Here is a 72,089-nt window from a genome sequence, read left to right as displayed (position 1 = left end):
CCTCCGCCCCAGAACGTTTCCGCCGTTCTTGGTTTTGGGGTGTGACAGATTGGTATCAGAGCATTGTTTATAGTGAATTAAGTATATCAACCCATAAAAGATATAATAACTATAAATACATAAGGGATTAAAAATACTCTGACCAAGAGTTTATACTTTAAATAGTAAAATATTTAAGTAAGTATACGTGCTGTATTCATACTAAAATCAGTGTCATTAGGACAATACAAAAGAATTACGATTGTTGGGCAACACAAGTGGGCTTAGAGACATATGGTCAAAACTGGGAAGATATAGCCTGATCACGTATATTATCCGAGGGTTGACTAGCATGTGCCTAAGTTTAAGTGTGTGGTTGCAACAATGCTAAAATCTTACCAACCCTACCACAATGAGAACAATAGAACATAAAAATAAATTTAAAATACTATAGGAGTATTTCGGTGTTACTATAAATACTTTATACTTGAGAATTAAAAAGGGATCTTCATTACTAAGTTGATAGTTGCTAAGTGGATACACTGAGGCTACATGTAATTAGGATGTTATAGACTCAGAATCTGTGATAATTTTGCCTTAACCCTATTCTGTGTGAATAAGGAATTAAGGTCACTTATTCGAAGGTCTATCCTGTTTAGATTACACATAGCTGGTATGCACTTCACAAATAGCAATGTAACTAATGAAGGTTTCCTAAATAATTATCTAGATAGTTCGTCTAATAATTATCTTCTTACCCTAAATTCTCGCATAGAAATCATAACTGGACTCCATCCCCTTGACAACCAGTATCTTCCGAATGAAGTCATAACTGGTTGGTTTGGAGAAGAACCAGAGAATGATCATCCTATTCCCTGGATGATCACCGTGATGAAGACCTTTCGTATGATACTAACCCCGAGCCAGAGGTTAAGAACCTACCCCGAGCAGCTCCCGTTTCGATTTCTAACCCTCTTCCGGCTTTTCATGGCCCGACCCTGAGTGAGTGGAATCCTTGGAAACATGGAGCCGAGGACAAGATCAACCTATGCCAATTAATAGCGACCGAAGTTTTTACGACTTGAGCAACGAGGGCTTAGCAGATATAGTCTTGCCAATCTTGGTCCGCAGAAAGGCCAGAAATGAGATGCAAGGCAGGACAGCCCTACATCAGATTACAGAAGTAGTCGCCTATGCTAGAATGCATAACCTCCACACCATTCATCTAGAGGATGCTCACGAGAGATCAGAGAGAAACCATGAAATCCTGTTGCAAACACTGGCTGAATCACGAGCCGTAGTCATAGAGCTCCGAGTACGCCAGATGGGGTGCGAAAGACACCTACTTGACGTAGAACGTCAATTGGTTGAACTAAGAGTTCACCAGAGGGATGACCGTCGCCGTAGTAGACGCTTTACTTTATTTTCCCTTATAAAAGGAAATCATGTTTTTCTGTCTATGCCCGATGTGGCATTTTCTATGAAATTATCTTGTTCCGTAAGTACTTTAGTTAGGTCTTTATGCTGTCGGGAACTATCTTCTGTGGATATGATTTAAGACCTTTACAAGGTCATTTTCTTGAATCTTTACATCGTGAATATCCAAGGTATTGACAGCTGGCTAACTTTTGAGTCATTCTTCATTCAAGTACTTTTATCTTTCTTTCATTGGAGCCTACCTGAATCATACCTTAGTCAAGTTATTGGACTACGGTGATTTATTCCAAGAGACACTTCCAAGTCTCTTTCAATGGTTGGATCTTGTTATTCACCAACCCACGATACCTCAGCTCGAACGACAAACGTCTTGAGATCATTCTACGAACATACATTCATTCGTTACCAGGACTACATCATAGGGATGTAGGTCAAACTTTCGAGATCATACTCTTACTCTTTTTCATGAACAATCTAAGTACATCAGGGTCAACCAGAATCGCTCACAAATCTTTACTCTTTCATGTTACAAAATCATGTCGTCATCCGGAAACAACCAGCCAAGCAACGAGACCTCTACTTTTCCGATGGACGCCGCTACCTTTCAAACGGTATTTACAGCTGCCGTAGTGGCTGCAGTAACCGCGGTCATGACGCACCATAGCGCTATCAACATGGTCAATGCTGCTGACGGGAATGAAGTTCCCAATCATGATATCCATCCAGGAAGTCACCCAGCAGTAACAGTTCCGGGCTCGCAAAGTCAGAAAGCAGAGAACAAGAAACGAAAGCGTAAAGCCCGAAAGGAACGCAAGAGAGCCCAAAAGCTGGCTATACCACAACAACAAGTAGAAACCCCTGCCGTTCCCATACCGTGCAGGTCATATGAGGGAAAACTCCCTAAGTGTGAGAAGTGTAGTTCCCACCATCATGGGACTTGCCATGAGATGCAATGTTGCAATTGCCTGAATATAGGGCATCATGCTCGTGACTATGGAGCACCGAAACGACCTGTCACTCAAGTCCCTTCCATCGAGACTAACCCTGCGCACAAGACGAGTTATAGCGCAGAACGATTCAAGAAGCAATTTTCGAGGTGGAGTAACAAGGAAGGCACTCGTGTCCACATAACACTAGCTAAGCACCGAAATCCCATCACCAAGGCTAGTACTAGCCAGTCATGCTACCAATGCGGTGAGATAGGGCACTTCAAGAAGGATTGCCCGATAACGCAGAACTCTGGCGCAGACGGGAAGATTCTCAGGATCACAGCTGCAGGAGAGCCTGCTCAGGAACCACGTTAATGTATTTAAGGCGTTTCCTTGTAACAGACTTATAAACTAACTAGGACTAGTGCAACTAGAGTCTTACCCTTTTGCGAGATCCTGTCTGTATAGGAATTCTCGTGCTGCATATACTTGTCTTTTGTAGTATATCTTATTCGCAGCAATAGTCTTGTGGTAAACCTAAAGTACTGTAACTCTGTTCATGGTTGCATAGTTGTGTTTTGTCTATAACCGCCTTATGTTAATTCTAATGTCTTTAAAAGTTTCTGTATGATTCCGACATTATCATACGACTCGATTAAAAATTTGATCCTCACGAAAACAGCTTCATACGTACGTCCCTATCTTCTAGATCACTTTTCCAGCGAAGCCGTCATAACAGAACGCCGAAGTACTCATTCCCGGAGTACCTCTTAGTTAATTTCTTTTCGAAGAAATCCCCGAAGTGCCACTAGTGCAGTACGTCAAAGTTCAATACACGGATTCATGCGGATGATCTATCACTGAGGAAGGTATACATAAGAGTGTTATATAATCAAGGTTCTACAGGTTTAGAATTGATGATTCCGCCTTAACTCATTTCCTCCTTGGGATATGAGGGTAAGGAAGAATCAGTTATTCGACTACCTTTTCAATCTTAATTATATACGACTCGTATACACGAAATTGTGATCGTAAATCCATGTATGAATTCTAAAATGGACTTCAGGACGGAGAAACTGCCTAAGTATACGAGTAAACACATCGTCATGTGAATAAACTTAGAACCCAGTACAACTCTCGAAAACAGATCACCCTATAGTTTAAACACCCCCGGAGATACAAGAACAGCACGAGCAACTTGGCGAATTACACAGAAATAGAATTAGAAGACTAGGTTTCTCACCCTAGAGAACCCCGGTCAGAGTCTTCCAGAGATCGATGGATCGCATCATATGTGCCTCGGTTATCGAGGAATCCGTCAAGATTTTTATAGAAATCATTATCTCTGCCTCACATAGACGGAATGATTCATCACACGTAAGGAAAGAAACTACTTCCAGGAATGGACCTAAGATCCAAAAATCACCAGTTCGATGTGTTAAGGAAGGATGTATGGGAGACTATCTTCCGAATTCGATGCGGACGCCTCAAGTCCATAGTGATACCTTTCGGATAGGACCAGTACGCCCATGGTTTTCATGAGATAAATGATTAGGGTTACGTCTTTCTTACTTGGATCAATTCGTCATTTCCCCATGAAATGACTTACTTATCTACCCTAGTGGTAAAAAGAAAGTCCCTGGGAACATTCCTTCAGAGGAACTTCTCGTGAAGTTCTCTAGGCACGAGTTCTGAAATTGAAGAGTCAAATTTCTTGGATACACTGTTAGTAATGTGAGAAATTTTGAGTACTCTTTCAATTTGCCAAAAACATTTGAGCATTCATCGACAACAGAGAAGCCGACAGCTATCGCCAAATTCTAGGCCTTACCGACCTACCGCCTTAGTTCATTCAGAACTCCTCGCAAACTTCAGAAACTCGTACGACTTTGGCCCAGCGAGGGGTGGCCTTGGACTGAGAAGTTGCACAAGAAAAGGAACCTTTGAGATTCCAAGTGAGTGACCAAAATCTTTAGGATAACTCACTTGGAGAATGGATTTATACGCTTCATAAAGCGTGAAAATCTAAATCCAATATAGTTAGGACCTCCAAGATTCTTATCGGAATCTGTCCTATGCCTCGATCAAACTAGACCTACTCCGCGAACTCAGTAACGTACCTTCTACTCTTCGCATCTCGATCGCGAAACCATACCTTTCTTTTTGGACTCTTACAAGTCCACTCGTCGAGATCCTTGCCTTCGTATCAGAACCGTAGTGACCCTCGACCGAGAGGTCAAGTAGACGAAGCAACGCCGTCGCCAATTAGTGAAGGTTCGTTGGGATACTAACCGAGAGCCCGATTTCACTAAAGTGCGCTAGAACCAATAGATTAGGAAGTTTCCTCCTCACGACTCGATCATTCGTGCATACTTCTTTGCCTAATTTCTAATTTCGGGACGAAATTCCCTTTAACAGGGGGATGATGTGACAACCCGAAATTTCAATTCTAAATCGAACCATTGCAATCCAATAGTAGTAGAGCAGTTACAGTGAAAATGCAAACTTGTGGAATAAGTTAGGCAGTTTTAGGGTTTTACACCTAAGGAGTTATTAGGAGAGTGGTTGCACTAGGATGTTGTGCAACACTGTAATTCCATTACTCTAGGTCATTAGAATCCATTCCGAGAAAAGAAATATTTTCTGCCAAAAATCTCAGGACTATAAATAGAATTCTGAACCAAAATGGTTCATTAGTTGAATTCCAAATAGAGAAAAGTCAATTTCTCTCTCACGGATCTTCGGGTTTTCGTCCCAGATTGTGAGTCTACTTCCCTAAATGTGTTTTAATACTTGTTATATGCTTTATAACATTGTTTACATGTCCAAAACACAAGATCCGGGAGTTTACCGCCCAAGAACGTTCTTGGGGAGTAAACTCCAAAATCAAGCCTAAAGGCCACATAGTCCCATTTCCGTGTTAGGCATCTATATAAGGACCTAGTGTATGATCATTGGAGGCTAGAAACAAATCAAAATCACTTAGTTTGAGGAGTTTACGGCCAAGGAACAACCTCTTGGGCCGTAAACTCCAATGTAAAGGGCACAAATGAGTGCCTTGTGATCCCTAGCCTTAGAACAAACACCTAGAAGCTTTACACTCATGATTTATGCCATCAAAACCCTTAGAAATCATTTCTATAAGGGAGTTTACGGCCAAGAAACCCCTTGGGCCGTAATCTCCAAGTTTTAGGTTCCAAAATGCCTTTAAACTCTTCCTAAGGCTTAGTATTCATTTTTGGCATGTACCTTAATGTGTTTAAGACCTAGAAAACACATAAAAAGCATAAGTGTTTGAGAGTTTACGGCCAAGAGTATTTCTTGGGCCGTAAACTCCTTAAATGGGGTCAAAGGACACCCTAAACACTTCCATAGGCCAAGAAACTTTTAGGGCAAGTACTTAGAGGAGATATGGACTAGTTAAAATTCTTAGGACCTCATGTGTGAGGGAGTTTACGGCCCAAAGAGTTCTATGGCCGTAAAATCCATCAAATGGTCCCATTTAGTGCCTTAAACCTCCCTTAATCCAAGTATTGAAGCCTAGACTCGTTCCTAGAATTGTTAGACACTTGAAAGGACAATAAGAACCCTCCCAAGGGAGTTTACGGCCGTAAACTCCAAGGGAAAAGGGTCTTTGGGCCGTAAACTCCCTTTAGGAGTCAATATGGTGCCTTAAACTCTTGCCTAGCCTTGAAACAATTCCCCTCTAAAGTTGTAGTACTTCTAAACTCCATTTCATGGCTTGTTTGAGAGTTTACGGCCAGGAGCCTACTCCCCTGGGCCGTAAACTCTAATGATTATGGTCTTTTGACCTTAAACTTCCATTAGGGGCATTGCACTCCTTTATTGCAACCCATTTGCCTCCTAGCACTTGACCAAAAGTGTTGTCCTCGCGCTTAAATGTTGTTACTTGTATAATTAGTGTTATAATCACTAGTTATTTATATACATATGTCTTCATATGTAATTAGGATCATTGTGTGTGTCTAAGTCATCACTTGACACCAAGCACTTGTCCAATCCTTCCGTACGATAACAGCCCGTTCATTTCCAGTCGCATACCGCAGGTGAGTTCATACCCCTTAACTAATGTTTTAAACTATTTCAAATGTTTTATGGGGGGGGATACAAGTAGAATCATGCTACTTATTATGTCAATCACATGTGATTTGTAAGTAGGACATTATTACTTATTACATCAATCACATGTGATTAATATACAGCATTCAAAAGATTTGGCTAGTCATTAGCCGTTTTACCAAACAGTTTCCTTCAAATGATTTTTATAAACATTTTATATGTTTTCAAACTACTTCTTACACTGTACTTCTTACTCTGGTTATCATACTTCAAACTTATTTACAACTGTGTTTCAAACAAATGTTCCTTTATACTCAAAATTGTTTTATTATACTTATGCCTTCAAATTGTTTTATAGATTGACATCAAGTCGATCTTCTCTTAAAATAATATTTCTGTTTCAATTGTTTTACAAAACTTACTTATGCTTTTATTTTATTATAAATTGCATGCCTCTATATGTATAGTTATATAAGAAATGTTTAAAAGACATAGGAAGACTATCCACCCTATTTCCTTTTCGCGCCTTGAGATGTGGTCTGGTGGGACATTGGGTATTCGTCCGAAAGTCGTTTAAAGATTTGTTATATATCATGTGTACATATATAGTCATAAAAGGTCCTTCCAGTTCATCATATGCCCTTAGGTAGCAAGGGTATACATCCACGTCAATACGTACCACTTAGTTTACTAGCAAGCTACCATATGGGTAGTTCAGGAAGATACTAGAACCATTACTAGAACGCGATATCATACAATGAGTCAGTTCATTCATGAGTCAATACTTTCTAGAACATTACTGTACATTACATATACATCTATACTAGGACGAGAACGTATACAAGAATACTAGAACGTTTACATTACTATACTTGCTAGATAGAGAGATCACACTTACATGAGTACAATTACATGATCACACTTACATGAGTACAATTACATGATCACAATTACATGAGTACAATTACATGATCACACTTACATGAGTACAATTACATGATCACACTTACATGAGTACAATTACATGATCACACTTACATGAGTACGCTTACATATACGAGAATACGTTGATTACGGTGATTTAAATCGGAGCATGACTTAAAACCTCATGACTTGAGTTGCGGCCAGAGTCTCTTGAAGGGGGAGCGTTGAGTTTGCGTATAGATTCTATAATGGATTGACTATCCTACGCCTTGCTGCTAGCTACAGCGGGACCTGCAGGTCTGCGGGTGCCAAACGTCATACCTCAATTTCGACCATTCTTATGTCGATGAACCCAGTCCTTAGTATGAGTTTGTGTATAGATCTATGCTGGATTGACAATCCTACACCTTCCTGCTAGCTACAGCCGGACCTGCAGGTCTGCGGGTGCCAAACGTCATTTCTTTATTACGACCATTCATTATGTCGTTGTTACTAGTTGATAGTATGGCGCAATTTATCACGTAATGCCTTTGCCAAGATCCGGCCTGAGGTAGTTAGTACGGTAGTAGTCCTTTTAGAACTACGGTTAGTACTACGTTAATCTTTCCAGTACATATTTTAGTGATAATCTCACTTAAACAAAGTTGTACAAACTATATTTTTGGATAATGATAGTTATACTTTGGAAAAATACTTACTCTTACAGGAGAGATACACACACAAAACAGTTAAGTCTTGGTAGAAGACTCCTTTTGTTACTAATAGGAATCATAGGGATTTCTAGGGATTTTCAAACATTTACAGTTGAGCTACAAACATTTTCGTACTTATACTAGCTTTCTTTCAAAGCAATGTCAAGTCTTAGAAATTATAAGTTTTCACAAATTAAGACACATTAATACTTATGATCTCACCAGCTTTATAGCTGATACTCGTTTTCAAAATTACTTGTATCCTCAGGTCATCATAGACAGGTACCGATGCAAGGAGAAAGGAAGATGGAGCTTATTCAAGACTTATCTTTCATTTTGATTTATGCTTTAGTGTATATCAAGATTTGACAGAATACAATTGTATAATAATTATTTTATTAATGCAATGGATGATGTTGTTGCTTGTTTACTACTTTACATTGTTGTTGATATTACATGACGTCCTCCGCCCCAGAACGTTTCCGCCGTTCTTAGTTTTGGGGTGTGACATCTTGTGTGTGGGGGAGTTTACGGCCGTAAACTCCATGTTTACAGCTGTAAACTCCAATAAATGGTCCCTAAGTGAGTTTAAATTCATCCCTATGCCTTAGATGCAATCCTAGCTAAATTATCCATGAATTATGAAGCCATTTAGCATCCAAAAACACCACTTATGAGTTCACGGCCGTGAACCCATGTGGGTGTGGTATTTAGGGCAGTAAACTCCCAAAGGAGTTTACTCTTGAAGTCACAATTCAATATCCTAGCTATATGTGTCCCCAAATGTCACCCGGGTCCTTCCAAACGCTTGTAAAGGAGTGTTTCCGCAACTAGAAGTGTTTGTATCTACCAAATAAATAATCTAAGTCCTAATTAGATACAAATATGTATCTTTTCATAATTCATAGGAACCTCGTGCGTTTGCAAACCCAGAAACGACGTTTAGGATCCAAGCAGACACGTTTCTCGTACGGTGAGTTCATACCCCTACCCTTTTTAAATGATTTTTCAATGTTTTCAGGGGGGAATACAAGCAAACTATAAATGTTTTCAGAACATAACTTTGATGTATTTCAAATAATATCTGGCAAACTTATAAATACTTTTACCCCTTATGTATTATGCTGAGCATAAGGGATGAATTATCAACTACAACTAAATGAATTTTAGTTAAGGAAATAACCAAACTAATCAAATTATTATGGGAATAATTTGGAGTTCTTTAGTTTTCGTTTTATCATGTACTGATATATATATAATAAGTTATTAGATAAACTATGTCTGATTCAGCTTATCTCCATTTCATTTGAATGTATAGCCACATAGTTTCATTGTATGTATCTACATTCACTGTATTATGTTTCATAATCTTTTGTATCTTTGATATCGTATGAGAACCTGGTGAATAGTTTAGTACTAGCTTGTGAGTTCGTCACTACCCTTTTTGGATGATCAGTATATCCTCCCCGTAAGTGTAACCAGAGTCTCTTGGAAGGAGAGCGAGGAATTTGTGAATAGATCTATTCGGGACTGACAATCCCACACCTTAACTGCTAGCTACAGTTAGGCGGGCACGCCTGGGCTGACAAATTATGGATATCGTCCGACGTCTGACATGCGTCAAGGAGGTCTCGTTGTCGTATCAGCATGGTTACCCGACTCATAATACGTATTAATATAAGTTTATTCACGAATTTAGTTTTGGATTGGGTTTTAAATCAATCTTCTATCTTTAGATCTTATATCTAGTACGGGATGGTAATCCCATGGTTTTTGGTCTATAGGGTTCATATCTATTGCAGGATGTTATTCCTATGGTTAGAATCTATATCTAGTTCGGGATAGTAATCCCATGGTTTTAACAAACTATTTTGTATCTAGTCCGGAATGGTAGTCCCATGGTTTTCAGTCTATATTTTCAAGTATATCAAACTATCTTGTATCTAGTCCGGGATGATAGTCCCATGGTATCAAACTATCTTGTGTCTACAGTTCACGTATATTAAAGTTTTTTATATCTAATTCGGTATAGTAATCCCAAGATTTTCAATATATAGTTTTGTGTATTAAACTATACTATGTGATATTAAATCGGTCTTGTATTTAGGAAAATATGGGATTTTCCTGGGGTAACATATAATGCGTGATTGAACTGTAATGAAAGATAACTAAACTGTTTTACATAAGAAAATATGGGATTTTCTTGGATAACAAACCTTTTTGGAAAGCTAAAGGAAACCGGTACATTTTTCAGAAAACAAACATCTTATGAACTCACCAGCTTTATGCTGATTTTCAAACCGCTTGTATTCTCAGGTCCACGTTAGACAGGTACCCGGCGATATCTTTTGGTGAAGACGGAGTGCTCAGAAGCCTCGTCTCTACTTTTTTTCATATTTTATATGTATAACACTTGTACAATTTACTTTTGAAACTAATGTAAACTTTCAAATATATGTAATGTAATGGTTGTTTACTTTGATTACTATGTGCATTGGATTTGATACTCAACGTGGAGTCAACCCCAAAAATGTTTCCGCCTTTGGTTTTCGGGGTGTGACAGATTGGTATCAGAGCCCTTGTTTATGGTGAACGGAGTATACCAAACCTTACAAGGTATAAAACTATAAATATTAAGGGGCCTAAGTGCTCTGTACTAAAAGTATCCTACAGAATATAAGTATTTTCAAAAGTATATAAGTATACCGAAACAGCGAGATCTGTTACTACAAGTAGAACAAAACATAAGTAAATGGGTGTTGTACGCTGCGGTTAAACCTGGGCGCTTATGTAGTCGTGTCTAGGGTCAATATGGCCTGGCCAACTATATTCATTCGAGACACGGCCAACATTTGCTTGGGAGTGATTGTGGTATGCGGCATACCTAAAACTTACCCAATACCCCAAACAACGAGTCGTCGTTGCAGTGAATCGTGAAATACTATGGGAGTATTTCTCGAGTCAATCCTTTATCGAAAATCCTCGTATACGCGTTGTTCCTTGATCATTCCTCTAGCGATAAAATTATCTGCCTTGATAACTCTTTCCTGCTTTACTATTTAATATGATGTTGTATCCGTCTTGATGAGATATCCCCTGTTCCATATCTCTTGATTCAATTCAGAGTACTTATGATCCTCTCTTTCTTGATCTTTTTAGATCATGATGCCTCTAAGAAAGAGATCCAACTCGAAGAACACCAACAACCCTCCGCCACCACCTCCTCCTGAATTTGACCCTGTGTTGTTCCAGGCAGTTGTCAATGCCGCGGTGGAAGCTGCTATGTCTCAAAGGAACTCGGATGGTTCCGATGGTACTCAAACCCAAAACCCAGAGAACAGTAAGGGACACCGAAAAGAGGGTTCCTATAAAGACTTCATGAACGCGAAGCCCACATCATTTGATGGCACTGGAGGTGTCATTTCCCTCACCCGATGGTTCGAGAAAATCGAATCAATCTTTGAAATATGCGCCTGTTCGGAGTCTGAAAAAGTAAAGTTTGCCGCCTGCACCTTTATAGACAAAGCCCTGACTTGGTGGAACGGCAGAGTGAAATGCTTAACTCTACCTGTAGCAAATGCCATGGGTTGGGAAGTTATGAAGGAGCTTCTACTCGCAGAGTATTGCCCTCGGGGCGAAATTCAGAAGCTAGAACACGAACTCTGGAACCTTAAGATGAAGGGTTCCGACATAGCCTCTTATACTTCAGGATTCGATGATCTGGCATTACTCTGTCCGGGAATGGTTACCCCGGAGAGTAAAAAGATTGAGAGGTTCATCTGGGGATTCACCCAGCTAACCAAAGGGAATGTCTTGGCTGCGAAGCCAGACACCTATGATAGTGCTAAATGCCTTGCGCAAATCCTGATCGATCACGAAGACAACTCTGATGAGGAGGCTACCACTCCCGAACCGGTCACAAGTGGAGGTGGAAGTAAAAAGAAATTTTGGAACAAGCAGAAGGATTAGAGTACACAAGGGTCTTTTAACAAATAGCAAACAATAGCAGTCGATGTTGCTACTGCCCCTGTTGCTGTTTCAGCTGTCGGGTCCACGGCCCAAACACCTACCAGTAGATACACTGGTACCCTTCCTTGGTGTGGTAAGTGCAGTTACCACCATCGCATTCCTGGTCCATGTCGCGAAAGGATCTGTGACAACTGTGGCAAGAAGGGCCATCTTGCTCGAACCTGCAGAAAACCAGCCAAATCAACAAACCAATCATCCGGAACGGGAATCAGTCCAGCCTGCTACAATTGTGTTGAAGTAGGGCACTTCAAAATAAATTGCCCCAAAGCAGCTACAACCGCTAATCCCACTGTCGCCGCAGGTATACTCCTCTATGACAATTCTTATACCTGCAACTCTTTTTGATTCTAGTACCAGAAAGGAAACTTGTTATCTATCCATCCGAGCAATTTCTAAACTTAATCATTTGTTTGTAATCGAAATTGAGTACAATCGAGACGGCTAACCAGTGAGATAGAGAACACTAACTTCGTACCTATAGATTGCATCCTCAGTCCGGAGGATTATTCTGTTCCATTCGATTTAAATGGGGGAAACTTTTCACGAAATACTTTGATGCTATGTTTGACATGAAATGACCGAGTCTCATTCACGTTGTTATCCTTGGTTTTGAAAGGGTCGCTTGTCTAGATCGTTTCCCCGACCCGTCTCTCATGGTCTTCGGCATCAAACCTTCGTATCATTTCATGCCTTAAAGCTCAAAAGTTTTCCCGATATGAATTGCCATGCACCCCTTGTTCCTGTAATCATTGAGAAACGGGAAGTCAGTAGCTCTTTCCCCTAAATTTCTTTCCCGAAGAATTCCTGAGAATTCCTTCCAAATGTTTGGTCTAGTCTCGCACCGGCCTAATCTGTGGAACTACCTCGTCACCAAACCTCAGTGAGAGTAACTTGTCCAAGACGGTGACCAAGAATTGATATGATCACTACGGGATAGTAGTGGTACCTTTCGGTCAAATCATTTTCCTTGATCATGTAGCTAAACAAAGCAGCCCTACCCGTGAAACTTTTCAACAACTAAGGCGATAGGGAATTAGTTGGCACCAGAGATACCCATAGAAACCTGTCGATTCTTAGGTCCCATCGACTATTATCGCAGACCTACCCAAAAATTTCTTCTAGAACCATCAGACCCTTAGCTACTCAGCTCCATGAAGATGTGCCTTCATGTTGGAGCGTCTGTCCTGTTGAAGGCTTTATCCCAGAAAAGCATGATGTGCTTTGATAAGTGTAAAATACTTCCCTCGTGATACATTAGACCCTTCGTGATCCTCGTAGAATCGATTTCGTAACCTTCAAACCTCGGCCGCCCTTAGAACTTAGTGACATCCATCCGGTACTTCATGTCTCGAATCCTTAGAAGTATCTACCCAACGAAACCCTAGTGATTCCTTTGAGGAGACCGAATTCATCAATGGTCGGATCCCCCCATGGGAGAATCGATTGAGATCATAGATTGAGCGAGAGTGAATGTACGAAACAAAGTCGCGTCCTGATATTAAGGGTTCGCTGGAACGCCAAGCGGAGACCCTATTTCCACTTGTGAGCGTGAAGATCCGAGGCAACAAATCCATTTGTATCTCATTCCAATTCATGATTTGTATCTTAATCTTTGAATTTCGGGACGAAATTCCCTCTAACGGGGGGATAATGTAAAAACCCGAAGTTGTCTATCGCCGAAAACCCATTATACCCGTAAAAATGCACCGTTTATCAATTCGTTCCGATTTCGTTTTAGGTTAAATTATTTAAACTTATATGTTTATTATAATCTAATGAGTGTCCAAACCCCTTAGGAAATCATGAAATTAGCCCAAAATGTTTATTCCAGAAATTATAGAAACGTCCCCACCAGGTTACGGAAACTTAATCGGGTGCGACCAAAAGCCCGTTTAATGCCGGTATCCGGTAGAATTCCACCGTGTCCAAGTTTTGGGACCTATTTAAACGTGTTTGAACATTCATTTGAAGCTTTTGCTTCCTCTCTCTACTCTCTCTTTAACCTCTCTCCTCAAACCAAGTTTAAGGGTCCAAAATCATCAAATTTAAGCTCCAAATCACCAAGGTAACTACCCTAACTCCTAGTATAACATCTTAGGTCTTCAAATTCGAGTTCAAATCATGGAATAGGACCATATTCATGAGTTTACGGCCCTAGAACAGTCCTAGGCCGTGAACTCACATAAAATGGGTTTTGGAGCCCAAAAACCCTTCCAATCGACCTTTGGAGCTTAGATATGGATTAATGGCTTAATGGAATGGACTTGGAATGCCTTAAACATGGATTTTAAAGAGTAATCATGATTTTACTGCCCAAGAGCATGCTTGGGCTGTAAACTCATAAAAATGGGGTTTTTATGCCCTTAAACCTTTCCAAAACTCCATTGAAGCTTAGATATGAATTTTAGAATATTGGACTTGGGCTTGGAACACCTTGAACAATAATTTAGAGGAGTAAACTTGAGTTTACTGCCCAAGAACATGCTTGGGCCATAACTCATTGTTCATGGAGAGTAAACTCCTCTAAATGTGTTAAAATGCCACTTTAACACACCTAAAGCCTTGGGATAAATTCTAGAAGTGTTTACAAACAAGTATTGGACCTTAAAACATGTTATAACACCCTTTCAAGGAGTTCACGGCCATGAGGGGGTTCATGGGCCGTAAACTCCTAAAACCATGTCAAAAGTCCCTTAAAAATCCATTCAAGGCTTGGAAAAATCATTAGAACCACATGTGATTGATTAAAGGACCAAAACATTAAGGATCTTGTGTGTGGGGGAGTTTATGGCCGTAAACTCCATGTTTACAGCCGTAAACTCCAATAGATGGTCCCTAAGTGAGTTTAAATTCATCCCTATGCCTTAGATGCAATCCTAGCTAAATTATCCATGAATTATGAAGCCATTTAGCATCCAAAAACACCACTTATGAGTTCACGGCCGTGAACTCATGTGGATGTGGTATTTAGGGCCGTAAACTCCCTAAGGAGTTTACTCTTGAAGTCCCAATTCAATATCCTAGGTATATGTGTCCCCAAATGTCACCCGGGTCCTTCCAAACACTTGTAAAGGAGTGTTTTTGCAACTAGAAGTGTTTGTATCTACCAAATAAATAATCTAAGTCCTAATTAGATACAAATATGTATCTTTTCATAATTCATAGGAACCTCGAGCGTTTGCAAACCCAGAAACGACGTTTAGGATCCAAGCAGACACGTTTCTCGTCCGGTGAGTTCATACCCCTACCCTTTTTAAATGATTTTTCAATGTTTTTAGGGGGGAATACAATCAAACTATAAATGTTTTCAAAACATAACTTTGATGTATTTCAAATAATATCTGGCAAACTTATATATACTTTTACCCTTTATGTATTATGCTGAGCATAAGGGATGAATTATCAACTACAACTAAATGAATTTTAGTTAAGGAAGTAACCAAACTAATCAAATTATTATGGGAATAATTTGGAGTTCTTTAGTTTTCGTTTTATCATGTACTGATATATATATATATATATATATATATATATATATATATATATATATATATATATATATATATAATAAGTTATTAGATAAACTATGTCTGATTCAGCTTATCTCCATTTCATTTGAATGTATAGCCAGATAGTTTCATTATATGTATCTATATTCACTGTATTATGTTTCATAATCATTTGTATCTTTGATATCGTATGAGAACCTGGTGAATATTTTAGTACTAGATTGTGAGTTCGTCACTACCCTTTTTGGATGATCAGTAAATCCTCCCCGGAAGTGTAACCAGAGTCTCTTGGAGGGAGAGCGAGGAATTTGTGAATAGATGTATTCGGGACTGACAATCCCACACCTTAACTGCTAGCTACAGTTAGGCGGGCATGCCTGGGGTGACAAATTATGGATATCGTCCGACGTCTGACAAGCGTCAAGGAGGTCTTGTTGTCATGTCAGCATGGTTACCCGACTCACAATACGTATTAATATAAGTTTATTCACGAATTTAGTTTTGGATTGGATTTTAAATCAATCTTCTATCTTTAGATCTTATATCTAGTACGGGATGGTAATCCCATGGTTTTTGGTCTATAGGGTTCATATCTATTGCAGGATGTTATTCCTATGGTTAGAATCTATATCTAGTTCGGGATAGTAATCCCATGGTTTTAACAAACTATTTTGTATCTAGTCCGGGATGGTAGTCCCACGGTTTTCAGTCTATATTTTCAAGTATATCAAACTATCTTGTATCTAGTTCGGGATGATAGTCCCATGGTATTAAATCTATATGTAGTACGGGATGTTAGTCTCAAGGTTTTCAAACTATTTTCCATCTACAGTTCACATATATTAAAGTTTTTTATATCTAATTCGGGATAGTAATCCCAAGATTCTCAATATATAGTTTTGTGTATTAAACTATACTATGTGATATTAAATCGGTCTTGTATTTAGACAAATATGGGATTTTCCTGGGGTAACATATAACGTGTAATTGAACTGTAATGAAAGATAACTAAACTGTTTTACATAAGAAAATATGGAATTTTCTTGGATAACAAACCTTTTCGGAAAACTAAAGGAAACCGGTACATTTTTCAGAAAACAAACATCTTATGAACTCACCAGCTTTATGCTAATTTTCAAACCGCATGTATTCGCAGGTCCACGTTAGACAGGTACCCGACAATATCTTTTGGTGAAGACGGAGCGCTCAGAAGACTCGTCTCTACTTTTTTTCATATTTTATATGTATAACACTTGTACAATTTACTTTTGAAACTAATGTAAACTTTCAAATATATGTAATGTAATGGTTGTTTACTTTGATTACTATGTGCATTGGATTTGATACTCAACGTGGAGTCAACCCCGAAAATGTTTCCGCCTTTGGTTTTCGGGGTGTGACAGATTGGTATCAGAGCCCTTGTTAAGGGTGAACGGAGTATACCAAACCTTACATGGTATAAAACTATAAACATTAAGGGGCCTAAGTGCTCTGAACTAAAAGTATCCTACAGAATATAAGTATTTTCAAAAGTAGATAAGTATACCGAGCCGTCGAGATCCGTAACTACAAGTAGAACAAAACATAAGTAAATCGGTGTTGTACGCTGCGGTTAAACCTGGGCGCTTATGTAGTCGTGTCTAGGGTCAATATAGCCTGGCCAACTATATTCATTCGAGACACGGCCAACATCTGCTTTCGAGTGACTGTGGTATGCGGCATACCTAAAACTTACCCAATACCCCAAATAACGAGTCGTCGTTGCAGTGAATCATGAAATACTATGGGAGTATTTCTCGAGTCAATCCTTTGTAGAAAATCCTCGTATACGCGTTGTTCCTTGATCATTCCTCTAGCGATAAAATTATCTACCTTGATAACTCTTTCCTGCTTTATTATTTAATATGATGTTGTATCCGTCTTGATGAGATATCCCCTGTTCCATATCTCTTGATTCAATTCAGAGGACTTATGATCCTCTCTTTCCTGATCTTTTTAGATCATGATGCTTCCAAGAAAGAGATCCAACTCGAAGAACACCAACAACCCTGCGCCACCACCTCCTCCTGAATTTAACCCTGTGTTGTTCCAGGCAGCTGTCAATGCCGCGGTTGCAGCTGCTATGTCTCAAAGGAACTCGGATGGTTCCGGTGGTACTCAAACCCAAAACCCAGAGAACAGTCAGGGACACCGAAAAGAGGGTTCCTATAAAGACTTCATGAACGCGAAGCCCACATCATTTGATGGCACTGGAGGTGTCATTTCCCTCACCCGATGGTTCGAGAAAATCGAATCAATCTTTGAAATATGCGCCTGTTCGGAGTCTGACAAAGTAAAGTTCGCCGCCTGCACCTTTCTTGACAAAGCCCTGACTTGGTGGAACGGCCGAGTCAAATGCTTAACTCTACCTGTAGCAAATGCCATGGGTTGGGAAGCTATGAAGGAGCTTCTACTCACAGAGTATTTCCCTCGAGGCGAAATTCAGAAGCTAGAACACGAACTCTGGAACCTTAAGATGAAGGGTTCCGACATAGCCTCTTATACTTCAAGATTCGATGATCTGGCGTTACTCTGTCCGGGAATGGTTACCTCAGAGAGTAAAAAGATTGAGAGGTTCATCTGGGGATTGACCCAGCCAACCAAAGGGAATGTCTTGGCTGCGAAGCCAGACACCTATGATAGTGCTAAATGCCTTGCGCAAATCATGATCGATCACGAAGACAACTCTGATGAGGAGGCTACCACTCCCGAACCGGTCACAAGTGGAGGTGGAAGTAAAAAGAAATTTTGGAACAAGCAGAAGGATTAGAGTACACAAGGGTCTTTTAACAAACAGCAAACAGTAGCAGTCCATGCTGCTACTGCCCCTGTTGTTGTTTCAGCTGTCGGGTCCACAGCCCAAACTCCTACCAGTAGATACACTGATACCCTTCCTTGGTGTGGTAAGTGCAGCTACCACCATCGCATTCCTGGTCCATGTCGCGAAAGGATCTGTGACAACTGTGGCAAGAAGGGTCATCTTGCTCGAACCTGCAGAAAACCAGCCAAATCAACAAACCAATCATCCGGAACGGGAATCAGTCCAGCCTGCTACAATTGTTTTGAAGTAGGGCACTTCAAAAGAAATTGCCCCAAAGCAGCTACAACCACTGATCCCACTGTCGCCGCATGTATACTCCCCTTTGACAATTCTTATACCTGCAACTCTTTTCGATTCTAGTACCAGAAAGGAAACTTGTTATCTATCCATCCGAGCATTTTCTAAACTTAATCATTTGTTTGTAATCGAAATTGAGTACAATCAAGACGGCTAACCAGTGAGATAGAGAACACTAACTTCTTACCTATAGATTGCATCCTCAGTCCGGGGGATTATTCTGTTCCATTCGATTTAAATGGGGAAAACTTTTCACGAAATACTTTGATGCTATGTTTGACATGAAATGACTGAGTTTCATTCACGTTGTTATCCTTGGTTTTGAAAGGGTCGCTCGTCTAGATCTTTTCCCCGACCCGTCTCTCGTGGTCTTCGGCATCAAACCTTCGTATCATTTCATGCCTTAAAGCTCAAAAGTTTTCCCGATATGAATTTCCATGCACCCCTCGTTCCAGTAATCATTAAGAAACGGGAAGTGAGCAGCTCTTTCCCCTAAATGTCTTTCCCGAAGAATTCCTGAGAATTCCTTCCGAACGTTTAGTCTAGTTTCGCACCGGCCTAATCTGTGGAACTACCTCGTCACCAAACCTCAGTGAGAGTAACATGTCCAAGACGGTGACCAAGAATTGATATGATCACTACGGGTTAGTAGTGGTACCTTTCGGTCAAATCATTTTCCTTGATCATGTAGCTAAACAAAGCAGTCATACCCGTGAACCTTTTCAACAACTAAGGCGATAGGGAATTAGTCGGCACCAGAGATACCCATAGAAACCTGTCGATTCTTAGGTCCCATCGACTATTATCTCAGACCTACCCATAAGTTTCTTCTAGAACCATTAGACCCTTAGCTACTCGGCTCCATGAAGATGTGCCTTCCTGTTGGAGCGTCTGTCCTGTTGAAGGCTTTATCCCAGAAGAGCATGATGTGATTTGAGAAGTGTAAAATACTTCCCTCGTGATACATTAGACCCTTCGTGATCCTCGTAGAATCGATTTCGTAACCTTCAAACCTCGGCCGCCCTTAGAACTTACTAACATCCATCCGGTACTTCACGTCTCGAATCCTTAGAAGTATCTACCCAATGAAACCCTAGTGATTCGTTTGAGGAGACCGAAGTCCTCAATGGTCGGAACCCCCCATGGGAGAATCAATTGAGATCATAGATTGAGAGAGAGTCAATGTACGAAACAAAGTCGCATCCTGATATTGAGGGTTCGCTGGAACGCCAAGCGGAGACCCTATTTCCACTTGTGAGCGTGAAGATCCGAGGCAACAAATCCATTTGTATCTCATTCCAATTCATGATTTGTATCTTAATCTTTGAATTTCGGGACGAAGTTCCCTCTAACGGGGGGATAATGAAACAACCCGAAGTTTTCCATCGCCGAAAACCCATTCTACCCGTAAAAATGCACCGTTTATCAATTCGTTCTGATTTCGTTTTAGGTTAAATTATTTAAACTTATATGTTTATTATAATATAATGAGTGTCCGAACCCCTTAGGAACTCATGAAATTAGCCTAAAATATTTATTCCAGAAATTATAGAAACGTCCCCGCCGGGTTACGGAAACTTAATCGGGTGCGACCAAAAGCCCGTTTAATGCCGGTATCGGGTAGAATTCCACCGTGTCCAAGTTTTGGGACCTATTTAAACGTGTTTGAACATTCATTTGAAGCTTTTGCTTCCTCTCTCTACTCTCTCTCTAACCTCTCTCCTCAAACCAAGTTTAAGGGTCCAAAATCATCAAATTTAAGCTCCAAATCACCAAGGTAACTACCCTAACTCCTAGTATAACATCTTAGGCCTTCAAATTCGAGTTCAAATCATGGAATAGGACCATATTCATGAGTTTATGACCCTTGAACAGTCCTAGGCCGTGAACTCACATAAAATGGGTTTTGGAGCCCAAAAACCCTTCCAATCGACCTTTGGAGCTTAGATATGGATTAATGGCTTAATGGAATGGACTTGGAATGCCTTAAACATGGATTTTAAAGAGTAAACATGACTTTACTGCCCAAGAGCATGCTTGGGCCGTAAACTCATAAAAATGGGGTTTTTATGCCCTTAAACCTTTCCAAAACTCCATTGAAGCTTAGACATGAATTTTAGAATATTGGATTTGGTCTTGGAACACCTTGAACATCAATTTAGAGGAGTAAACTTGAGTTTACTGCCAAAGAACATGCTTGGGCCGTAAACTCATTGTTCATGGAGAGTAAACTCCTCTAAATGTGTTAAAATGCCACTTTAACACACCTAAAGCCTTGGGATAAATTCTAGAAGTGTTTACAAACAAGTATTGGACCTTAAAACATATTATAACACCCTTCCAAGGAGTTCACGGCCATGAGGGGGTTCATGGGCTGTAAACTCCTAAAACCATGTCAAAAGTCCTTTAAAAATCCATTCAAGGCTTGGAAAAATCATTAGAACCACATGTGATTGATTAAAGGACCAAAACATTAAGGATCTTGTGTGTGGGGGATTTTACGGCCATAAACTCCATGTTTACAGCCGTAAACTCCAATAAATAGTCCGTAAGTGAGTTTAAATTCATCCCTATGCCTTAGATGCAATCCTAGCTAAATTATCCATAAATTATGAAGCCATTTAGCATCCAAAAACACCACTTATGAGTTCACGGCCGTGAACTCATGTGGGTGTCGTATTTAGGGCTGTAAACTCCCTAAGGAGTTTACTCTTGAAGTCCCAATTCAATATCCTAGCTATATGTGTCCCCAAATGTCACCCGGGTCCTTCCAAACGCTTGTAAAGGAGTGTTTCCGCAACTAGAAGTGTTTGTATCTACCAAATAAATAATCTAAGTCCTAATTAGATACAAATATGTATCTTTTCATAATTCATAGGAACCTCGTGCATTTGCAAACCCAGAAACGACGTTTTTGATCTAAGCAGACACGTTTCTCGTCCGGTGAGTTCATACCCTACCCTTTTTAAATGATTTTTCAATGTTTTTAGGGGGGGGGGGGATACAAGCAAACTATAAATGTTTTCAAAACATAACTTTGATGTATTTCAAATAATATCTGGCAAACTTATAAATACTTTTACCCCTTATGTATTATGCTGAGCATAAGGGATGATTTATCAACTACAACTAAATGAATTTTAGTTAAGGAAATAACCAAACTAATCAAATTATTATGGGAATAGTTTGGAGTTCTTTAGTTTTCGTTTTATCATGTACTGATATTTATATAATAAGTTATTATATAAACTATGTCTGATTCAGCTTATCTCCATTTCATTTGAATGTATAGCCAGATAGTTTCATTGTATGTATCTATATTCATTGTATTATGTTTCATAATCTTTTGTATGTTTGATATCGTATGAGAACCCGGTGAATAGTTTAGTACTAGCTTGTGAGTTCATCACTACCCTTTTTGGATGATCAGTAAATCCTCCCCGAAAGTGTAACCACAGTCTCCTGGAGGGAGAGCGAGGAATTTGTGAATAGATCTATTCGGGACTGACAATCCCACACCTTAACTGCTAGCTACAGTTAGGCGGGCACTCCTGGGGTGACAAATTCTGGATATCGTCCGACGTCTGACAAGCTTCAAGGAGGTCTCGTTGTCGTATCAGCATGGTTACCCGACTCACAATACGTATTAATATAAGTTTATTCATGACTTTAGTTTTGGATTTGATTTTAAATCAATCTTCTGTCTTTAGATCTTATATCTAGTACGGCATGGTAATCCCATGGCTTTTGGTCTATAGGGTTCATATCTATTGCATGATGTTATTCCTATGGTTAGAATCTATATCTAGTTCAGGATAGTAATCCCATGGTTTTAACAAACTATTTTGTATCTAGTCCGGGATGGTAGTCCCATGGTTTTCAGTCTATATTTTCAAGTATATCAAACTATCTTGTATCTAGTCCGGGATGATAGTCCCATGGTATTAAATCTATATGTATTACGTGATGTTAGTCTCAAGGTTTTCAAACTATTTTCCATCTACAGTTCACATATATTAAAGTATTTTATATCTAATTCGGGATAGTAATCCCAAGATTCTCAATATATAGTTTTGTGTATTAAACTATACTATGTGATATTAAATCGGTCATGTATTTAGGAAAATATGGGATTTTCCTGGGGTAACATATAACGCGTAATTGAACTGTAATGAAAGATAACTAAACTGTTTTACATAAGAAAATATGGGATTTTCTTGGATAACAAACCTTTTCGGAAAACTAATGGAAACCGGTACATTTTTCAGAAAACAAACATCTTATGAACTCACTAGCTTTATGTTGATTTTCAAACCGCTTGTATTCTCAAGTCCACGTTAGATAGGTACCCGGTGATATCTTTTGGTGAAGACGAGTGCTCAGAAGACTCGTCTCTACTTTTGTTCATATGATATATGTATAACACATGTACAATTTACTTTTGAAACAAATGTAAACTTTGAAATATATGTAATGTAATGGTTGTTTACTTTGATTACTATGTGCATTGGATTTGATACTCAACATGGAGTCAACCCCGGAAATGTTTCCGCCTTTGGTTTTCGGGGTGTGACAACTAAGTATATCAAAACCAATTTTTGATATACAACTATAAACACAGCTGGGCAAAAACACTCTGATTAAGAGTCATACTTTTTAAAATATTTTTTTATAAAAGTATACGTGCTTCATTTCACACTAGAGTCGGTATCATAAATGACGATGTGAGAGAAGTATTATAGACAAGTTGTACAATGCGGATATGCCTTGGAACATGTAATGAGAACTCGGATGGATATAGCCTGATCAACTATATTTGTCCGAGAGCCGACAAACTTGTGCCAAGAAGTACCTGCAGTGGACAACAAGTCTAAAACTTTTAGAACAAAACAAACATATTTAGAATACTATAGGAATACTCTATGCAATAGTATAAAAGCCCCAATTTTCCAACTTATATCTATTAGATTTTGGAAAATTTTCACACATCTATTCTCGTACAGACACAATGGTCGGATTCCACATCCCGGGAGATCCCTACTACCCGAACCAAGGTAAAGGTGGATGGTTGGAAGAAGATCCCAAAGAAGAACCAAAAGAGGTCAAAGAGGAAGAAGAACCCATGGAGGAGGAGGAAGATGTTGATGGAACAGACTCAGAACCGGAGGTAGTCAACCCTCCAGCTCCCCGACCTCCTGCAATTAGAATGGGCTATCAAGGACCCACTCCCATTTATCGGTGCCATATCCACCATTGGAGCCAACAACAGGGTCTACGCCTTCCTTTTGGCATGTGTCAGGACTTCTACGATGTCTGTGCTGGAAGTTCAGCAGATCGAGCACTTCCCGTCATTGTAGGTAAGATAGCCAACCAAACCTACCAATCAGGAGGTCAAGCGGTCCCAGTACGTGAGATCAATGTTGCTGTTCAGGGTAACACCACTGACATTCATCGCCTAGACGAACTACACGAGAATACCCAACTCCACACAGTGGCGCTTCAAAGCCAAATGGAGGCAGCACTTGTAGAAATAAGGGAGATGAAGGAGCAACAAGCGATCTTTGAAAGACGTTTAATGGGATCCAAACAATCGGAGTCTAGCTCCAAGCGCAACACGCGTCGCAAGTAGGACTTGCCCGGATTCCAAAATTTTGTTATGGCATAGGACCTCGGATAAAGTTTTTATTTTCCCTAACTTTGTAATCGGAGACATTTAGATAGGTCAAAATTTTCCTAACCACAAAAATGTAACGTTCCATATGTTTAATATATATGAAGTATTTCCTTAAACTCATTATACCTCTCATAATTCACAAGATTATCTAAATTATTATATCAACTTCCGAAATCAGTGACTAAGGTCGAACCAAATTGCTGATATAACTAACCCTCCAATGCACGACTTCCAATCAATAAAAACTTATAGTCTTTATTGTCATTTCTTTACCAGAACAATGCCTTCGCGTAGATCAGCATGCAGAAACGCAACTCCAACACCGCCACCACCACCTCCAACTTATGATCCCGCTATGGTGCAAGCTGCTATCACTGTAGCAGTAGCAGCAGCCCTATCTCAAATTAACTCCAACGACAATGGAGGGGCTGGAAGTAGCACCAATCATCAAAACCACGGGGCTAGTCCTGTCAAGGAATGTTCCTACAAAGAGTTCTCAAACACCAAACCAAAGATTCTTAATGTTACGGGAGGAGTCATTGCACTGATGCAATGGTTTGAGAAAACAAAAATGGTATTTGAAATCTGTTCCTGCGGAGAAAACAGCAAAGTCGAATTTGCTGCTTGTACGTTCACCGATCGAGCCCTCACATGGTGGAAGGGCCATGTGAAGTCTGTAACTCTTACAGTCGCAAATGCTATGACTTGGGAGGACTTGAAGGTCCTTCTATTAGAAGAGTACTGCCCAAGAGGCGAGATTCAAAAGTTGGAACAGGAACTATGGAACTTGAAGATGGTTGGTTCCGACTTAGCCACCTACACGGCCCGGTTTAGTGATCTGTCAGCCCTATGCCTAGGAATGGTCAAACATGAGTCAAAGAAAGTGGAAAGATACATTTGGGGGATGTCACCCCAAATTCAAGGACACGTCTTGGCATCCAACCAAATCACATTCAACAGCGCAAAGTGCCTGGCGCAAAGACTAATTGACCATGGAGTCAAGCATGGTAACATCACCGTCGCCACCAACCCACAAAAAGAGATATCGAAACCTAGGAAGCCCTGGAACAAGAGAAAGGGGCAAGACCTGCAAGAGAACCCCAGAAAACAAAAAGTAGTGGCAGCTCACGCCGTTACTATCCCTCGTAACCCTGCACCAACAAGCTCATACAAGGGTCAACTACCAAAATGCAGCAAGTGCAACTTCCACCATCACGGGCCTTACCGCGAATTTTAGTGCTCCCAATGCCACAAGAAGGGACATACCGTCTGCTTTTGCAAAGAATCGGCCACTCTCGTTGAAAACGTAGGAGTGCGCCGCACCTGCTTTGAGTGCGGAGAAATAGGGCACTTACGTAGGGACTGCCCTAAGGCAAACAATAAAAACACTGGAGGAAGGGGCCGAGTGTTCGCAATGGGCCAGGAGGAAGCCGTTGTAGACCCCACTGTTGTTACGGGATTGTTCCTCCTCAAAAACTCTCATGCATACATTTTATTTGATAGTGGAGTGGAGAGGAGCTTTGTGAGTCATAATTTTAAAAATCTACTCAAAACAACATCTCAATCCTTAAATGAAACATTCTTAGTGGAAATGGCAAACGGTAAAACTGAAGACGCTACAGAAGTATACTCAAATTGTATCCTTTCGCTAAACGACAACTATTTCCCAGTCAACCTCATGCCAGTCTCAATAAAAAGTTTCGACGTCATCATAGGCATGGACTGGCTATGTTCTCATCGTGCAGATATATTGTGTTTCGAAAAGGCCGTCCGCCTTAATCTGCCAAATGGAAAAACCTACATGATATATGGTGCAATACCCAGTACCACTCTTCGTATTATCTCGTGCATCAAAGCCCAGAAGTATTTGCACAAAGAGTACCACGCATTTTTGGCACATGTGATAGATGTGAATCGAGAAGTTAAAGACATCAAGGATGTGCCAGACGTATGTGATTTTCCCGATGTATTTCTTGAAGATCTCCCTGAAGTGCCAGCTACCGGACAAGTGGAATTCAGGATTGCTCTGATCCTTGGCGCCATATCGATTAGCCCCAGCAGAGATGCAAGAACTTTCTAGCCAACTAAATGAACTACTCCGCAAAGGGTTCATCAGGCCAAGCTTCTCATCTTGGGGAGTGCCAGTGTTGTTCGTGAAAAAGAAGGACAGATCATTCAGGATGTGTATCGATTACCGAAAACTTAACAAGCTTACCATCAAGAACCAATATCCCTACCTCGAGTTGATGATTATTTCGATCAACTCCACGGACCAAACTACTTTTCCAAAATCGATCTAAGATCGGGATATCACCAGCTAAGAGTCCTGGAAGGCGACATTCCCAAGACAGCCTTCCGAACAAGATACAATCACTACGAATTTGTAGTGATGTCGTTCGGATTAACTAATGCCCCCGCTGTATTAATGGATTTAATGAATCGAGTATATCGGTCGTTCTTGGAAAATTTTGTGATTATATTCATAAATGACATACTCATTTATTCAAGGAGCAAGGAAGAGCATGGCCAGCACCTGAGGCAAGTCTTAGAAACATTACGAGCCAAGAAGCTTTATGAAAAGTTCTCAAAATGCGAATTCTAGATTAGGAAGGTGGACTTCCTAGGTCACGTGGTCAGCAAAGAGGAGATCCACGTGGACCCTTCTAAGATAAAGGCTATCAAGAATTGGGTTGCGCGTACAACGCCAACTGAGATTCGCCAATTCCTAGGCTTCGCTGGAAATTACCGAAGGTTCATATAAAACTTCTCCAGCATTGCCAAACCTCTTACCTCCCTGAGTCAGAAAGGTGTAGCCTACAAATGGGGAGATAAACATTATGTGGCATTTCAGACCTTGAAACAAGCCTTGTGCAGTGCACCCATTTTATCTCTTCCAGAGGGGACAGAAGACTTTGTAGTATACTGTGTTGCTTCCAATCAAGGGTTGGGATGTGTGTTAATGTAGAGAGGAAAGGTTATTGCATACGCCTCCCAACAATTGATAACTCACGAAGTCAACTATACCACTCAGGACTTGGAACTAGGAGTTGTGGTATTCACTTTAAAGATATGGAGACACTACCTATACGGTACTAAGTGTACCATATTCACCGACCACAAGAACCTTCAACACATATTCGACCAGAAGGAATTAAACATGAGGCAACGACGTTGGGTCGAACTAGTAAACGACTACGAATGTGAAATTCGTTATCATCCGGGAAAAGCTAACGTTGTGGCAGATGCCCATAGCCATAAAGAGTATTCTGGGCGAAAAGTGAAATCATTAACCATGACGATCCATTCCCACCTACCAACACAAATCAAGGAAGCTCAATTAGAAGCCTTGAAACCCGACAACGTGGCGGGGGAATCACTTAGAGGAATGGACAAGAATCTTAAAATCAAGAGTGACGGAGTTCGTTACTTCATGAACCGGATCTGGACGCCGAAGTTCAGTGGGTTCAGGGAGACGGTTATGGCAGAATTACACAAAACCCCATACTTGGTGCATCCAGGCTCAGATAAAATGTATCTGGATCTCAAGCAACTTTACTGCTGGCCGAATATGAAAGCAGAAATTGCTACGTTTGTGGGAAAGTGCCTAACTTGCGCCAAGATCAGGATAGAGCATCAGAAACCCTCAGGTTTACTCCATCGGCCCGAGATACCTGAGTGGAAGTGGGAGCAGATTGCCATAGATTTCATAACCAAACTACCCAAGACGCAGGGTGGTCACGATACCATCTAGGTGATTGTCGACAGGTTAACCAAATCCGCCCACTTCTTATCGATCAAAGAGACTGATAAGATGGAGAAACTAGCATGAACCTATATCCGGGAAATTGTACGACTTCATGGAGTACCGAAATTCATCATCTCAGACAGAGACAGCAGATTCAACTCAAGATTTTGGCAGACACTACAAAAGGCTTTGGGTACAATATTAGACATGAGTACAGCCTATCACCCCCAGACGGACGGACAGAGTGAGAGAACGATCCAAACTCTAGAGGAGATGTTGCGAGCAACTGCGATCGACTTTGGTAAAGAGTGGGACATCCACCTACCATTAGTGGAGTTCTCCTATAACAACAGTTATCATACTATCATCAAGGATGCTCCTTTCGAAGCCCTTTACGGCCGCAAGTGCAGATCACCTCTATGCTGGGCAGAAATGGGCGACACGCAGTAAGCAAGAGGCCAAGTCCCTGATAGCACTCTCACCGGTCCGGAAATCATTCGGGAAACAACTGAAAAGATCGTTCGAATTCGAGATCGATTGAAAGCCTCGAGAGATAGACAAAAGAGCTATGCCGACGAAAGACGAAAACCCTTGGAATTCCAGGTTGGTGACCGCGTCCTGTTAAAGGTCTCACCATGGAAAGGCATGATACATTTTGGAAAGCGCGGAAAACTAAACCCGAGGTACATTGGTCCTTTTGAAATTACTGCAAGAATTGGTCTAGTAGCTTACAAGCTCCAAATTCCAACTGAACTGAACAAAGTATACCCAGTATTTCACGTGTCGAATCTCAAGAAGTGCTTATCCGACGAAACACTTGTAATTCCACTTGATGAAATCGAGCTTAACGAAAACCTTAACTTTGTAGAAGAACCCATCGAGGTCATGGATAGGGAAATCAAACGAACTAAACAAAGTCGCATACCGATAGTGAAGGTCTGCTGGAATGCTAAGCAAGGACCTGCAATCACTTGGGGGCGAGAAGATCAGATGCAACAGAAGTACCCACATCTCCTCCCTAGTCCATAAACGCTTACCTTGTAAATTAATTTCGGGACGAAATTCCCTCTAACGGGGGGATGATGTAACAACCCATTATCTCAAATCAATATATTTGACTAAAGTCAACTTCTTTTGTAATCTTGTGAGAACTAATAAAAATAGCGTCAAAAATAAAGTGCTCAAAAAGCTCAGTTTGAGAATACCAAGTGATAGATAACGTGTCGTGATTTCGAACAATATAAAGAACAAAAAAATCCGAGTTATAACGAAGAAGTTATGACCATTTTAATGTTCTTAACAATACCGGTAAAACACTGTTAAACGTAAACCACGAAGTTTCAATAAAATACTATACAACCTTAGGCTTCTAAATAAAAGTCATAGATATCGTTAAGCTATAAATATGCATAAAAAGAACGCCCAAATCTGACTTCATATGAGAAAGTTATGATTTTTAGAAGTTTTAGAATAAAAGTCGGCAGCTAAAAACTCGAAATAGATATCGAACCATTTTTAGTTGACGCAATCTAAACGAAAGTTGAGGATCTCGATAAGAGCATCGCAACGGCAAAAAGACAGACGGAAATGGACACCAGATAGAGGAGTTATGGAATTTTAACAGGCTTTATCATTCTAGGCCTATTAAAAATATATTATTAAAAATAAATTCAAAACTAGCCGATGGACTCTAAATGAATGTTGTAGAGCATCGTCTCACCTACACGTGGATATAAACAATGCGAAAAACGGAGCACATACGTAAAAGTTATGGAATTTAGAAGTTGGAAATTCAAATTACGCCCAACGTAATTTGGTGTACGCCCAACGTACTCAGATGCAGTGTCGCGTCCCATCGGCTAGCAAACTCTACGCTCAGCTAGACCCGAGTTGTAAGCGCTGACGATTCGGGAGTACGCCCAGCGTACGAGGTGCTCCAACACTATATAAAGGGTGCATGAGCTCCGGGCTTTTGGCACTCAACACTCAAATCTCTCTCACTTTTACCCTCTTGTGAGCTCCAGAGGCTATCCCGACACCCTCGATTCCATACCCCAGCCCCGACGAAGGTTTTATGCTACCGAGGTCCCCGAGAAACCCGAAGACGCAGCTTTCAGTAGTCGAAGTTCTGCTCGATTCTCGTCTCACGCTCTCCAACCCAAACAAGTGAGTTCATACCCCCCCCCCTTTTCTACCATTTTAAATGCTTTAAAAAGGTTTTTATCACTATACGAGGGAGAATACATGTAAAACGTAACCTTACTCGCATGAAAACATCGAACTTTTTAGTATACATAGCATGATGTTCTCACAACTACCAATGGTTTAGTTAACATATAAACATCTTACATTACTTTACCCACTTTGGGATACAAAATGTGTTTTACTTATAAATACGCATACCATTTCATACCAACAGTAAGCATTTCAACTACAACATTTTATATACTCGAGAATATATACATTACTACTATGGTTTTGGTAATACTTTGAAAAACAATACTTTGCGAAAACAAACATACACTTATGATACAAAATTGAGAATTCGTGAGACAACATCTTCACTATACACAATGGGGGTATTACAGTAAGTCCTGTCTTATAACCAAAATCTACCGTCTGGAGAACGTGGCAAGTGTGTATAGATCTATACGGGACTAATGATCCCGTACCCTGACTGTTAGCTACAGTCCGGGGGGTGACAAGTGTCATAACGTTTCGATGCCCGAAGACTGTCGCGTGCAGGAAAATATGATAGTATGGTTATGAGAACTGACCGAATATACAACTAATACAGTATCATATCTTTACAAGAAAAGTAGTATTATGATTTACTTTTTACGCATCTCAATGAACTTCACATAGTTTTATTTTTATAATAAGGCTATACAAAAACATTTTTGAGCATGGTATAGTGCTTACAGTCTACGATCTTGAACATTTAAAGACTATATTGATACACTTAAGAAAATATAGGATTTTTTGAATATAAATACACGAACTTTTGAATGGCATACATTTATTCAAACCACTACTTACGGACTCACCAACTTAATTGTTGACACTTTCTCTTTGAAATGACTTGTGTTCTCAGGGAATCACTAAGGCAGGTTGTAAGCAATCTTTTGAAGCTTAACGCGATGACGTTGCTTTCATATTTTTTAATCATGATTTGTGTAATTCAACTTTTGAACTTGTGTTGATACAATCATGTAAACTTTTCTACTAATGTAATATGGTGGTGTGTCCTTTTTTACTATACAATTGTTGTGATACCAGACATGACGTCATCCGCCCCCGAACGTTTCCTCCATTCAGGTTTGGGGGTGTGACAGGTATTATTTTCAAAGCAAAAAAATCATTTTTTTGGACTCTGCTTGATCACCACGAGGTGGTCAAAATTACCATGAGGTGGTGACGGGTCTGGAAGATTTCAGATTTTTTGGCTTAATTTGGATTTGGATAATTAATGTAAAAAAAATTTGTTGATAAAGAAATAATTTTTATGTTATGAAAATAATTATCCTCATCTCAATTAAAAGATAAATTATCAATCTTGAAATTATTACTAGTTTATATGATAAGCTAATTGTTTGTAATATTTTGATTTGAAGTTATCTTGCTATAAGAGTTGCATTAAGTCAAATTTGTAAAAGATAAAATTGTGATTATTTTATTGGTTTTAAAATTTGATCTAAATATTATAGGAGTTACAAAACTTGCCAACAAATTTTTGAACTCAAATTTTTTTTATGCAGTTACAGATATTGTCATCAAGTTTGGAACTCAAAAGATTTTCAATAGTTACAAAACTTGCTCTCAAGTTTTGAAAGTTGAAAAGTCACATTTATGGAATATTAAAAGGTTTTCAAAAGGTGCAACTCTTTGGTTCATAACTAAAAAATTAATTAAATAGTTTCTAATTTTAAATTTTTATAGTTTGAACATTGATGATTTTCTTTTGAATGGTTCAAGTTAACTATGATGGATTGTATTAAATTAATTAAAGTGTTTCATTAAAAGAGAAGAGTAATAAATCCATACAACGGAGAACAAGACGTACAACGAAGAACATACAACCAATTAGCTGTCGACATCTACTTAACATATATGTATCCTATAGTGTATACATTACGGAATCATAAGGTTAGCATCATGGTCCTAACTTTTAAAAGTAGCCTTCTACCAAGACTCGATTGTTTTGAAAGCAGTCTTCTACCAAGACCCTACTATTTTGAAAGCAGTCTTCTACCAAGACTCTACTATTATGAAAGCAGTCTTCTACCAAGACTCTAATGTTCCCTTGTCAACTGTAAAGTACATTCTCCCTAGTTTATAACCTATCTCGAATAGAGAATAGATTAACCTTCAAGTGTTACCGACACTTTATGAAAGTAATGGGAGAAATGAGTACCCTGATGTCGTTTATAATGACATACGGAGGTACTATCAACCTAAAAACATAAGTGGGTTTTATTACGGTCATAATGTGAAAGCTAGAACCCCTACTAACCCACTCTCATGTATGGAGATTGAGGGAACCAAACGCGACCCGAGCAAATCCATGCAAGCGGTGTAATTCACATTAAAGTTAGATCTTGTCTGCGTGTTGTCATGCTATAGCAAATTAACTTTTTAGTTATGTTCTGTTCTGTTCTGTTGTGTTCTGTTCTGTTCTTTTATGTTTTGTTCTGTTCTGTTCTGATATTGACTCTTTGTGTGCTTCATTGTACTAGAAGTAATGAATAGCATTCTCCTAAACTATACCTATAATAGTTTACTAATGCTCTAACTGGATTGTTACTGAAAAGACTCATTTATCTACAAAGTTATGCTTATACTTTAAAATGGAGTTTTGTATAACTATAAAGTAACATAACCTTTAGAAGAGTTTTGAAATGTTTTAACAACTTATAAATAACATAAGTAACATTTTGAAAGAATGTTTAACAACAAATAATTACACAATTATCATTGTGTTCAACTTGTATTCCCCCCCTTAAAACAATTAAAATAGTTAAATGATTTATTATGGGGTATGAACTCACCTGATGTGGGTGATTCAAACGGGTATGCGCGCACGGATGAGAAGTTCCACGAATGAAGTTCCGAGACACAATAAGTCCTAAATGATATTTAAGGACACATAATGACATGAATATAGTGTTTATAAACAACTATATGACCAAGTGTTGGAATCACATGTGATTCAACATGGAAGGTATAAGGCACACATATGAGTTTACTACCATAAGTTCACGGACCAATGGAGTTTACGGCTGTAAACTCATGGCTACACATGTGGGAAAGCACGTATGAAAGCTAGGGAATTATTTAGGGACATTAGCTTTAGCTTAGGATGAGAAAGACCACTTCTTTTGGCACTTTTGGGGTGTTCACGGCCCAAATGAGTTTACAACCGTAAACTCATGGCCAAATATTCTTATGAGGGTCTTAAAGGTCATAAAGAACCATTCTAAATTCAAGCCTAAGCCCCTGGAAGTGTTTGTGCCATCAAAACGCCTCTATTTTGAGTTTACGGCCCATGGACCATTTGGTCATGTGTTTGTGGCCATAAACACTTATGGGAGATGATATTTTGGTTGTTTTGGGTCCTAAACACATCTAGGTAAAGTTATATGCTTGTCTCTTGGGTTATGGAAGGCATTTAAGGCATTTCGGCACCCTAAAAGGGAGTTCACGGCCCAAGAACTTCCTTGGCCGTGAACTCACTTTTCGTCCTTGATTTTAATTGATTTTGATGCCTAAACATGTCAAGGTTTGTCCCGTGTTTGGTTTCCAAGGTCTAGGGGTCATTGGGCACACTTTGGCCCTTGAAATGGAGTTTACTCCCCAAGGTGTTCTTGGGCGGTAAACTCACAGATCTTGGTGTTTTCCTATGATTTCTAGTGTATTAAGCATATATAAAGCTTTAAAACAACACTAGATAGAAGTACATGTTCCGGAACAAAAGTACGAAGATCCTTGAGAGAAAATTTGGCTTTTCTCTAGTTGGAATTGTAACTAATGAATAATTTGGTTCAGAATCCTATATATAGTCCTCGGATTTTTGGCAGAACATATTTTATTCCAGGAAAGAACTCTAATATCATTGAGTTTTGGAATAACAGAGTTGCACAAGACCCAAGTGCAACCTCTCTCCTGATATCTCCTTAAGTTTAAATCCTGAGTTGCTCGAACTTGTCCCAAAAGTTTGAAAGTTAGCAGAAACAGACATGGCTTCTATTGAAGTGGAAATTTTTGGGTTGTCACATCATCCCCCCGTTAGAATGAATTTCATCCCAAAATTAGCGCTCTTAGGATTACTACTGGGGTTGCGCTCCTCTGATTTGCGGAATACTCACTCGTACACCAGGCAACTTGCCCCAGTGTTCTTGATAGGATTCATACTTGGTCCATCTATCATTAACTCGTGTATACAAGGCGTATATAATTAGGATTAGTAGGACTTTCGGATGTGCGACTCCGTTCTAGGTCCACAACTCAACAGAGAATAGGAGATAGGGCAGAAACACACATACTAGATCTGCGTAATCATACTCATATACCACCCTCGCGTATACACTAAATAATAATAGGCAGGTTGTATTCGTCATTAGCCTCTGTGCTAGAACTTGGTCTGCTGGACGAGTGGTATGTCGTTACGGTCTGCGGACGTCTGATGATAAGGCTTCGGAGGACAAAGCACTCTTTGCACGAGTACTTCGGGGTTTGCAATACGAAAGATAAACTTTAGGTTTAGGTCGGACCTTTTATACAAATGACGAAAGTTTCGAGAACTTGCCTATCGAGGCGATAGAAACATATGAACTCAGTATGGTGAGGACCACGCCAACTCATGACGAAAGGAAAACAACGAACTCTATACTGAACAAAGTTTTGGTCAAATGAAAGAAATGTCTGATAAACGACGATGTATCCCTGGTATGATTTGTATTGTACTTCTAGTATGCTCAACAATGTACTCCATGTAACTGATCTCAAGTTTCCTGTTTTCTATTTTGAAATCAATACTCCTATGTATTGTACCGCTATGTGCGCATACATACAAATAAAAGTGCTTTAATAACTGAAAGGATACTTTTATACTATGATCCCCCATGGTAGCACTACCATCGCCCGTCATATACAAGTTGTGAATACTTAAGATGATTCAGGCAGTCGACTGAGCATCTCTGCCTCAAATCCTCAACCAATTAAGGAAAGGGACCTAAGCGGAGTCACTCACTCTAAGTCTGCAACCTCTCAGTTACGCACAACCCTGATGTATATGGTGAGCCATAATAGCTTCTCTAAGGGATCCTTTAGTTCTTCTGAATATTACGACCTATTTCAACATGTGGGTTGTTATTGTTACTTCTAAGTGTTATCCCCAAATTTTAATCTTATATGAATATAAATTAATTTTTCAAAGTAAATACTATTTGGAAAACGTACCACTACTCATCAACGACTCCGGGGTAGATTCTCCTGCGGTGATCATTAGAATACGTCCATCCGCGCCTGAGTTCTGGATTATCGGGCAGTCTTTCTGACGGTGTCCAATCTCACCACAGCCATATCAGGCTTGGTTTTCTTCAGTTTCGTGGACTTGGGAGATCGGTTGAGCCGGTGCCATTCAGTAATGGACTATGTGTCCTTTTCTATGGCAGTTCAAACACTGCATTTCTCAGCACACTCCAGTGTGGTGAAAGTTGCACTTTCCACACTTTGGAAGGTTTCCAGCATAACGACTGGCAGATGCTGACGCAGCAGGCGTCGTAGCGACATACATAGTACTCGCTTGTTGCTCTTGCGGGATGTCTTGTGTTGTTTGCTTCTTCTTTCTCTTTTTCTCCGACTCTTGATTATAGTCCTCTTCCCTTGATGACTCGGGAATAGGGACTTTTATGCTGTGGCGGACTCCATGATCGATGAGTCGCTGAGCCAAGTGTTTAGCACTATCGAACGTGGCTGGGTTAGAAGATAACACATTTCCTTGGGTCGGAGCAGTCAGACCCCAAATGTATCTCTCTATCTTCTTCTTTTCCGAGGTAATCATCTCGGGACATAGAGCTGCTAGTTCGCTGAAACAGTCCGTGTAGGTCACTATGTCTGAGCCAACCATAGTGAGATCCCACAGCTCTTGTTCCAGTTTTTGAATCTCGCCTAACAAGAGATATTCTTACCGCATTAACTCCTTTAGGTTTTCCCAACCTATGGAGTTTGCCACTGATAGGGTCAGTGACTTAACATGGCTGTTACATCATGTTAGGACCTTGCCATCGAAGGTGCAGGCAGCAAACTTCACTTTGCTTCCATCGGGGCATGAACATATTTCAAAGACTGACTATGTTTTCTTGAACCATTGCAGGAGGGCAATGACTCCTTCAGCCCCTTTAAAGGAAAGTGGTTGACATATGGTGAAGTCCTTGTAGGAGAACTCTCCCTGCGCACAGGGACCTCACCTTGAGTAGAATCGGTAGGCGCTTCGCCTCCACCTGTACTGGTGGAGTGATATTGTGCCATAGCTATTGCCACAGCCTCGGCCACTGCAGCGTTCAAAGTTGTTGCATCGATTTGTGGAGAAGGTATGGGAGTTATCGGAGTAGCGTGTCTGGGTGATCTGCGAGGAGGCATCTTTGCTAAAAGAAAACAAAGATGAGACGGAATAAGTCTATAGCAATGAACACAAGCCGAAAGCTGAGAAGACAAAGTTATCCTAGTTCTGGATGTATCGGGTCCTGACTTCTACAGGGTTCTAGAAATTATTCATAAACGAGTCTATACCAAATAAACTCTATGAATTTGAAATAACTATCCTCGAATGAATATCTATTTCCTGAATAACTGTTACCAGTTGCATGTAAGAAAATAATTCTAACACATGTAATGTGAGCAGTGTTCCCACTCGCTCGCTAATTTAACCTAGTTAATATTTTATTAGTGTGACGCGTAAGATGTTTTTGGTTACTTCGGCTGATCTTTCCTTGAAATCTTCTCATTGGTTTTTCCTTGTTCCTCCTGAACTCTTCTGTTGTCTACTATGAGGAAGTGGTTACGTTTATCTGGGCTTGTCGTGCGAGAATGAAAGTGACTAAAGAACCTATGAGCTTTAAGGTAACTTTATGCGGTGATCCTTACGAAATCTTCCTTTAATTATACTAGGTATACCAGTTCGTATTGTATATAATTGAAGATCAAATAGACCTTCGAACAGTTGATCCCACCTCAACACTACTTCCTTAAAAGGAATGGATAGAGAAGCGTCGGTCACAGATTCTAAGTCTATAAGGTCTTGATTATATATAAAACTTTACGAATATACCCTGTAGGATTATAGACTTATCTGCAAGGGTCTTTTAAGTTATCACATAAGTTATGTATCTAGAATAAAATACTCCTATAGTATCCTAATGTAATGTACTTAGTATGATCTAAAACCGTTATCGCGTTATAGTATCATAGAATACTCCCATAGTACTCTAAATCTTACTGTACTTGTTCTGGCGTTCTCTTGACTGGTGTTCTGGTAAGTTTTAACCCTGTTGCAACACCACATAATTCCCAAACACATGTTGGTCACATCTTAAATGAATATAGTTGATCAGGCTATATTGATCCTAGCTATGATTACATAACTGTTCAGGTTGACGAAAGTGTCTAACCTCTAAATACTTTTAGTTATGTTTTCCTCGTGATCCTAGTTCTATTATGTACATGTATGAGGAAGTAGGTATATTTTTATAACTCGAAGTTATACTCTAAATATATCATTATCCGGAGCACTTAAGCCCCATTGTATTTATAGACGTATATCTTTTATCGGTTGATATACATAGTTCACTATAAACAATGCTCTGATACCAACCTGTCACACCCCAAAACCGGAACGGCGGAAACGTTCGGGGGTGGAGGACGGCATGTCAAGTATCACGAGATATGTATATGGTAAGCAAGTAATGAACAACCATTTCATATAGAAAAAAAGTGTTTACAATGTATGTGTTCACAAAACATAGAAGTCATAAACAAATAACAAAACAAGACTTAAAGCTATAATGCTCCATCTTCTGAAGTCCCAGCACGAGCACCTGTCTAATAGTCTCCTGAGAATACAAGTTATTTTTGGAAGAGTTGACCAGCAATTAAGCTGGTGAGTTCATAAGATTTTAGTGGTGTGAGTAAGCTGTAAAATGTGGAAAAAGTATATGTAAAAGTGATGTAAGTTGTAAGTTCTGTTTTGAAATGATCGACTGTTCCTCTAGAAAATCCTATATTTCCTACTTTAATAGAAGTTAAGTAAAATGACACTACAAGCCTTTCTATGCGTACTAAGTGGGTGCAAGTTATATATACTTGGAGTAAACAAACAATCGATTGTGCGCATTTGCCCTCAACTTACAACCCAACGGGGTACAGTGAGTAAGGCGGATAGCACACATTCCATTGGTTGTTAGATCGTTGTCATATGTAACCATGGTGTATTCACTTGCTACTCATGGAGTTATTTGTAATGGTTCCTTTATATCTAATGGAGAGTTCCTTTTAAGAAAACCTATATTTCTTATAATAAAATATTGACTATGGTGATTACTTTTATAATAGCTTTTTTTATACTGCTATATATAATTTGATATCGGGTAGATAGTAGATTGGGTGACCTCGGTGTAAGCCCACATCCAACGGGAACATGACATACAGCGAAGAGCACACATCCTACTAGCTGTCGGATACTAGTCTTATATACAAACATGGTGTATAAACTAAGGTATTATAGAGTTAACTCACTTAAAGTCTTTAAGACTGTACTGGCTTAATAAAATGGATTAAGCCCTTAACTGGGAAATCGCTAGTTTTGTATATCAAAAGTGCTGACTTTGAAACGTATGATTTGTACAAGAAAGACTATGCATTGACCCTGTATCCTATGACCTGATCCATACCTGGTACCCTTATGATGACTTAATGTATACTAAGCATACATATATATAGATTCGGGTAGATAGTAGATTGGGTGACCTCGGTGTAAAACGGGAACAAGACGTACAACGAAGAACATACATCCTATTAGTTGTCGGCATCTACTTAACATATATGTATCCTATACTGTATACATTACGGAATCATAAGGTTAGCATCATGGTCCTAACTTTTAAAAGTAGCCTTCTACCAAGACTCGATTGTTTTGAAAGCAGTCTTCTACCAAGACCCTACTGTTTTGAAAGCAGTCTTCTACCAAGACTCTACTGTTATGAAAGCAGTCTTCTACCAAGACTCTACTGTTCCTTGGTCAACTGTAAAGTACATTCTCCCTAGTTTATAACCTATCTCGAATAGAGAATAGATTAACCTTCAAGTGTTACCGACACTTTATGAAAGTAATGGGACAAATGAGTACCCTGATGTCGTTTATCATGACATACGGAGGTACTATCAACCCAAAAAAGATAAGTGTGTTTTATTACGGTCATAATGTGAAAGCTAGAACCCCTACTAACCCGCTCTCATGTATGGAGATTGAGGGAACCAAACACGACCCGAGCAAATCCATGCAAGCCGCGTAATTCACATTAAAGTTAGATCCTGTTTGCGTGTTGTCATGCTATAGCAAATTAACTTTTTAGTTATGTTATGTTCTGTTATGTTCTGTTCTGTTCTGTTTTGATATTGACTCTTTGTGTGCTTCATTGTACTAGAAGTAATGAATAGCATTCTCCTAAACTATACCTATAATAGTTTACTAATGCTCTAAGTAGACTATTACTGAAAAGACTCATTTATCTACAAAGTTATGCTTATACTTTAAAATGGAGTTTTGTATAACTATAAAGTAACATAACCTTTAGAAGAGTTTTGAAATATTTTAACAACTTATAAATAACATAAGTAACATTTTGAAAGAATGTTTAACAACAAATAATTACACAATTATCATTGTGTTCAACTTGTATTCCCCCCCTTAAAACAATTAAAATAGTTAAATGATTCATTACGGGGTAGGAACTCACCTGATGTGGGTGATTCAAACGGGTATGCGCGTACGGATGAGAAGTTCCACGAATGAAGTTCCGAGACACAATAAGTCCTAAATGATATTTAAGGACACATAATGACATGAATATAGTGTTTATAAACAACTATACGAAAGGAAACACCTTCCGGGAGTAGGAAACACCTTCCAGGACTAGGAAACACGTTGACCAAGTGTTGGAATCACATGTGATTCAACATAGGAAGGTATAAGGCAAACATATGAGTTTACTACCATGATTTCATGGCCCAAGGGAGTTTATGGACGTAAACTCATGGCTACACATGTGGGAAAGCAAGTATGAAAGCTAGGGAATTATTTAGGGACATTAGCTTTAGCCTAGGATGAGAAAGACCACTTCTTTTGGCACTTTTGGGGTGTTCACGGCCCAAATGAGTTTACAACCATAAACTCATGGCCAAATATTCTTATGAGGGTCCTATAGGTCTTAAAGAAGCATTCTAAATTCATGCCTAAGCCCTTGGAAGTGTTTGTGCCATCAAAACGCCTCTATTTTGAGTTTACGGCCCATGGACCATTTGGTCATGTGTTTGCGGCCATAAACACTTATGGGAGATGATAATTTGGTTGTTTTGGGTCCTAAACACATCTAGGTAAAGTTCTATGCTTGTCTCTTGGGTTATGGAAGGCATTTAAGGCATTTTGGCACCCTAAAAGGGAGTTCACGGCCCAAGAACTTCCTTGGCCATGAACTCACTTTTGGTCCTTGATTTTAATTGATTTTGATGCCTAAACATGTCAAGGTTTGTCCCATGTTTGGTTTCCAAGGTCTAGGGGTCATTGGGCACACTTTGGCCCTTGAAATGGAGTTTACTCCCCATGGTGTTCTTGGGCGGTAAACTCACAGATCTTGGTGTTTTCCTATGATTTCTAGTGTATTAAGCATATATAAAGCTTTAAAACAACACTAGATAGAAGTACTCACATTTCGGAACAAAAGTCCGCAGATCCTTGTGAGAGAATTTTGCTTTTCTCTATTTGGAATTGTAACAAATGAATAGTTTGGTTCAGAATCCTATATATAGTCCTGGGATTTTTGGCAGAAAATATTTTATTCCTGGAAAGAACTCTAATATCATAGAGTTTTGGAATAACGGAGTTTCACAAGACCCAAGTGCAACCAATTTCCTGATATCTCCTTAAGTGTAAGTCCTGAGTTGCTCGAACTTGTCCTAAAAGTTTGAAAGTTAGCAGAAACAGACTTGGCTTCTGTTGAAGTGGAAATTTTTGGGTTGTCACATAATTCCAGCAAGCTCGGGTTTGTTCCAATGCTCAAAACTAGTTCATAACCACTCATAAACGTTGCAGCAACCCTTTGCTATGTCTAAAACCATTTAGACAATCTACACATCGATTCATGACAATCTTCAGTCATATCTACTTCCAACATATGAACGATTGTGGACAATTCGAATAATTCGATTATTCTTAATAAACTCAATTATTCTCGAAGTCAAAACATGCAAAATGAAACAATAGTTAAACAATTAACATAAGACAATAACATTACTCATAAATAATACTCTTTTATTTAATCATCAAATGTTAATTACATTTATCTATTACACATTTCTACTACTATCTAATCTATGCTAATATCATCCTTCAACCCAATACTCCTAGCATGCTCCAAGTTCTTAACCCTACTTAGTCCCTTCGTAAGCGGATCTGCTGGGTTATCCTCTGATGATATCCTCTTCACTACGAGTTGTCCTTCTTCTACACGATGTCTAATAAAGTGATATTTTTCTGTCGATGTGTTGAGATCTACCATGATCCCTTGGTTCCTTGGTCAAGGCAACCACTCCTTCATTATCACCGAAAATCTCCATGGGCTCCTTTATGCCAGGTACAACTCCAAGATCACCGATGAAGTTCTTCAACCATATTGCCTCCTTCGACGCTTCGCTCGCTGCAATGTACTCTGATTCGCACGTTGAATCAGCTACAGTTTCCTGCTTGGAACTTTTCGAAGTCACTGCTCCTCCATTTAGGGTAAAGACCCAGCCCGACTGTGAACGGTAGCTGTCCCTGTCGGTCTGAAAACTGGCGTCACTATACCCTCGCACCTTCAAGTCATCACTCCCTCCGAGGACTAAGAACCATTCCTTAATCCTCCGAAGGTACTTAAGGATATTCTTTACCGCAATCGAATGAGCTCTGCCAAGGTTCCCTTGATATCTGCTAACCATGCTCAAAGCAAAGGCTACATCAGGGCGAGTACAATTCATAGCATACATGATTGAGCCAACTGCGGAAGCGTATGGTACTCGGCTCATTTCTGCTATTTCAGCTTCGGTACTCGGACTTTGAGTCTTACTCAACTTGGCATTACTTTGTATCGGTAATTCTCCCTTCTTCGACTTTTCCATACTAAAACGTTTTAGTACCTTCTCTAAGTAAGTGTTCTGACTAAGTCCTATTAGTCTCTTACTTCTCTCTCTTACTATCCTTATTCCCAAAATATAGGAAGCCTCTCCAAGGTCCTTCATAGCGAAGCATTTCCCGAGCCAGGACTTAACCTCCTGTAGAGTCGGGATGTCATTTCCTATGAGTAGTATGTCATCGACATACAAAACGAGAAAGCTAACTACTGGCTTTGACATATACACACGATTCATCTTCGCTTCGTACAAATCCAAACTCTTTGACTTTCTCATCGAAGCAAAGACTCCATCTGTGAGACGCTTGCTTAAGTCCATAAGTGGACTTCTCAAGCTTACACACTCTATTCGGATGCTTCGAATCCACAAACCCCTCTGGCTGAGCCATATAAACATCCTCAAACAACTTCCCATTAAGGAAAGCGGTCTTGACATCCATTTGCCAAATCTCATAATCATGAAATGTGGCAATCGCTAGCATCACTCTAATAGATTTTATCTTCGCAACTGGTGAGAAGGTCTCATCATAGTCAACTCCGGGAGTTTGAGTAAAGCCCTTCGAAACCAATCGCGCTTTATATGTGTGTACATTTCCATCCACGTCGGTCTTCTTCTTGAAGATCCATTTGCACCCAACGGTCTTACGTCCGGGCACATTATCAACCAAATTCCAAACTTGGTTATCATACATGGATTGGATCTCGCTATCCATTGCCTCTTTCCATTTCGCAGACTTCGGGCCTGCCATGGATTCCTTATAGGTATTAGGTTCATCAAGGTTTAATAGTGTACCATCACTGATATACGTGTCCCCTTCGGTATTAATATGAAAACCATAAAACTAGGATTGAACCCTAACTCTTTTGGAACGACTAAGAGGTAAGGATTCGTCAATTGGTTCAACTAGAGTTTCCTCCTCGGGTTGAGTGCCAGCAGTATAGGTTCCTTCACATATCGACTCTTGAATCTCTTCAAGCTCGATTTGCCTCCCACTGTCTCCTTGGCATATGAGTTCTCGCTCTCGGAAAACTCCTCTCCTCGCAACGAAGACAACATTGTCCTTCGGTCTATAGAAGAGATATCCAAAGGATTTTTGCGGGTAGCCGATGAAAATACATCGCTCACTATGAGGTTCGAGCTTGTCGTGAGTATCTCGTCTTACGAAAGCCTCGCAACCCCAAACCTTGATATGTGCCAACGAGGGAGCTTTCCCTGTCCACATCTCGTGAGGTGTTTTGGCAACCTTCTTAGTAGGGAATCGGTTAAGGATATGGGCGGCAGTCTCTAAGGCATACCCCCAAAAAGAGATTGATAGTAAGGCACGGCTCATCATAGAGCGAACCATGTCCAACAAGGTTCGATTACACCTTTCTGCCACACCATTCAATTGTGGTGTCCTAGGTGGCGTCAATTGTGAAAATATTCCACACTCCTTGAGATAATCGTGGAATTGAAGACTTAGGTACTCTCCTCCTCGATCGGATCGAAACATCTTGATTTTCCTAGCCAATTGATTCTCCACTTCATTCTTGAACTCTTTGAACTTTTCAAAAGTTTCTTACTTTTGCTTGATTAAGTAGATATACCCATATCTACTATATTCATTGGTAAAAGTCACGTAGAAGCGGTTCCCATCCTTCGTGGTTGATCTAAACGGTCCACATACATCGGTATGTATTAGGTCCAATAGACCCTCACCCCTTTCGCACGTACTTGTGAAGGGTGACTTAGTCACCTTTCCAAGTAAACAAGATTCGCATATGTCATCTTCCCTAAGGTCGAATGACTCCAACACTCCATCCTTTTGGAGTTGGGCTATGCGTTTCTTGTTGACATGTCCAAGACGACAATTCCACAAGGATGCTCTATCCATATTATTAGAAGAATCCATGCATAAAACATCATTTCCTAAGTTATCTACAATCATAACGGTTTCATAAATTCCATTACATGGTATAGCTTCAAAATAAAAGACACCATTTAGATAAGCCAAAATAGAACCATTCTCATTATTAAAAGAAAATCTAAAACCTTGTCTAAACAAACCATTAAATGAAATGATGTTTCTAGCCATTTCTGGCGAATAGCAACAATTGTTCAAATCTAAAGTTAAACCATTCCTAAGCACTAAAGAATACACTCCAATCTTGGTCACAGGCGACGATCTTCTGTTTCCCATGATTAGATTTATCCTTCCATGCTCCACGTCTCTATTTCTTCTTAGTCCCTGCACATTAGAACAAATGTGGTAACCACAACCGGTATCAAGAACCCAAGAAATAGCATGAGGTGAATCGTTAGATTTAATTGTGTATGTACCTGCGAAAGACGGCTTGATCTTTCCTTCCTTGATGGCTTGCAGGTACTCTGGGAAACTTCTCTTCCAATGTCCTATCTTGTGGCAGTGGTGGCACTCTGCCTCCTTTGGGTTAGGGCAGGGTTTAGCAGGATCAACTTTGGTCCCACTAGAAGAGGCACCATCTCGAGACTTAACCTTGCGATGGTTCTTAGACGAAGCCCTCCTCTTCTTTCCCCTTCCTTGTCCAATAGCCAACACAGGAGCAGCGGGTGGATTAGGAGTTGGTGCAACAGACTTATCCTTGAAGTTGCTCTCAGCGACCCTCAAGAGACATTGGAGTTTGCTTAGGGTGACCTCTTCTTTGTTCATGTGGTAGGTCATCCTAAATTGATTGTAACTTCGAGGCAAAGAGTGAAGCACCATGTTGATCGCCAAGTCTTCCCCAAAGTCAACGTTCAACTTGCGAAGACGGTCGACATACCTTTGCATCTTTTACTGGTGCATGGTAAGAGACTCTCCATGACCCATTTTAGCGGAAATCATGTTAGTGAAAATCTCATAACGCTCTTGTCTCGCATTTTGGTTGTATCTCTCCAACAAGTCTTGGTGCATCTCGTACGGGTACATGTCCTCATAGGACTTTTGGAATTCGGAGTTCATAGTGGCTATCATGATGTAATGTACCTTCGTTGCATCATGCTCGTGAGTTTTAAAAGCGGTCATTTCAGCCGGAGTAGCGATTTCAGGGTTGATTTTCTCGAGCTTCTCATCGAGGACATACTCCTTGTCCTCATAGTGAACAATTGTGCGAATGTATCTTATCCATTCGCTAAAGTTCGTCCCATCGAAAGTGACCTTTTAAAAAAGGCTCATCAATGTGAATGAACTAGCAGCAGCGTTATTTGCGTTCGACATTTACAAATAGAAAGGACAAAGATAGATTAGAATATGAATCCCTAACTATCACCCAATAAGAAAATTAGGGCTAGGATCCAACAACAATATTTACATATTAGAAAAGGGATGCCGTAATCTAACATGCAAACAATTTGAAGGTAAGTGAATGACGATTCACTAATTCTCCACCATGAAAACCTAACTTTAAGTTCTACATGTATTTGAGAATTCCTAGGTTTAGATGAGATTCATTGAAACTTTTCAATGGCATGTTTAAATCTCGATATGCCCCCCTTGTTTGTGACTGGGATTCCGAGGATCAAAAAGCGGGTGTGAATTACCTTGCAAATTTACATGGTGCCTTCATTGTAACGATCACCTATTCGATTTGCCGGTAAACCACACACGCTCCATCGAACTATGATAAACAATGAATCACCCTTTGCCACCTTTGCTTAGAACCAATTAGTGTGCCGGTAATTTCATGGGATTGCATCAATTCACTTTTCCTAAAGTAACTAAGATTGGGAAATTTTTGAAAACAATGTAGTTACTTTGTATTTTATATTATACTTTTAATGAGAGGATAAGGCTGCCCTATCCTATCCGTTTGGCTAACGACCCTCCACCGATCAAGCAAGCGGTGGGTGTAAGTGTACACCCATTAAGCACCATTTTATAGGCCGCAACCTTATACCCACCGTATAGACCGGCTTTGTGAATGAGGCCTACTAACGGTACGACTAGCATTTTAGTTATATATATATATATATATATATATATATATATATATATATATATATATATATATATATATATATATATATTAATCTTGTAATATTATATTAGTATAGGGTTGTATTTTAAACTTGTAAAATTCTTGGGTTTGAAATTTAAATTGTCTAAATTAAACTTTTAATCACAAAACATAAATTTCAAAACATAAGGACAAGTTTTAAACATTTAAAACATGGAGGATCAAATAGCAAATAATCTTAATTAACAATTAATTCCATAATTATCCATATTTGATTTATTTAATGATTTCTTGCAAAATAATTTACCAATTTAATCAAAATAATTAATTAATTATCATATAAGGAAATTAAATATTTTATTAATTGATAAATATCTTTTATTAGATCAAGATTATAGTCATATGTATCAAAAAATCGGATTAGGGTTGATCTAATATGATAAAGGCAAGTTTCCATAAGATAAATATAAAAAAAATCCCGATTTTGCCCCTTCCTGACGCTCGGACTCATCGAGTTCCCAACTGGACTCATCGAGTCAGGCCAACTCGTTGAGTCCACCATGGGACTCGTCGAGTTCATGACACAGAAACACAAAATTCGAATTTTGCAAGTAAGAAACAAACAATCAAGCATCAATTTAATAGAAATCATTCTAGGCTCTGATACCACTGATGGGTTTTGGCCATATGAACATTCCTATGTGCACATGCAAACCCTAATGCTTGGATCTAGGTTTCTCTAATTAAACATGCATTGAATCCAAGACTTCTAATGGCTAATAGAGTATAAGAACAATACTAAATCAGAGTTAGAAGCTTACCTTGAAACACTTGTTTGACCTTCTTGTTCTTGGAGCTTTAGAGTCACAAATGTCACTCCTCTAATGGCTTACAAACACCAACTAGCAAGATGATGATTTGAGAGAGAGGAGAGGGAATAGAAATCGGCCAGGGTTTCTTTGCTTTTGCAGAGGTGTCGATTTCCCTTGCCCTAAGGTTCTATTTATACTTGTAAGACTCCTAGGGTTTCACCCTTAAACCCTAGTTGGATAATCTTTACTCAAAGCAATCCAAATCCTTTCCAAGATAAGCCCTTGGACGATTTGTGGCTTATCCCAAGCCCTAGAAATCGTCCAACCCTATCCAAGAAGGATTTACAGCCCAAAGTGTAACTATCAAACAATTGACAGTTTATACCCTCTTATTTAATTAATCTCTTTAAGTCACCAAATTAATTCTAATTAATTTATGACTTATATTAATCAAATAACAATATTATTACTCCTTCTATTATTCTCATAATATATTAATAATATTTATTCTCTCATAATAAATCATCCTGTCAAGTTGCTATGGTGAAGGCAACCCAAAAGGACCATGCACAATCGGGTCAAATACTTGCCTAATATAGTTGCAGCCTTAGACACTATTCCAACAAGATCTACCGCCCAAACTTCCATGGACATTGACAATGGAAACATTGGAAGTCCAAAAAAGTCTTCTCTTCCCAATGGAAAGGTATCGGCCATTGTCAAGTCCTTTGACCTAATGTTAAAGAGAAAGACTAATTCTGAGATTATCCCGTGTGCCTTTGCAAAAGAATCTATTTCCTTCTACTTCCAATAGAAGTGGCATTGGATGCGAAGCTGCAGTATTTACCTAAAGGATCACAATGATGTTAAAGTCGAAATGTTTGACTCTGCTTCAGGTAAGTACACTATCTAACACTATTAAGTTCCTATTTCTAGATTGTAGGATCGAAGAAAATAAAAGAAGCTTAAAGGAGGAGTAAACTGAATCTGATCGTGAAGAGATGGTTTTTGATCGCCTGATTTGATGATTAGATTTTTGAGCTGCCACTTAGGAGTTATGCTACATTACTTATAAATATGTAGTAACATAGTTTTCATTTGTAAATGCATTGTAAGGAAAAGATTTCCGCATTTTATAAATAAATAAAATTTTGATTTTATCTTGTCTTATATATCCTTGCAATTGCATTTGTGACAATTGATTTTTGTATGTTTCTATTTTTTTAGCAATATGGATTTGATTCTTTTGTTTGTGGTAGTGTCTAAATTTACCAAATAAGGAAAGTTTCTCATCACCAAGTTTCAGTTGGACAGAAACTTGGAATCATTCAACTTGTATTGCATGATCAATGAGAACTTTCATCTTTGGGAAACTAACGCTAATTCTTTGTTCACACACATATGTGAGTCAAGTGAAAGGCTAGGAAATCTAGTATAAATTGTTTTGTACTGGTGTAAGTCCACCACAAAGAACGATAACATTATTTGTCACTATTTACTAAAGTTAGTAAATATGGTTATAGTTTCAAGATTAAGTGTAATTCTTAATCATTGAAAAATTTTCAATTTATAGTAGAACGAATAAGAAGAATCAATTAGGCAGAACGATAAAAGTTTCTCCAATTTGAAAGGAAAGGGGAGTACTTTAGTATCATGTTTTATGATCATCTTATTGATTATGAAAACATATCACAATTGATCCTCTAAGGACACCTTAGTGCATTTGTATGGCTAAGAAGAGGAATCAGGAATTGTTGAAATGGTTAAATCAATTAATGTGAGTCATACTTTGTTCCAAAATTGAGTCTTAGATTCATTCTCCAAGATTATGACTTGAGTGACATGTCTTAAGTAGGTTTATAACACATCATCAAATATGGAATAGAAATATTGTCTTACTTTTGCATATTTCAAAATGGCAGTTGTGATGTTTTCGCTAAAACAGAGAGCAACTAAGACTAATTATATGAAGTGTCATTCTTGATAAGAATCCGCACTAACTCTTGAATATTTGTTTGTCAAGGAATAGTTCTTGACAGAGAATTTTATATGTCAAGAGGTTAGTGGGGGTCTTAAAGATATTGAAAATCTTCAAGAGCTAATCAAGAATAAAACCTACCATTTATCATTAATATACGACTTCAGGTTTGTAACCTATCATATTGACATATTCTTGTTTCTGTGCTAATTCCAGTTAAATTTGAATATGCATGTGAGTTCTATGAGCTCTTAATTTTTTGCATAAGGCAAAGCGCCTTGTTTAATGAAAGTTCATTGATTAGTAAGGGTGATCTTCTCAACGACTTAGAAGACATGGTAGGCCCTTGTGCTGCCAACTGGCAAGAAATTAAGTGTAGCACCTAGTTCCTGATATGTATTTCATTCAAGTATTTTTATCAATTTCTACTGAGACTCGGCGAGTTGATGGCCCTACTCGTCGAGTAGTAGCGGTTTGGACCCGAACGTTAAGTGGTGGAATCGTCGATTTGGTGGCAAGACTCGACGAGTAGACTCTCGCTGGGCAAAACCCTAATTTGAGGGTTTGCACCCTATTTAAATAACCTTATACAACCTACATCGCCCCTTTATCCTCCTAGAACACTCCATACATAACCCTAATCGTGTTGTGAAGATCTAAAGTCCTTTTGGAGATTCTTGGTGGTTTATGGTGGCAAGAAGGAAGGAAAAGCTTGAAGAACCAAGAGGTTGGCCAGATGAGTCAAGCTTGTGCATCATCTATAGTTCTTGGAAGGTACAAGGCCGAAACATTGATCCTTCTTGTATTAGATCCCTCTTTAAGGAGATTTAGGACTTTTATAAGCCATTCTTGGTGACCAACCATGATTGCAAGCATGGTGGGGGTTAAGGTTTCAGATCCAGGATCATTAAGGGGTTAGAAGGCAGAAAGGGACTGCCTTTGCACCCATGGAAAGCCCCATGCAACTTAAGAGCTTCTTTTACGGTCTTTTTAGCTCATAGTCCCATTCATGCACATAAATTTCATAACTTTACATGCTAGATCGATCTTAGGAGCCTAGATCTATCATTTGGACAAGTGTTGTACACCAGTAATGGAGAAATGAGACTTGGACATTATCGACTCGACGAGTCGTTCTTGGGACTTGGCGAGTCAATGGCTTGATTCCCCTTTGTTGTTAGTGTTCTAAGGAACCCAATAAGTGATAGAATGGTCTTTGAGGGGTCTGGGTAGTGACCCAACGAATTAGATTTAGACATAGACCTGGATTTCATAGGACTCGACGAGTGCATGAGCAGACTCGGCAAGTCCAAGGCAATCTCCCAACAATTGAAGATGAACTCGACGAGTCGTTCATACAACTCGAGGAGTCAAGGTCAGGACATGTTCAAGATTTGAAGGTGAACTCGACGACTTGTTCATACAAGTCGGTAAGTTGGATGAAGGATCATTCGAGGTTCGTAAAGAAGGAGAACTCGTCGAGTCATTGCTAAACTCGATGAGTAAAGGTGTGGATAAGGGCAGTTGAAAGGATAGGAAATCGACAAGTTGGCGGCCCAACTCGGCGAGTCAGGTGAACTGAAAGTTGACTTTGACTTTGACATGGTCAGGGATAAAACAATCATTTTACCCTAAGAGTAGTTATCAGTGTCTGACTAAGTGTTTATGGGGATTGTAGCCGGAGGACCACCGGAGCAACAATTAGACATCTGCAGATCAGCTTTTCAGCAGTCACCCTTACGAGGTGAGTTACCTTCCAGTAGTACTGGCTCTACGGCCAAAATGCCGGCCCACCAGTAGGGGTTTTATGTTAGATGATTGTCTTTGTGATATTCATCTAGGTTTGCTACTACTGCTATGTTATATGCTGGCATGATATGTTATAGGTGATAGTAGTAGAGTTCGGTTGTTAGGATCAAAGGGTAGGTCAGGCACCCCCAGATATGTCTGACAGTCTGTTATGATATTTTTATATGCTGGCATGATATGCCATATGTGATAGTGGTAGTAGGAGGAGGAATAGTCCTTAAGTTCAGTTGTTAGGACCGAAGGGTAGTTTGGACACCCCAGATATGTCTGATAGTATGCTTATGTTATGATGTATGTGATAGTAGCAGTAGGAGGTGGAATAGTCCCCGATGATTTGGTTGTCAGGACCGACGGGTAGTTCAGCACCCCAGAATGGCTTGACACGGGTAGGTCAGCACCCCAGAATGGCTTGCACGCGTAGGTCGGCACCCAAGAATGGTCGTACCGAGTAAGTCGGCACCCCAGAATGGCCGTACCGGGTAGGTCGGGCACCCCATAATTGCACGACAGTATATATGCTATATGATTGTATGGTATGTGGTACCTCTTCAGCGAAGGGGGAACTCACTAAGCCTCGTGCTTACGGTTTCCAGTTTTTGATTTCAGATACCACTTCAGCGAAGGGGAAGGAGCTGGCGCGATAGCTGCACCTCATACACATGTTTATTGTCTTCCGCACTATGAGATATTCTAGGATTTTACTCTGACAAGATACTATTTTCGGGATTTGGGTTTTTAAACATGATACATTGTTTTATGAGATGACATGATTTCACATTATTTACCTACAAATTTTTGCAAATCCATTAAGTAAAATGAAATTTTTGGACGTGAAAATTGGGTTGTTACACGTTCGTATTAGATCCTGGTTTGAGGGATTCAGACACACCCTCGGGGATGTCTGGACTCAAACCAATGGATTAAAGATTTTTACAAAGAAAATGGTTTTCTAAAAGCTAAGTTAAAAAGTTTTAAGAAAGAACAAGATGTGTGATGTGCACGACTGGCCTAGCTCAAGTAGGTTTTTCCCCAAAGTACCCATACAAGTTTATGTTATGATTATCAGTTTCAGTGGAACATCATGCTAGATTAGGACTAAGGATCTAGGAAAGATACCTTATGTGCCTGTTATATGTGCTTTTGAGCTTCATGACAGTGTTGATGTTTAGGTTATGTGTGATTATATGAACTTATATTGCTTGCTAGTACAGATTCTTGTTATGTGGATAGAATTGCTTGAGCTTGTTTCCTTTTTGTCTGAATGTTGCTTGCTTTGTGCTATGTGGGACTCGGAGTGATGGGATTTAGCTATTAGGAGGGTACGTTAGGTTACATGCAATCAAGGTTGAGTAATCTCAGAGTGTTGGATTTGACCCCATTACGTAGCTTTTGTTTGATTCCTAACCGTTGTAAGGATGAGTCCCTTACACGAAGGATTATCTGAGCCTCGTGGCATGTGATTGTATCCATATGCTGGCTAGTTGGCAATGCAAAGAGGCCTTCACCAGCTGAGGACTAGTTTTGGTGGAGTTAGAGGTACCCTAGGCCAAGCCTAGGATTAAAGTAGCAGAGATCAGTAGCAGTAGAAGGGACTTGGTGGAGTCGAGGCAGTTCTTGAGGAAACTACAGATAGATATGGAAGGTAGTATGGGCCCGTACTACTGAAAGCAGAGGATCCGTACATGAGTCGATGAAGGCTTAGACGAGACCAGGAAAGTTGTGATAGACGTGATCCCTCTAGATGTACCAGTATCACTGACGGTTGTCATTATGTATTACAGAATGGTGGTGTTGTGTCTGAGGCCAATAGTTGGCAGTTCAAGAGAGGGATCGGTTTGGGGTTCAGATTCCGAACCAGTGGATGAGAGGCTACGTGAGTTCATCATGTCCTAGATCCCTAGAGGCATCCTTGGTGCGACCCCGGTCATCTTCGGGTCGATCAAGGAAGGCACTATCGAGTTGATGGAGGATCGCTTCAGGGCGTTCAAGAGTGACATGGTGATCAGTCATACAGGATCACACACTGTGCTTTAAGGAATTCAGGGGAAGTGGTGCACCGGATTTCCATGGGGCGAAGGACCCCATTGTGGCCAGGCGGTGGATTGCATAAATTGAGTCTGCACGGTTGACCAGATTCTGCCCTGAGAGGTCGAAGGTGAGATATGCATCAGGGTGCTTGAGAGATAGGGCAGAGATTGGTGGCAGTCCGTCGGTGACACTCTGGAAGCCTCGGTTATTGAGGTTATGACATGGTCGGACTTTGTGACTCGGTTCAGGAGTGACTTTTCGCCAGCTGTGGAGCTTCAACAGTTGGCCACGGAGTTTTTGGATATGAGACAAACTACAAAGACTATGTCAGAGATCACCTCCAAGTTCCAGGAGATAGGGTTACTGGTGCCACAGTAATGGGAGATGAGGACATGAGGAGGACCCGCCACCATGAGGACATGAGGAGGACCTGCCAGCTGTGGAGCTTCAGCAGTTGGCCAGGGAGCTTTTGGATATGAAACAGAATACAAAGACTATGGCGGAGATCATCGCCATGTTCCGAGAGACGGGATTACTGGTGCCACAGTATATAGGAGATCAGGACATGAGGAGGACCCGCTACCATGACATGCTGTGAGCCGACATTCCGGAGCATGCTAGTTTTACTGCTTGCCCTACCCTGGATTCCATGATTGCCTGGACAAGGGAGAGAGACAATAATCTAGAGCACATCCGAAAGAGGAAGGTAGAGGAGGGGAAGACGACTGGGGCTTCGGGAAGAAGCCCAAAGGATCAGATGGTAGGCCAAAAGGCCAATCAGGACAGGGTCGTTGCAGGAAATGCGGCAGGCCACTCGAGGGGGCGTGTAGGTTGGGATTGTCGGGCTGCTAAAAGTGTGGCAAGACGGGGCATTTCAGGAGGGATTGTACCTCCCCTATACCCACTATTCAAACATCCGAGATGTTGTCTTTCCACTGCAATCAGAGGGACCATAAGAAGGCTAATCGCCCCAACGACCCTGCTAATTACTAATGGCCGTCGGGGCAAGTCAGAGGCTCCAGTGGTGAGGAGTCGGGCCTTCGAGTTGACTACCAAGGAGACATGTGTCGCACCCGATGTGGTGACGAGTATGATTCTTCCCCTCTGATTTATTTATATGATGCTGGTCTGTAGGAGCATCAAAGGTCTTCTGGGATTGTGTTTTGAGGTTGTTCGGAGAGCGTTATGTAGTGGATATGGTTCCCATACCGTTGAGGGGGGACAAAGTTATTATTTGTATGGATTGGGTAAGCCCCAATGGAGCAGTGATTGACTGCGCGCAGTAGTTGGTTCGGATGATGACCCGAGGTGGGGGGAGCTGGTGATTCAGGGCGAGACGCCACAACTAGGACCAACTTTATGTTCGGCAGTGAGGGCTAGGTGCTACCTTCAGCAGGGTTGCGCAGGATACGTCGCCTATGTTATGGACATCCAGGAGGCGGGAGGGGCGACGGTGGGTGATGTGCCAAGAGTGCGAGAGTTAGCGGATGTATTCCCCAAGGAGTTTCCCGGGATACCTCCGGAGAGGCAGGTGGAGTTTTGGATTGACCTAGTCCCTGGGATTGCTCCGATAGCCAAGGAACAATATCGGCTGGCTCCTCCTGAGATACAAGAGTTGTCTACATAGCTACAGGAGCTGTTAGACAACGGATTCATTAGACTGAGCAGTTCACCCTGGAGAGCCCCGATTCTGTTTGTGAAGAAGAAGGACCGGTTGCATCGGATGTGTATAGATTATCGGGAGCTAAATAAGGTAACAGTGAAGAACTGTTACCCACTCCCTAGGATTAATGACCACTTTGACAAGTTACAGGGAGCATGTTGGTTCTCCAAGATTGATTTGTGTTAAAGTTATCATCAGATGAGGGTTAGAGAGGAGGATGTACAAAACACTGCCTTTCGTACGCGTTATGGCCACTATGAGTTCGTGGTGATGCCCTTCGGGCTCACCAATGCTCCTGTCGCGTTCATGGATCTCATGAGCCGCATATGTACACCGATGTTGGATCGGTCCGTGCTAGTGTTCATCGACGATATCTTGGTTTACTCCAAGACACAGGAGGAGCACGAGGAGTATCTGCGAGAGGTTTTGGATACCCTGAGGAGGGAGAGCTTGTACGCCAAGTTCTCCAAGTGTGAGTTTTGGTTGCGCAAGGTGCAGTTTCTTGGGCACCTTGTCAACCGGAACGGTATTCTGGTCGGCACAGCCAAGGTGGAGGCCATGATGAGATGGGATGTTTTGAAATCTCCATCTGAGATTCAGAGTTTCCTGGGATTAGCTGGCTACTATCGTAGATTCATCCAGGATTTCTCCAAGATAGTCGTACCCTTGTCTCGGCTAACGAAAAAGGTCGTAGTCTTTCTCTGGAGGCCTGAGTAGCAGGCTGCATTTGAGACATTAAGACAGAGAATGTCCGAGGCGCCAATCTAAGCCGTGCCAGAGGGCATGGAGGATTTTGTTGTGTACTGCGACGCGTCCATCTTAGGCTTGGGCACAATTTTGATGCAGAAAGGGCATGTCATTGCTTACGATTTGAGGCAGCCGAAACCTCACGAGGCGAACTATCCAATGCATGACTTAGAGCTAGGGGCGGTTGTTTTTTCCGTCAAGATTTGGCGTCATTACCTCTATGGGGTTCGGTGTACCATCTACATGGACCATAACAGTCTGAGATACCTCATTGAACAGTCGAATCTGAACATGAATCGGTGTCGGTGGTTAGATGTTGTGATGAATTATGATTGTGAGATCCTATACCACCTGGGGAAGGCCAATGCAGTGGCCGATGCACTTAGCCGTAAGGCAGTGCCGATCAGAGACACATGCATCTGGATGACAGTAGTGGCTCCACTATTGGAGCAGAACCGAGAGGCCCAATAGGAGGCTATGCATGAGGAACATCAAAAGAGCGAGTGTATAGTGGGTCAGGTTTCCTCCTATGACTATGATAGTCGAGGGTTAATGAATCTTCACCTTAGGGTGTGGGTCCCCTATCATGGAGGCGTGCGCCAGATATTGATGGAGCAGACGCAGAAATCAAGGTTTTTTGTCCATCCCGGAGCGACGAATATGTATGGAGATCTTTGTCTTGACTACTGGTGGCCCTGCATGAAGTGGGATGTAGCATGGTATGTGGAGCAGTGCTTGGCCTGCAGGAAGGTCAAGGCCGAGCACTAGAGGCCACACGACAAGATGCAACTGTTGGATATTCCCCTGTGAAAGTGGGAAGATATTACCATGGACTTCATTACCAAACTTCCCAGGACCGTGCGAGAGTGGATTCCATATGGGACATTGTGGATCAGTTGACCAAGAGCGCCCATTTTATACCGATCCAGAAGAGTATATCGGCCGAGAAGTTGGCCGACATTTACATTAGAGAAGTTGTGGCTTGGCATGGAGTGCCAGTCCCCGTGATTTCCGATAGAGATGTGCGGTTTACTTCCAGATTCTGGAAGAAATTCCATGACGAGATGGGTACTCGTCAGCACTTTAGCACCGCATTTCACCTGCAGACAGATGGTCAGAGCGAGCGGACCATTCAGACTTTAGAGGATATGTTGTGAGCGTGTGTGCTAGATTTCGGTGGTAGCTGGGATGCTTACCTCCCAGTGGCTGAATTCTCCTACAATAACAGCTACCACTCGAGTATCGATCGTCCTCCCTTTGAGATGTTGTACGGGAAAAAGTGCAGGACCCCGATATGTTAGGGTGAGGTTGGTCAGAGGGTCATGGGGAGCACCGAAGTGGTGCTCAAGACGACAGAGAGGATTCAGCAGGTCAGGAGCAGGATCCAAACTGCGCAGAATCAGCAGAAAAGCTATACCGACAAGCACCATTCAGACCTAGAGTTCCAGGTCGAGGATATGGTTCTCCTGAAAGTGTCAACTAGGAAAGGCGTCGTCTGACTCAGGAAGCTGGGAAAGTTAGGCCCTAGGTACATTGGACCTTTCAGGGTTATAGCTCGGGTGGGCAAGGTGGCGTACCGGCTGGACCTGGCAGTCGAGCTCAGTCAGATCTGCAGCACTTTGCATGTCTCCCAGTTGTGGATGTGCCTAGCAGATGACTCGGCAGTAATGCCCTTGGAGGATATTCAGTTTGATGATAGCCTGAATTACATTGAGCGGCCTATGGCGATCCTTGACTAAAAGTCAAAAGATCTGAGGAACAAGAGGGTCGAGCTGGTGAAGGTGCAATGGCAGCATCGGAAGGGTTCAGAATGGACGTGGGAGCCGGTGGATGAGATGATTCAGCATTACCCAGAGCTTTTCTAGAAACGAGCAGCAGAATTCAAGGACGAAGTCTAAAATAAGTGGGGGAGAATTGTAGCAAATGGTTCCTAGTATGTATTTCATTCAAGTATTTTTCGCAATTTGGACCGAGACTCGGCGAGTTGATGGCCTAACTCATCGAGTAGTAGCGGTTTGGACCCTGGGGTAAAGTGGCGGACTCGTCGAGTCGGCGGCAAGACTCGACGAGTAGACTCTAGCTAGGCAAAACCCTAATCTGAGGGTTCTCTATCGCCCCTGTATCCTCCTAGAACACTCAAAATAAAACCCTAATCGTGTTGTGAAGATCTAAAGGCCTTTTAGTGATTTTTGGTTTTTTGTGGTGGCAAGAAGGAAGGAAAAGATTTAGGAACCAAGAGGTTGGCCAGATGAGTCAATCTTGTGCATCATCTATAGTTCTTGGAAGGTACAAAGCCGACACCTTGATCCTTCTTGTATTAGATCCCTTTTTTGGGAGATCTAGGGCTTTTATAAGCCATTCTTGGTGACCAACCATGATTGCAAGCATGGTGGGGGTTAAGGTTTTATATCTAGAATCATTAAGGGGATAGAAGGCAGAAAGGGACTGTCTTTGCACCCATGGAAAGCCCCATGCAACTTAAGAGCTTCTTTTACGGTCTTTTTAGCTCATAGTCCCATGCATGCATGTAAAGTTCATAACTTTACGTGCTAGATCGATCTTACGAGCCTAGATCTATCATTTGGACAAGTGTTGTACACTAGTAATGGATAAATGAGACTTGGACATTATCGACTCGGCGAGTCCATGGCTTGACTCCCTTTTTCTGTTAGAGTTTAAAGGAACCCAATGAGTGATAGAATGGTCTTTGAGGGGTCTGGGTAGTGACCCAACGAATGGGACTTAGCCATAGACCTGGAGTTCATAGGACTCGACGAGTGCATGAGTAGACTCGGCGAGTCCAAGGCAATCTCCCAACAATTGAAGATGAACTCGACGAGTTGTTCATACAACTCGGCGAGTCAAGGTCAGGACTTGTTCAAGAGTTGAAGTTGAACACATCGAGTTGTTCATACAACTCGACGAGTCGGATGAAGGATCATTTAAGGTTCATAAAGAAAGAGAACTCGTCGACTCATTGCTAAAATCGAAGAGTAGAGGCGTGGATAAGGGAAGTTGAAAGGATAGGAATCGACGACTTTGCGGCCCAACTCAGCGAGTCAGGTGAACTGAAAGTTGATGTTGACTCTGACTTTGACTTTGACATGGTCAAGGGTAAAACTGTCATTTTACCCTAAGAGTAGTTATCAATGTCTGACTAAGTGTTTATGGGTATTGTTGCCGGAGAACCACCAAAGCAGTAGTCAGACATCCGCAGATCAGCTTTTCAGGAGTCAGCCTTACGAGGTGAGTTACCTTTCAGTAGCGGTGGCTCTACGGCCACAATGCCGACCCACCAGTAGGGGTTTTATGTTAGATGATTGTCTTTGTGATATTCATCTAGGTTTGCTACTACCTGCTATGTTATATGTTGGCATGATATGTTATAAGTGATAGTAGTAGAGTTCGGTTGTTAGGATCGAAGGGTAGTTCAGGCACCCACAGATATGTCTGACAGTCTGTTATGATATGTTTTATATGCCGGCATGATATGCTATATGTGATAGTGGTAGTAGGAGGAGGAATAGTCCCCATGTTCGGTTGTTAGGACCGAAGGGTAGTTCGGACACCCCAGATATGTCTGATAGTATGTTTATGTTATGATATATGTGATAGTAGCAGTAAGGGGTGGAATAGTCCCCGATGATTCGGTTGTTAGGACCGACGGGAAGTTTAGCACCCCAGAATGGCTTGACACGGGTAGGTTAGCACCCCAGAATGGCTTGACACGGGCAGGTCGTCACCCGAGAATGGTCGTACCGGGTAAGTCGGCACCGTAGAATGGTCGTACTGGGTAGGTCGGGCACCCCCGGAATTGCCCGGCAGTATGCATGCGATATGATTGTATGGTATGTTGTACGATGGGGGAACTCACTAAGCTTCGTGCTTTCGATTTATAGTTTTGGTTTCAGATACCACTTTAGCGAAGGGGAAGGAGCTGGCGTGGGAGCTACACATCATACACACGCTCATTGTCTTCCGCACTATTAGATATTCTGGGATTGTACTCTGACAAGATACTATTTTCTGGATTTGGGTTTTCAGACATGATACATTGTTTTATGAGATGACGTGATTTGACATTGTTTACTTACAAATGTTTTTCAAATCCATTAATTAAAGATGAAATTTTTGGAAGTGAAAATTGGTTTGCTATATTATAATTAAACAAGTTCATTCCATATGTGTTTGAATTTTCCATAGACCTTATATAAACATAATGGTTGGAAATGACAGTTTCACATGGATAGGAACACATACACCATAAAATCTAAGTGGCATAAGGTTTCTCTCTAATTCATGAAAATGATTGTGAGGAAACGCTTTCACTAAGAAGATTTTTAGGAGATACCAGTTGTGTTAATTGCGTTCTCAAATTCAATTATGATTATGACATCTCTCTTCATAGTTCGAATTATGAGAAGTGGCAAATAGTTTGAACATTCGGGACTTATTGATGTAAGTTCTGAAATAGTTTAGACATACATATGAGCTTTCTAATAAAATGTGTATGAGCTTAGATAAAGGCTTATATAAGCATCTCGTATCACAAATATGAACTTTGGAAAGAAATTCAATAAGTATTGATTCTAGAAGTCCACCTGATTTCTAAGTACATGTCAAAGCTAGTGGGAGCATAAGTGTTATGCTGGTCAGAATATAACTATCATGATAGTGGGAACATGATAATTATGTGAAGTGTTGCAAGTTAAGAATAACGGTTATAAGAAACAAAGGTTACAAGTTTGCAAAGTTGCAGAATTGAAAACGTTGTTTCAATATAGTAAGGGAGAGGATACTTATACTTTATTTCGAATCTAAAATCTTAGATTGATGTATTAATAAAACCTAGTCATGGGTATATATAAATTTCATGTTGAAGTGCTTCAACATGGGAATTATATATGGAAAATACTGATTGAGTATCATGTCTTTATGTAAGACATTATGAATCATGTCTAATATGCTTTGGGTATAGGATCGATTACATATGTTGTAGTATTCGAGTTTTCTAAATTTCCAAAATTCCTAGGGCATTAAGATGAAAAAAAGGGACTAGAACCGGATATGACTATAGTGGTTAAACAGCTGTCAAGGACAATCTAAGGTTCGCCAAGGATCGGTCGCTTATGGGCAGTTGGAAGTATAGTATTGAATGGACCATATTAACATTATTATGAATAGACAAGATTCTATAAATAATGTGTTGTCATATGGCAAATATGGAAATGTTTCCATAAATGGGGGTTGGTGTGTAAGTTAGAAAGTTTTGTGAAAGAAGGATGCTCAAAGGAATGTACTTTCAATGTGAGGCTTCAATTCCATGGAATTGCTCAATCTCCAGTGGAAAGTTTTGTAATATCGTTGGCAAAGTCTCTATAACTTTGGTTCCCCGACATTACAAAAGTTACATTGCATAAACGTTAGAACCTAACATATTCTTATAGTGGCAAGAATTTGGTATTCTTATACTGGGGACAAAGATTCGGAATTATGAAATGAGCGTCATTAAAATGTTTTCAATTGATCTATTTCACAAAGAAAGGACCATAGGCAAAACATAGTGTAACACCGTGAATTTCAAAATAATTTTTCACAAATTATAAAAATATTTCTCATTTAATTTCATAAAAACATTAAGTTTTAAAATCCCAAATCACATCATACAAAATCCCAAGATCATATATATATCAAAATCCCATGCGTGTGTACAGATCAAGCCGGCCCCTTCCCACGGTCCTCGCTAGTACCTGAAACAACAACACTAACACTGTAAGCACAAAGCTTAGTGAGTTCTCCAAAATACCATACACATAACACATAATAGCCACTCGAGGCTATAACTCCATGGGTCCGTGCACCCAAACTCTGTGAACCCTCAGGTTCTAACTCTGTGAACCTTCCGGTTCCAACTCTAAAACATGCACAGCATAAATCACATAGAAATAATGCTGTACAACACAACACATACATATAGCATACAAATACTATGTTATCGTAACTCTGGTTACCTACTCAAGGTAAAGTATAGTGAGAAGACTCACCTCGCCTATCTCGATATCTCGCGAATCCTGGAATCACTCGTGCTCGATCCTCCGAGCTATAATCCTCCTATAACATCATATGTCTCTTAATTAACACTTTTACCAGTAAGGCTGACTACCCCTATCAAGTCAACACTGGTCAACTCTGGTCAACGGTCAACGGTCAACTTTGACCGGACTCGGCGAGTGCATTAGGGCGACTCGGCGAGTCTAAGCGTTTTCACCAACTCTCTAGGATTCCCTTTTTGACACGCTGAGTATTCCCCTGACTCGACGAGTTCCACCTGGTATGAATCGCGGGGCCACCCCGGCTCAACTCGCCGAGTCTCAAAAACAACTCGGCGAGTTCCAGTTCGACTCAGTCCACCTGTCAACCCTCTCTAACTCTCCCTGACTCACTGAGTCAACTCATTACTCGACTGGACCACTCACTGAGTGGTCAAGGACAATCTTCATGCTACTCACCGAGTCTGTTCTTCAGACTCGGCGAGTCCATGCCATGCATCAACTCAAACTTGCTTCTGAGGTTAGATCCGCTCCAACAACTCATAGATCTGGCCCTCCTAAGCTAATTCATCACGTAAATTCCATAACTTGGTGCTCATAACACACCCCATGACTCATAAATGGTGTTTTGACCTTAAGCACCAAGACCCCAATCCAAAACCCTCACGGATTCATAAAAGCTTGGGAAAAGGGACACTCTGGACCTCCAAAGGTCCAGATCTATAACCTAACTCACTTAAGGGACCAAGGAAGCACTAGATCTAACCACAAAAGGGCTCAATAATCCCTAAATCAACATAGACATCAACATAACAGAGAATAGCTCGAAAGTAGTACCTCAAATGTGATGTTCTGGCCTCAAATCTTTCAGGAAGTGGCTCCTCTTGATTCCCCTTAGCTATTGCTTCCTTTCCCTTGCAATATAAAACCTCCAAGGTCAATAATGGCTCCTTACTTTGCTCCAAACGCTCAAACTCGCTAGGGTTTCACTCAGGGGTCTGGTGAGCACAAATGACGCCCTTAAGGCCCTTTAAATAGGTCCCAAACCCGACAAATTAGGGTTTCATTAAACAGCACGGACTCGCCGAGTCCATACCTTGGACTCGCCGAGTCCAGGCGCGAACCCGCGTCCAGAACCGTGATCCTACTCGGCGAGTCTGAGCTCCAACTCGCCGAGTCCCCTCACAAAACACCAAAAACATAAGCATAAAAGATACCTGGAAATCCGGGCTGTTACACATAGTGTCCATGCTTGGAGCATGGCATAACTATTGTTTTAATTTAAATATTAAGTTTATTACTCGGAATATTATCCAATGAATAATGTGTAATCAACATGGTGATTAAATAAAAGGTGTTTTATTTATATTTCAAAGGTTTTGAGACCATATCGAATTCGATTAATCTTGTGTTTCACTTTGCATTTTTTTACATCACGAATAATAAGATTATTCAAGCTATCCACAATCGATCATACTTTGGAAGTAGGTATTGAGGTAAGACTATCATGAATCTGCCTGTAGACTGTCTAGGTATTTTACACATACCACAAGTTTGCTGCAGTGTTCATGAGTACTCCTGTAATAAGATTTGAGTATTGGATTAAACCCACGCTCATCTGAATCACTTCATGGATTTTATGATGAGTGATTAGTGAGACGATAATATCTTATATTCTTGAAACGGAAACATATAGTTGCAGTTTACAAATCGGATGCACATTGGTAATATCTAAATGCACCAGTAACTTGGTGTTATAAAACATATTATTGTGTGTGATTTGATGAGTACGTAGAGCTAGCATATGAGTCGAAGTTTATCCATTCCTTTTACCTTTAGATGGATAAATGTGATATATATATATATATATATATATATATATATATATATATATATATATATATATATATCTTTACTATATTATAAAGCATATTGGACATTTCTTGAAAGTTAAGAGGTACAAATATTATTACATAATGTACAATCCTTTTTAGCTTAATATTAACGTCCCCAAAAGAAACCCAAACACGCTCCTCATCTTTTTACGCCCCTTTCTTTCTAAACCCTAGACCTTCTCCATCCACTTCCCCAACAATGAAGAATAAACTACCACCACGAAACGGTGTACCTGTTTGTTTCTCCGCCACCACCACCCACTCTCCGCCCTTGCACCACTAATTGTCAGGTACACTTACATCCCCTCTGTCTGCTACCATCTTCAATCGTTGCTACCATAAGAAGAACCATGTAAGCTTCTATGTACATTTATTACACATAAATCTTGACTATCTGTTACATCACAACCAAATCTTATGGATTTATACTTTCTCCTTCCAATAAAACTTGATTTTGATTTTTAGTTTCAGTAGAAGAGTAACTTTGAAGGAGAACGAGTTATGGGTTCTATGAGTAAAGGTTTGGATTTCTTTGTTTTCCTATCCCGTATCTAAACTCACACCCATCTTTGTGCTTCAATTCTCAGTCTCAGATTTGAATCTCTCTTTTTTGCTTCATTTCTCAATCTTGTATTCGATCTTATGACTTTTTTCCATTTTAATTTTGTTTAATCAATTCCCGGTTTTTCTTAGTTTTTGTGCTTCAACTCTCAGCCTTAGATTCAATCCTGTCTCGGTTTAGAAACTTCAAGGGAATATGTTTCTTGATGAGCATTGGTAAGGGTCTGTTTCTATCTATATATTCTTCAGATATAGTCATTATTGATAAATTCTTTATTTTCATTTACATTCAATATATCATTAATGGTTTACAAATGTTTGCAGAAAATCATCTATTCTTCTTGGATTTTCTTTGACTATACCCCTCATGGTAATAAAAAGACTTGTTGCTAACTCAAAGGTTTACTCTCCATGGTTTGAATGGGTGTGTGGTTGCTGATTTAATTCAATTCACACACACACACACATCATTGCATCCTAAATTGATGGTGTTGTAGAATTTTATATGATATTTGTTGTTTTTTTGTAGGTTACATACTTTTTGTTCATGAGACCTACATATTTTCCCCCTCACCAGGATTGACATATCGTTTACTTAAAGCGTTATCTTTATGGTTTTACTCCCAAAAAGAACTATCTTGCTATTTAAGTTATTCTTTTTAAGCTTATTCAAAGTTTTGATCCTTGTTACAAATAAAAAGATTGTCTTTGGGGTTGTGTAGGTTAGGGTGTTGGTGCCATATAAACCTAATAAAAATAAAAGAATGAAATAAATGCTCATAAAAGGTGTATGTTTAGAGTTCCTGAAGGTGATTAACTATTTAAGTTTTCAGTAATTTTTTCATAGTTTGGCTTGGTTGTAGGTTTTAATATTGATTTTTTATATGTAAATTTGAGGAATTCAAGTCATTTAATGTACAAGATTCAATGGGTAAGTTGATTTCTTAATTTATGAGACCATCTAAAGTCAAAAGGAAAATGTTGGGGTTGCATTAATTGTACTCTATATTTTAATGTTTCTATATATTTAATTATCTCATACAGATTAAAAAGAGTTTAGGATGATTTTTCATTCATTGATGGTCCATCTAGGTGTGAATGTAAAACAGTTAGAGTTTGGTGTTGTATTTACTGGGTTGTTAATTAATCCTTCAATCGGTCATTTTGGACAAATTTGCCCCTGATGCTGGTAGGTAGTAAATATTGAAGCTGCTTATTACTTACTGCATTTGGAGTTTGGTAATAGTGAAGTGTATAAAGCTCTTGATGGTTAGGTTAGTTCCTACCTTTGTCGAGGGGAAGTTTTGCCTTTGTTGACGAATTTACCCTTGATCCGGACATGCCCCTAATGTTTGTAATATCACTCTTCTCATCTGGTGTTGCACACCAGTTCAATGACATTCCTGGTTAATATTTATCTCATAGTTGCTTACACTGGTTTTCCATTTAAGTAATTTCTTTTATATTCATTTCCTACTCATTTATTAGTTATGAAACTGATATTGTTTTCCAGTTGAATGGAAACTGATAATTGACGAAGGGCCTTAATCTCATATGCAACTTACAAGTAAGTTTGATGTAGTGCCTCTCAAGGTTTGTTGCAGGTGTTGGTGAGTTTATCATATATATATATATATATATATATATATATATATATATATATATATATATATATATATATGTAAGTTGTTATGATTTAGCTACAGATCCATATTTTAATATTTCGTAGCTAGAAATGGTCATTGAAGCAAGAAGTTTTGAATGCAATTAAATTTGAATTTGTTGTTTGTTGAATAACAAGATGAACTGGGAAAAGGGCGAAACAGTCATTTTCATAAATTATACATATGGGTTGTGTATTCTAAATTGGTTTAGTTTGTCTTAAATTTTGAAGAATGGGTGTTTTTTTGCTAAAGATCTTAATAACATTGAAGATTGATGGCAGGTGAATCCCCCTCGGTTTGCAGTTGTTCTTGGACTGAAGATGATGGAAGGGGTAAAGTGTAAGGGTTGTAAGGTGGTTGGATTGTGAAGTGGAAGAGTTTTAATAGTTGTGAAGGACCATACATTCTGCCACCTTCCATTATCATTGACAACAAACACCACCTCCTTATGCATGTAACACAACATTCAACCACAATGTTCTTATTTGCATGCTCTTCCAATGGACTACATTACAATTCCTATGATGGAAACTGATAATTGACTATAAAAACAGTCTCTTTCAAAAGTTGGTTTGATTGAAGAGTGCACACATGTGTTTATATTTGAATTTGACTTTTCTCTTTTACTCGATTTGTAGGTAATGGAGGTGGAGGGTATGCAAAAGAGAATGGTCAACCTAATATAAAGTCAACCCAAGTCTTGGAATGTAATTTTATGCTTATACATGTCTACTGAGGTCTACTATATTAATTTACTTATTGTGTTGTTTGACAGCTCATGACTCGGTTGACCTATAATTAATGATGTGAAACAAATTTCTTTGAGATTAAATAATGCAACTGATTTATGATTCATTGTGATTCCTTTTGATTATAGCTTATGTATCTGTGCACCCCTGTTTTCATTTTATTACAAACATAAATTTTGTTCAGTTCCATTTAAACTTATGCTTTTATATGAACCCAATTCCGAATGTACCTGAGTTGAGAATAAGAAAGTTGGTGGTAGTGATTATTTTTCTGTAAGAAATGTTCATTTACAACGTTTTCTTTTAATAATATATTTCACTATCAATTACTTATTTTTATTAAACTAATAAAATGGACAAGAAATACAGTGTTGGTTTACTTCTGACATAAGAAATTACTCGCATCAAAGTGATATGTGAGGTTCCCTTTTGTTTGGTTTCTATGTATGCATATGTCAGTAATTTCTTTTTTCCGTTGTTCATACAATGTTGTTCTACTTTTGAGTTTGTACTAAAATAGAGGCTACTTCATGCTCCATATGAGCTTTGGTGATGACCGGTTATGCCTATCCACAAAGCATCATATTTATTTTTCATGGCTAACTTCTCTAACTACTTTTGTACAATGTTTTTAGAATACATGAAGGTAGTTTAGATTTCAATATTATATAAATCACATGTTAAACTCAAATTATATTATAAAATTATGAAAATCGTTCTTTGAAATTTTCATGTATTCATGTATTTAATTACTTTTCATTTTCTGTTCCAAATTAAACGAACCATCAATGTTGTAGACAATCTTAGGCAATAATTTCTGATAAAAATATGAAAATAATATTTGTTTACTTGGTTATTAATAAATTTTCATATAGATAGTTCAATAATACTTTTTAAACAATTATCAAAATCATGTAATATGATTCTTACAGACAAGAATCAAATATGAAAATATATATTTTATGATAATATGATTAGAATTCTTTTATAATAAAGCTAAAAATTAGTTATATAATGATTAGATGGAAATTTACGTTTTCTATATTTAATTATGTATTCAAATATTAAAAAACATTTGAAAAAGTTTAATTTGATTTATTTTGATATTTTTTGGAATCAAGACACAATCTACCTTTCAATCTACATTAAAATATGTTTGTTATGTGGTTTAAAAAATGAAAATAAATAAAATAAGATTTTTTAATCAACGTAAAAAAAACTTGTAAAATAGTGTGTTTCATTGAAAGGTAAAATATATTTATTATTGCATTGCATATCTTTTGAATGCCACACTTGCCGAAAGAAACTTTTAGTTGTCTATCGAATCCAAACCAATCACCAAATAAAACCAATTTCCATAATAAAAATTAATAACTACAAAAAAATCAATCGTCGAAAAGAAAAATACATTTAAAAATAAACTATTCATTATTTAATAAATGAAACTAATTGACATTCGAACCTATTCATCGATCCCGCATTGAAGACCGCTACATACATTTTAAATTTAATTTAATCGTAAAATAAAAACCACGTCGCATTAGAAACTATCATGCTCCTATGTCTACACGTACCTAGCTAGAAACTATTTGCCGAAATTAACTATCCCACACAAAACAATCCGCTAAAAGGCTGAAACCAACTATCTACATGAAAATGAAACCAACCGCCGCATAAAACAATTTGTCGTAAGGAACTATCTTGCATCGCCGCATCGCGCGGGTACCCTACTAGTATATATATATATATATATATATATATATATATATATATATATATATATATATATATATATGATCCCCTCAATGATTTAGTGATGACAACCCTAACCGTTTGGCTAATCCTGGACTGATTTGATTTGTTCAATTAGTCGGTCGTCATAAATCAGAAATCGGGAAACAACACATGAACAGAGATAATGATTAGAATCCATGTCTCAGTTCATACGATATCAAGAATGGAGGCATATATGATCCTTTATCTAATGGACGCGTCATTGACTAGGCCAGAGTTCGACAACGGCTTTTGTAACACCGTGAATTTCAAAATAATTTTTCGCAAAATATAAAAAAAAAATTCATTTAATTTTCATAAAACATCAAGTTCAAAACTCTAATTCACATCATACAAAATCCCAAGATCACATATCATAAAAATCTCATGCGTTTGTACAGATCAAGCTGGCGCCTTCCCACGGTCGTCACTAATACCTGAAATAAACAACACTAACATTGTAAGCACGAAGCTTAGTGACTTCCCCAAAATACCACACATAACACATATTAGCCACTCGAGGCTATAACTCTGTGGATCCGTAGACCCTACTCTGTGAACCCACTGGTTCTAACTCTGGGAACCTTCCGGTTCCAACTCTATAAGCATGCACAGCATAAATCACATAGACATCATGCAGTACAACACATAACATACATATAACATACACATACTCTATCACATAACTCTGATTACCTACTCAAGGTAAAGTATAGTGAGAAGACTCACCTCGTATATCTCGATAACTCGCGAATCCTAGAAATCACTCGTGCTCGATCCTCCGAGCTATAATCCTCCTATAACATCATATATCTCTAATTAACACTTTTACCACTAAGGTTGACTACCCTTATCGAATCAACACTGGTCAACTCTGGTCAACTGTCAACGGTCAACTTTGACCGGACTCGGCGAGTCTATACGTGTTCACTGACTCCCTAGGATCCTCTCTTGACACGTCGAGTACTCCCCTGACTCGACGAGTTCCACCTGGCATGAATCGTGGGGCCACCACGACTCAACTCGCCGAGTCTCAGGAACAACTCGGCGAGTTCCAGCTCGACTCAGTCCACCTGTCAACCCTCTCTAACTCTCCCTAACTCACCGAGTCAACCCAGAACTCGGCTGGACCACTCGCTGAGTGGTTAAGGACAATCTTCACACTACTCGCCGAGTCTGTTCTTCGGACTCGGCGAGTCCATGCTATTCATCAACTCAATCTCGCTTCTGAGGTCAGATCCGCTCCATCAACTCATAGATTTTGCCCTCCTAAGCTCATTCATCACGTAAAGTCACAGTCTTGGCTACCATGTAACACCTACAAGGCTCTTTTTGAAGAAATGACCTCTAAGATGGCAACCCTAGTCTCCAACCCAAAAGGAAGGTCATAAAGCATGGCATTTGGGACTCTCTGGACCTGCTAAGGTCCAGATCTAGGTACCATATCCCCATAGGACCTCTCACACTTCAATTACAAAGCAAGATTATTATGAATAGGACCTGAGAGGGGTGTTTTGGGTGTAATATGGACCCTAGGAGGTCAGATCTGTGTTTTGGGTGCTTTTAAACCATCTGAAACTGACTGTATAGTTTTGGACATAGAGGGACTCAGCGAGTTGCTTTTCGGACTCGGTGAGTCGAGTCTTATTTTACCCCAAACCCTTCTGATATCGAGTGGTGTGTTGACTCGGAAGAAGACTCGGGCATCTGGGTTTGTAAGGAACCTGAAGATCAATGTACTCGACGAGTTCCAGGATGAGCTTGGCGAGTTCAAGGTAATCTCCTAACCATATGACGATGAACATGGCAAGTTCAAGGATGAACTCGGCGAGTCAGATCGTAGAAGGTCCCAACTTTGTTTAAAGGAGAACTCAACAATTTCTCGTAAGGCTCGACGAGTAGGGTCGAAGTCTTGGCATTTTCACGATTTCAGAACTCGATGAGTTGTGGGGCAACTCATCGAGTTGACTCAACTGGACGTTGACTTTGACCTAGAGTTGACTTTAACCAAGGTGTTGACCTTGTCTTTGTCTTTGACTTGAGTTGACCAAGAAATGGTAATTAAGGAAGATTATTATGAATAGGACCTGAGAGGGGTTGATTTCGGCAGCCAGGAAAGTTCAGACACTTTACGACATCGAGGTGAGTTACCTTCCAGTAGAAGTGGGTCTAAGGCACCAAAGCCGGCCCACTAGTAACAGACATAGTGGAGATAATGGTATTCGTGATAATTATTTGGTTTGATGATATCAATTAGGATTATATGCTACAATGTTATTGTTGGATTAGTGTCTAAGTCCATAACTATTTTGGTATGTACTTGACCCGATGGTGCATGGTCCTTTTGGGTTGCCTTCACTAACAACTTGATAGGATGAATTACGGAGAGAGATGATTAATTATGATTTATTAATATATTATGATAATAATATATTAAAGGAGAAATCATATTGTTTAATTAATATTAGTCAAGAATTAATTGATAATTAATTATGTGGCTAAAAGAGATTAATTAAACTTAAGAGACTAGAACTGTAATTATATGATAATTGCATTTGGGCTATAAGATATAAGTTGGACGAATTCTATGGGGAAGCCCATTAGAAATCGTCCAATGGATATTCCAAAGGAATCTATGGGCTGTTTAGGGCTTAAGCAGTCAGATTAGGGTTTCCTAGTTTAAAACCCTAATAGCCTACATGTATATATAGTACCCTTAAGCCCCAAAAATGTGGCTATGAGTTCCTCTAGGATTTTGGACGATTTTGGGCAGCCTCCCTTCTCCTTATTCTTCATCCTCTTGCTTTTGGTGTTTGTAAGTTATTAGAGGAGTGACACTTCTGACTCTAAGGTTTCTAAAGTCATTACATGGAGGATTTGAGATTGTTATTGCTACATAACAATCAAAGGTAATTCTATAAACCCTAATTCAGTTTATAATATGTTAGATCTAAGATTGTAACTCTTGGATACATTGCATGTACAATAGAGAAACCTAGATCCAAGCATTAGGGTTTGCATGAGCACATAGGATGTTCTTATGGCTAAAACCCATCAGTGGTATCAGAGCCTTGATTGGTTTCTGTTGTATGTGATGCTATGTTGAATTATTAACTGAAAATGAAATTATGGCCTTCTGTTCGAACTGACTCGGCGAGTCCACCCTACTCGGCAAGTTCCAATGTGTGACTCGGCGAGTCGGAGCGTCAGACAGAGGGAATTTCGGATTTTGTTGCTGTTTTGCTTAAGGATAATTACAATCTTCGTTTTAAACCTATAAAATACGATTTTTATTGTTTCTAAAAGATTATCCTTTCCAAAACACAAGATTATTAGTTACTTTAGGCAAAAGTGAATTGATGCAATTCCATGAAATTACACTTTGTGCCCTTGCGAAGACGTTAGTGGAGCGTATGTGGTTAACCGGCACACTAAATGATTCTAAGCAAAGGTAGAAAAGGGTGACTCAATGTTTTTCATAGTTTGGTGGAGCGTGTGTGGTTAACTGGCACATCGAATAGGTGACTATAACATGTGTGGGCACCATGTAAGTTTGCATGGTTATTCACACCCGCTTTGTGATCCTCGGTATCCCAGTCACAAACTAGAGGGGCATATCGAGATTTAAACATGCCATTGAAAAGTTCAATGAATCTCAAAGGATCTAGGAGTTTTCATAGATTTAAAAACTTAAATTTCTTTTTCGTTTTTCATGGTGGAAATTGTTAAATCATCATTTACCTACCTTCAAATATTCTGCAACTAGATTACCGCATCCCTTTTCTAGGTTGTCGCATATTGTGTTGGGTCCTA

Source organism: Lactuca sativa, chromosome 4 (assembly GCF_002870075.4).
Source record: "Lactuca sativa cultivar Salinas chromosome 4, Lsat_Salinas_v11, whole genome shotgun sequence".
Taxonomy (NCBI): domain Eukaryota; kingdom Viridiplantae; phylum Streptophyta; class Magnoliopsida; order Asterales; family Asteraceae; genus Lactuca; species Lactuca sativa.
Note: the sequence above shows the minus strand (reverse complement) of the source record.